This window comes from Mustela nigripes, chromosome 6 (assembly GCF_022355385.1).
Source record: "Mustela nigripes isolate SB6536 chromosome 6, MUSNIG.SB6536, whole genome shotgun sequence".
NCBI classification, from domain to species: domain Eukaryota; kingdom Metazoa; phylum Chordata; class Mammalia; order Carnivora; family Mustelidae; genus Mustela; species Mustela nigripes.
In genome coordinates this window covers 24506637-24567584 of record NC_081562.1, presented here as the reverse complement: position 1 = coordinate 24567584, position 60948 = coordinate 24506637, and the positions used below count along the sequence as shown (strand labels likewise).

Genomic DNA, 60948 nt, shown 5'->3' with positions numbered 1-60948 from the left:
GCCCATTAAGGAGATGAATCAGGTAAGACAGGAGAGTATCAGAGGGTCTGATGGGAAGTCCTGGGGTTTGGGGTCACCATCTGACCCTGATGGACAGGAGGGCAGGACAAGTCCAGTGGGGACACAGGTGGATCTGGGGGAGGAGCACAATGTTCCCCAGAGAGTTTATACATTTTAAAGGATTTTATTTATTTGAGACAGAGTGAATAGAGAGAGAGCATGAGCAGGGGGGAGAGGGAGAGGGAGAAACAGACTCCCTGCTAAGCCAGGAGCCTGACGTGGGGCTCCATCCCAGGATGCTGGGATCATGACCTGAGCCCAAGGCAGACTCTTAACCATCTGAGCCACCTAGTCGCCCCTTTCTAAAAAGTGCACATTTTAGAAAGTGTACTTAGGCCATGCCCACTGAGTACCTGGGTGAGCAACTCCAACTGAGTGCTCATCTTGTTTAAAAAGCAAACCTCTCAGGGCGCCTGGGTGGCTCAGTGGGTTAAAGCCTCTGCCTTCGGCTCAGGTCATGATCCCAGCTCCCAGGATGGAGCCACGCATGGGGCTTTCTGCTCAGTGCGGAGCCTGCTTCCTCCTCTCTCTCTCTCTCTCTGCCTGCCTCTCCGCCTACTTGTGATCTGTCAAATAAATAAATAAATTCTTTAAAAAAATAAAAATAATACTAGAAGATGAGTTTCAGGGTCAGTGTATGTAAATTCTAAATAATTTGAATATTGAAACTCTAAAAAAAAAGCAAAACTCTCGTCATGTTGAATTTTTGGCATGGGGAAGAACTTAAAATACTTAAAATTAAAGAACTTAAATAATTAAAAGAACTTAAAATTAAAGAACTTAAGGAACTTAAAATACCAGGTAAATACTATGCTGACACTCTTATGATCATGCTGGGAAAAATAAATATGTAAGTAATGAAAAATTCTACATTTATAAATTAAAAGGTTAAACTTTGCTAAAATGCACTTTACAAAGAACACGGCCCCGGTGAGGGGGGTGGGAGGGAAGGTAGCTCAGCTTTATTTATGAAAAATCACTGACAAAACAATAAAAAGCCAGAACAAAAACAACATTTTTAGTTACAATATGAGCTGAACTTGTATATTTCTTCGTGAATTCGGTTTAAAAAAAGAGGACTATCTGAAATCAGCTGTTGGTAGGTCCTTAATCCACTTTTAAGTCTTTCCCCACCAGCATGGCGGTCACGGGGTGCATACTGGCTTTGTGCTCTTGGTAGGTACGCACGGCCTGATGATGGCTTTTGTCAAAGGCAGCAAGGTCCCTGGCGGGGAAAGAAAGATGGATAATGACTGATTTTGGCAAGTAGTGTTTTAATGGGCAAGTATAACTTTATTATACTTGTGCGGTAAATGAAAAGATTAATCATGACTATATATATCATGGTTCTGTATTTCTCAGAATTCCTGCTAAATCCATAGTCAAAATAACCTCACCAAGATATTCTTAAATTCTGTCTTGCAGCCAAGATACGTGTTTCCCATCTACCAAAGCATTGCTTCCTTATACATCAAGCAACTTACTCTTCCAAGTTATTGCAGCATTTGAATCAAAAAGGTTTGGCCCTACCAAAGGCTCATTTCTTATAACATTTAAATAACTTCAGACTCTTTTGTGTCTGTGCCTACCCACCAATTATCTCCTACTTCTAAAGATCTTTTAAAGATCTTTCTGGGGACCTAAGATTGTTTTCTATTTCTTTCTTTTTCACCAGTGTCTAAACCAATTTGGCCCATAATAGGCAATCCATAGGTGATGTTTCTGAAAAAGCTAATGAAACTACTCCAAATTTTAAATATTTAGAACTGTTCATTCCTATTCCAAAATTATACCTGTAATCTTTAACAAATCTAAAAATATTATTTTTAGATGGTGTTTCACAAAGCATTTTAGCAACAGGCAAAGAATATAAGATTATTCTTCCCCATTCCTTTTCTCGTAGGGCGGGGAGGGGCAGAGGGAGAAGGAGAGAATCCTAAGCAGACTCCGAGCTGAGTGCAGAGCCCGCTGTGGGGCTGAGATCATGACCTGAGCTGAAATCAAGAGACAGAAGCTTAGCCCACTGAGCCACCCCATGCGGTCATACCCCCAGTTCCTGATCTAAATTCAAAGCACAGTCTGAGCTGGTTCTTACTTGAATAGAGGCCGCGTAAACTTCATTCGCCCTTGCTCAGTCGCCATTCTGAGAGCCAAAGGAATTGCTTCCTCCCATTTCGATTGAATGCAGAGCCGTAACCATCTGGAGAGAGGATTTTTGGGGGGCGTGGGGTAGGAAACGAGGAGGAAGGGGCAGGATATACAGGCATATCTGAAGATTACTTTTGTAATGATGATAATCCCATTCTAGTTATGCTTACACCACTTTACATTATGTCTTTATTCTGAGAATCTCAAGTCCTCGTATATATAATTCAGTAACCGGAGAAGTGAAAAAAAGTTTGTTCTTGCAAGAGACCATATGTTTTTAAAAAGGTTTAGATTATGTCGGTGCTCATGTACCTTATTTATATATACAGTTTCTGAAGGAATTAAACTTAGGTTTAAGACTCACACTACAAATCAGAATTAAGAAAGATTAACCGCATACACAAAATTAGAGATTTCCAACTATTCCCATATCAGAGTTTACTTGGCTAGTTGTGGAAGAATGCCTATTACCTATTTAATTTAAGAATTAGGGATTCCTAATTTTTTTTTTTTGATAAGGCAAGAGAAGCTTACAACAAATTCTAATAAAAGAATTAATACTATCATCTTACAGATAGCACAACTATTCCTCAAAGACCGCTATCATTATTTATACAAGTGCAGTAAATTTCACAAGGATTTCTTCAAACTCATGTATGTCTCAGACTGCTTTCCCTTTCTCCACCTTTTAAACTAGTTTCTGCTTTCTTCCACAGAGACAAGTTAAAATGATGTACCTGAATCGTATTTCAGAATTGTTAATGGCATTCAAGTTGTACACCTCTTGCATTCGCTTTATGTGCCCCAATGGAAGAGGCGCCTAAGAGCAAAATAAAGAAGTACGATGTATCATTTCAACAGGATTCCTTGGAAGAAAGGAGCTGGAGAGAAATTCTTAGCCAGATTAAAACCCTAAATATTTTATAATATAAAAATAAATCAGATAAAAAGAAAAGAAACAAATGCGCACTACAATAAATTTTGTGCAGACTTATTCTGGATAAGGACGTTCTGCTGGGAGCAAAGGGATAACTTAATTGGTGAGATACACAGAGAATTAGATGAGAATTACTCTCCTCAGACTTTTTGGCGTATATGAATACTAACTTTCTAACCCTTTCCAGTCTTTCAGGTTCTTCCTTATACTTCATAGACCTTAAATTTATTCCACTCTCCATGTTAAACCACAATCCCTTAACTATTTCCTCACTGATTGCCCTTAGCTTTTTTTTTTAAGACTTTGTTTATTTATTTGACAGACAGAGATCACAAGTAGCCAGAGAGAGAGAGAGGAGGAAGCAGGCTTCCCGCTGAGCAGAGAGCCTGATGTGGGGCTCGATCCCAGGACCCTGAGATCATGACCTGAGCAGAAGGCAGAGGCTTAACCCACTGAACCACCCAGGCGCCCCACTGACCTCAGCTTTATCTTTGCGTATTTCCTCTGAAGACCCTTTTGCATGATCTCTATCCCTACAAAACAGCTTTTTAAACTTTTCTATTACAGACCCCTTTGAAAACCTGATGAGTAGTATGGACCCTTTCTTTCCTCAGGAAAGAGAGAGATTTACTGTACAAATGTCTGTATACAACTGTACAAATGTCTGTATACAATGGCAGGGGGTTCACACCCCACCCCTCTCCCCGCCGCCCCGTGCCCATCTGAACCGATGCTAACAGGTGGAGCAAGTCTGGCAAGGAAAGAGGGGCAGCTCAGTCCGGATAAGCAGGGAGGCTGAGGGGCTGCTGGGCAGGTGGCGACTCTCCTCTCGCAGCACAACCCATCCCACGAAACTCACCCCACACTCGGGGAAGCATCTTTGCTGGAAGAGCTAGACCCTTCCCAAATCCTTTGCCCTCATCTAAACTCCAAGTCCACCCCGGTAGGTCCACGGGTAGAGGTCACCTCCTAGACCCCCAACTTTCACTAATTTTTGCCACACCTCTTCTGGAGACATCCCGTCAGGTGCTACAGACGTTTATGAAACCTCGGTGACTTGATGCCCTAAAAGTGGATTCTTGCAAAGCCCCTGTTGCCTTAAATCCTATTCTTTCTTTTGTGTTGCTTTCATAGGAAAGTCTGTCCAGTCTTCTCTACCCGTCTCGAGGTCCTCAGGCCCAAGAGCGCATTTCAGTGTAACGGTAAAGACCCCGTCATTTCCTCCCTCGCAAAATGTAGCCTCTCCTTCCCATTTCACATATTCTTTTAATTACCTGGGTTTGAAACCTTAAAATCTGCTTGGACTCCTTCCTGTTAACCACCAAATCCAGTCAGTCACAAATCACATGCTTTCCCCCTTCAACCCTGCTCATCTGGCCTATTCCCTCCTTTTCTGCCCCCTTCCCCCTCACAATGTGTTCTCCAAGTCTCCCAAAGAATTTCTCCACCCACGTTCCTCATGTTGATCTACCCGCGGACTCTTTGATAACCCACCCTCTCATCAAATGACTTGCCTGTTAAAAATGTTAGCTATTTTCCGACTCTACCACCTACTAAAACAAAACCCAAGATTCTTAGCATTCAAGATTCATCACACCATCTGATCTCACTAGCCCTTCTAGAATTATCTTCATTAACTTCCACAACACTGAGGCTTGTGACTCCCTGAGACCTCTGCCAAAATTGGGTAAAGCAAGCCCCACTCCCACAAAATGTTTCCTTGACAATGCCACTCGGAAGTGAATTCTCCTTCACTGACTCAGCTTTTCTCAACTGGTACCTAAAATATGCCTCCTTTTATTGCCACATTTTGTACGTGTGACCATTCCTAGTAGATTATAAGCTTTTTGAGGACATGGTGTATTTCTTTCTTACATATTTTCATATTCCCAACAACACTAAACATAATAAGCATTCAACAAGTGTCTTTAAATGAATGCGTTTTAGAAGTTATTTTTTTCCATTAGTTTTCACAATCACATTTTTTTTCCCCAAACTGGGCTTGACATAAATGCCATGCTTTTGTTATGCCCATTGTAATTTCTCATGTTTTGAACTCGTACTTACTCTCTGGAGCATCTGTGCTAAAAATTCGTTCAACTGATGAGAAGAGAGATCCTTCAGGTCTGCTGGGGTGAATGAATTTAAATCCTCTTCTTTGGCCTACAATAAATGTTACCTGGTTATTTCCATTCATGTGCGATTTAATAATATTTATTGGCTTGTTGGACATAAAAGTAAAGATTAAGAAAAAGACAAATACAAGGATGCCTAAGGTGGTGAAAAATATATTTCAGCCTTAGCTACTTTAATAGTTTCGAGATGATGTTACTATTAACTTAAAGAGCTGACATGATTCCTAAAATCTGTATTACTTAAGAGAAATTAGACTATTACTAGTAAAAGTGGAAGAAACTTTTGACATCCTTTGTACCATTCCAGATATATGGATTTTCAAAGTAAAGAAAACATTACAAAAGCATATCAACTAATTAATAGGCCAATTAAAAAACCTGGGTAAAGGATCAAATTGCACATTCTCTTAAATATCGCACTAATGAACTGGTAGGACCACAAACGGAGGTTTCCCTCCTTCCCCACACATTCTGCTTTTCCTAGGTAATCTTGGAAATCATCTAAGAAAAAGAAAAATCGGTCAGTACTTTTCTATTTAGGACTCACTGCCAAAAATCTTGGAGGATTTGATTAAGAAATATTAAATAAAGCTTATCAAAGTAAGTATTTTTAATTCTTTAAAACCAGCTTTAAATTCTTTTAAAGTAGGGTTTCCTTTTATTATTTTAAATTTTAATTCTAGTATAGTTAATATATACTGTCATATTAGTTTTAGGTGTACAATATAGTGATTCAACGCTTCCATTTATCACCCGGTGCTCCATGGGACAAGTGCACTCCTTAATCCCCATCACCTGTTTCACCCATCCCCCTGGCCACCCCCCAGCCATCAGTTTGCTCTCTCTAGTTGAGAGTCTGTTTCTTCAGTTGTCTCTCTCACTCCTTTTCCCTTTGCTCATTGGCTTCTTGTACTCCACATAGGAGTGAGATCGTACGGTATTTGTCTTTCTCTGACTTATTTCACTTAGCATTATACTTTCTAGCTCCATTCATGGCCTTGCAAATGAGAAGATTTCATTCTTTTTTACGGCTGATAATAGTCCATTATAGATGTATACCATCGTAGATATTCCTTATCCATCCATCTGCCGATGGACACTTGAGTAGCTTCCATAATTTGGCTATTATAAATAATGCTGCTATAAACATAGGGGTGCATGTATCCCTTTGAATTAGTGTCTTTGTTACTTTTGGGTAAATACTAAATAGTGTGATTACTGAATCATAGGGTTGTTCTATTTTTAACTTTTTTTTTTTTTTTAAAGATTTTATTTATTTATTTGTCAGAGATAGAGCGCGAGCGAAAGCGAGCACAGGTAGACAGAGTGGAAGGCAGGGTCAGAGGGAGAAGCAGGCTCCCCGTGGAGCAAGGAGCCCGATGTGGGACTCGATCCCAGGACGCTGGGATCATGACCTGAGCCGAAGGCAGCTGCTTAACCAACTGAGCCACCCAGGCGTCCCCTATTTTTAACTTTTTGAGGAACTCCCCCAACTGTCTTCTATAAAACTAGGTTTTTGTTTTTTTTTAAAGTTAAAAAGAAATATATGTAGTGTTTAAAAAATCCAAGAGGGCCGAATGAAAAATTCCTTTGTTTTTGCTCCGTCTTTCCTCAGTAACCAGTATTAATAGTTCCTCGTTTATCCTTCCAGAAAACTTAATGTATAAATACATATCCTTGTAAGGAAATATTATTTTACACCTTCCTCCCCTTTCTATCCCACTGGGAAACCATACCTTAGTGTCAAAACTTACAGATCTCATACTCTGCTCAAAAACGTGCAAATTTAAAACTATCTATTAAAGACCTATTATAAGTGATAAAAACATGAAAAGCAGTAAGATAAGCGCAAGTTCAAGGTAATGGTTACCCTCTTGGGAAGGCAAGGTGAGCAGAGAGCGGATGAGGCCGGGAGGGGGCGCTCCAACAGTCCTGGTGAGGTTTTCTTTCTCAGGTTGGCGGTGGGTACACAGGCTTTTGTTTTACAGTTGATTTTTACACCTTCCAACAGGTGATGGACATTTTTTCTGTTTGCTTTTACTTAGTATGAGAAAACCAACTGGGCAGTCACACAAGGCAACGAGTCACTAGTGACTCTGGAGATGACAGCGAGTCCTCAGTCTGTCCCCGACACTGCCCACTCCTACTGACACTGCCCTGTTTACAGTCCTTCACCTTGACCGCTGAGCCTACAGGAGTTTCTAAGCAGAGATCAGGAGCAGTTCTACCAGGGGGGCTGGAATACATTTTTCAAATGAAAACTGAGGTCCTAACACAACACGTTGTTGTTAAAAGACCCAGTGTCCCTTGGATCTCTCACTTTTTTCCAACAACACATCTGTGAACTACACCGAACACGAGATTCGAGACATAGGAAGAATAGCGAACCATGATTGGTGGAAAGAGGTGCTACCAGATTTCTCTCCCTGCATAGGGATCAAGCCTTCCTAAATGATTTGTCGTACATAATTAAATCCCTCCTCTAATCATCACTTAACACATCTGGTCCTGTGGTTATGACACTGAACGCAGGAAGCCGACCTCTCCCGGCCAGGTACTGACAGTGCACATGCAGAGGTGCGTGACTAGCCTGCCTGGGGTTGGGGGTGGAGACAGCGGCCTAGATATTCTCTATCCCACTCGAAAAGATCCTGACCTAGATCTAAAAAGTTAGTAATATCCTGACTTTGTTATGATGTTGTAAGAATCTCCAGAAAGAAGTTGGTCTTTTATTTTAAAGGACAGCATCTCTTCCCTGGGGTTTCTGGTTCCATTTTCCTGATTGGCCTTACTCCTGATTTTTCTTCCTTCTTCTGGCTGTCAGAGAGTTCCCCTCAAAACCCAGAGCTTTCTATGCCTCTTTCTTTATCTCACCTCTCCACCTAGGCTCCATGTTTTGTTGCTGCTTAAAAAATAAATAAACCTGTTCGAACTGTGTCCCTCCCACCCAGAATGTTCTCCTCTACCTCCTCCATGCCCAAACCATGCTCAGTCCTAGCTGAACTACCCTCTTCTAGACAAAGCTCTCCTCCATGCTGCAGCCAACCTCAGTGCACTTCACGCCAAACCCCCCCCAAACCAGGCGCAAGTATTGGCTCTTTCTGGTGACCTCTTGTTACTTCATCTGTCTTTTTCATGCTACGCATCACCTCCTGTTTAGGATCATTATTTATTTCTAAACTTTAGGAAGAAGTGTCAAAAGGCGACATCTAAATTTGTTGCAGTAACAGCATGAAGACTAGCAGAATATGCCAGCCCCAAATACACCGATTCTTTTAACTGCAGGCTCTTGAAAACCAGGAATGGCAAGGAGAGGTTTTCTCCCAACTGCACACAGCTACCTAAAGACAGATTTTCCAAAAGGAACCCAATCGTCCTAGATCCCCTCCCCTGGGAGTTTCATCAATCAGGCAAGATGGACTCTTATCACGGGAAAGGAACAACAACAAAAAAGCTGACACCACACCCAGACAAACTTTGTCCCAATACTTACCGATCCTTCTAAGGGCCCATTTATCTTTCCTAAAAATCCTTTATTTTTACCTAAAAGGCTTCTCTTTTCTTACTGAAATGGTATTTAATCCTGAATTCTGAGCCACCTCTGAGTTACTCATTTTTCCGTGGGCCCCTCCCATGTAGACATGAGGTAGACACGGATACCTTTGTTTTTCTCCTGTTAATCTGCCTTTTCTTACAGAGGTCTCCACTAAGAACTCAGAGGGTACATGGAAAATTCCTTTTCTTCCCCTACAAGGATTATTCCTACTCTTTCCACTATTTTTCCCAAAAGCATTACGCAGGGCACATCTGCACTCTGGTTTCTAAGGGTTCTATTTCAGGAAATGCACAAAGCAGCTCTTTCTAGGAGGTTCCACAGCGGTCAACACTAACACCGGCAGATAGAACTGAAGTGTCCCTGGTCTTCCCTCACAGGTGACACCAGCGCTCACCTAAGATCATTTTAGATTCACTTGTATGGGTAAGGGCTATTTGAAGCAGTATCTTACAAATGACTGATGAGAAAAAGAAGCAAGAGAACAGGCAAATATTTCTCCATACCTTTTTTAAGACTTGAAAAGAAGCAAGAAAATGAGAACTAATACCATCAATATCTATTTGCTCCCCTGGGCAAACTTAACTTTACACACTGAGGGTTGGGATACTACCTCTTCTGACAAACTTGACTTATGAGTGACCTTTCCAAATACTTGAGTTTGTGAATCTAGTACCCACCCACTCCCGGCCCTGCCACTGCCTTCCTGAGTAGAGACATATTTGTACAATTCAAAAAGGGGTCAAAATCACATGTTAGTACTCACAGTTATCCACCGTTGACTTAAGGCAAGGCAGGCATTTGTGAGAGTCATATCATAACTGCAAATGAAAAAATACCAGAGATTCAACTTCATAAAAATGTACATGCTTTTCCATAAATATAATGTTAAAGTTACAGAACATACTTAACTTTCAAAGTTTTTTTTTTTTTTTTTTTTTAAAGACTTTATTCATTTGAGAGAAAGAGCGAGAGTCCAAGAGAGACTGCATGGCGTTGGGGGCAGTAGTAGACTCCCCGCTGTGCAGGGAGCTCAAAGCTGGGCTAGATCCTAGGACCCTGAGATTATGACCTGAGCTGAAGGTAGAGGCTTAACTGACTAAGACACCCAGGTGCCCCTCAAAGTTCTGAAATAAAGCTCAAGGAGGCGCCTGGTTGGCTTAGTCCGTTAAGTGTCTGCCTTCAGCTCAGGTCATGATCCCAGGGTCCTGGGATCCTGCATTGGGCTCCCTGCTCTTCGGGGGAGTCTGCTTCTCCCTTTTCCTCTGCCCCTCCTCCTGCTCATGTGCTCACTCTCTCTCGCTCACTCTCTCTCTCAAATAAATAAAAATAAATAGAGAAAAGAAAGGAGTCAGAAGGAAAGAGAGAGTGAGAGAGAAAGGAAAGGAAAGGAAAAAGAAAAGAGAAGGAAAGGTCAATCAGAAACTCGCGACTGTTGGAAACAGAACGTCTTCTACCTGACTTCAATATACTGATGTCATCGGAGAACTTGGAAATCCAAGTGGTTACTGGATTAATGAAACACCTGATTATCCTCCAGAGAGAAAGCCTCACCACCTCAGCGAAGACGGTCAGATGCTTCAGTAGCACCCGCTGAAGGTGCTGGGACCCAGGTGGGCACATTTAGGGTTTGCTGCGTGGCAGGCGCAGTTGTAGGCGCTCATGACAACACAAAGTCCTTGCTTTCATAGATTTTACATTCTGTTGTTCCAACTATCTTCCGACTTCGTAACCATCCAACAAATCTCTGAGCACCTATGTGGCAGGCACTGTTGTAGACACCAGGGAAATGATGGTGTCATGGGAGACCCTTGGGAGACTCCGAGTCATCATGTGATGATTTTATTCCTCTCTTTTCAGAAGAAAGTGGAAATAACAAACTCTGACCATTAAGCAAAACAAATGGCACTAAAATCTGTGCGTTCTCAACTTAGAAAATAAATTCCCTGTGTTGCAACTGTATAAGGTACAAAAATTCTAGCAAAACATCCCTCTTTGTCCATAAATGATGCTTGCTTGCTGTGTAATGAGAACAGTGGGGGTACCTGCCCCTGTGGGCCTAAAGAAATGAATTTTGATTAGAAGTTGCCTCTGCACCTCTGAAAGAGTTTGAGCCCTAGGGGAGATTATTAGCCAGTTAAAGCAGTGCCCTCCTTTGAAGTAGCTGCCAGTTAATCTTCACGAAGTAGTCGGGCTGTGGACTACAGAGAAAGCCTTTTGTTTGTCTCCAAGACCAAATGGGATCAGAGGCAGTAAATTGCTCAGGCAGTAAATCACCTTCAACTAGAACATTCCTTAGCACTGATTTCATAAGGAACAACAGAACCATACAAAACCTCTGCTGATCTCTTTCTGGGTGTCCTGAAATTTCCTTCTCGTTGTCATAAGAACTAGGTAAGGATTGGCCCGGGGAAGGGAAGCAGCCCTTACTTATGGTAAGATCCTAAGAAAAGCAGGGAGCAAAACCAGGTAGGAGCCCAGCTCTCACGGTGCTTCAGTGTTGTGAAGGAGAAAGACTTTATCACACAAATTAAAATTACCATGTGGTAATAATGGCAATGAAGAGGCCATACACAGCACCAGGAAACCCTAAATGGGAACCAGACTTGGTCAGAGAGGTCAAGGAATACTTCCATGAGGAAGTGGTTCTTGAGCTGAGATTGGAATGATCTGGCAAACTGCTGGAGGGGGTGGTGGAGACAGCATGGTCTCGGCTGGAACATGTGGCAGTTTGCATCTCACATGATGTGTGAGGACCAGAGTTTAGGTCTCTGATTCAAGGGGGGTATTTAGTATAAAAGGCAGTATAGCGGAGGGGTAAAGACTGCCAGGGTTTGAATCTCAACCCTAACTACTTACTGTGCAAACTTCGGCAGAAGACCTTTACCTCACTAAGCCTAATGCGCCTCTTCTGGAAATGAGGCTGACATCTCAGAACACTGCCGTAATGATGGACATTACGCTTATACAGGTTGTATTTCTTACTTCAGAGGTGTTGAAAGAAAGGAAAATATCTTCTCTGATCACCATCCTTCAGCTGAAAAGAGGCATTCCATCATGATTTGGAATGAAGTGAATTTATAATTCATGGAAATGTTTCTTTTGACCTCAGGGTTAAGGGTCAAACACCTACAACATCTGCTCTGTAACTGGTTACAGTGTAAGGAAGTCACCAAACCCTGTCGAGTATCTTGAGGAGCCCAAGAATTCTGGAGAGTGGGAAGGAAAGCATTAATGGGAAGGACTGACTTGGGTTTTACAGGAGGCATTCCAGGAGAGTAGAGCCATGCATTCCAGTCAACTTGATTGAGAAGATCGACCTGTGAACACAAACAACACCAAGGTTGCTACGAAATAACTTTTTCCATTGGGGGTGGGGTGAGGGAGGTGTGACTATATCTTTTTTTTTTTTTTTTTTAAAGATTTTATTTATTTATTTGACAGAGAGAGATCACAAGTAGGCAGAGAGGCAGACAGAGAGAGAAAGGAGGAAGCAGGCTCCCTGCAGAGCAGAGAGCCCGATGCGGGACTCGATCCCAGGACCCTGAGACCATGACCCGAGCTGAAGGCAGCGGCTTAATCCACTGAGCCACCCAGGCGCCCCAGGGAGGTGTGACTATCTTAAACAGACTTTTAGGTCCTCAAATCTGTAATTTTACCTGCACTAACATGTTAAGATAACTTCTAAGTCTCTTTCCTAAAATAAATTTATATTAATCAGCATTGTTCTGTTAAATAAAGCAGGAAAATTAATTATATACAAGCACTAAATTTCTGAAACCAACTATTGCAGATCTCTCCAAAATATTCACGTTAGTTCATATTGTTGAGATCACATTTTACATAGGAAAAAGTACCATGAAAGGCTGAATCTTAAATTCTAAACCAGTACTACTATGAAGGAATTCAAATCAGCCCAACAAATAGCCATTAAACACAGGTATACTGGGCATAAAAAATAAGAAAGCTTGTCAAAACCAACCTTATCTTTAAAGTGGGAATACAGGAAATCCTTCCAGTCATCTGTGGTTATGCTCTTGTAGGAAAATTTTTCAACATAAGCCTTTAGGAATCCTAGGAAAACCTCTAAGAGTTTAAAAAAAAAAAAAAGTCGATTAATGGAAAGGTAACTATTGAACATTTTGGGGGTGCTTGGTATGCTACTCTTGACCAGGGAGAACAGAGAGCTTTCAGAGAATAGGGAAACCAATAAGGGTTTTAGGGGTGAAAGAATGTTCAAATCAGGTTGTAGGACTTAAGCCGGGCCTTAAAAAATATATGTAATTTGGTGGAAGGGAGAAGAGAAATCCAAATGACAACAGGCCAATGCAATGAAGAAACAGAGAAGGAACCCACAACATAAATTCTAAAAGTAATGGCCTTAGTGTGACCCGAGAGGAGGAGAGCGAGATGGGACAGGCAGAGTGTGTGTGGGTGAGGGAGGGCCTTCGAAGTCCACAGGCAAAGGATAAGAGCCCATCGCCCATCAGTAGGGGAAAGTTACATGTATTCAGCACATCTACATCATGGACAGCTACAGTGACATTAAAGGGTATAAGGTAGATTTCTGTGTCTGACATGGAAGGATGTCTGTGGAACACTGCTGAATTAAAAAAAAAACAAAGGTAGAACAAATGTGTGTGTCTATGTGTATAAAGTGACCCATTTTCTTATTTTTTAAAAAATTTTACTTATTTGAGAGAGAGACAGTAAGTGCTAGCGGGGAGAAGGAGAAGCAGGCTCCCCACCTGGCAGGGAGCCCGATGGGGGGCTCGATCCTAGAATGCTGGGATCATGACCTGAGCCAAAGGCAGACACTTAACTCACTAAGCCACACACACGCTCCAATGATCCACTTTCTGTAATTAAAATATATTTATTTGTCTGTTTGTTCCTTTATTCTTAGAAAAAGACCGGGAACCACGCACACCAAACTGCTAACAGTGGTCATCTGGGGACTGGAAAGGGGCTGAGGGACTCTTCACTTGTCATGCTTAGCAACTTCAGTACTACAGAATTTTTTTCAAGGAGTATATACTATTTTCCTAATTTTTAAAATACTGATGAGTTTTCTGGGGCGCCTGGGAGGATCAGTTGGTTGGGTGGCTGCCTTTGGCTCGGGTCATGATTCCAGGGTCCTGGGATCCAGCTCCGCATGGGGCTCTCTGCTCAGCGGGGAGCCTGCTTCTCTCTCTTTCCCTCTGCCTGCAGCTCTGTTTACTTTTGCTCTCTCTCTGTCAAATAAATAAATAAAATCCTAAAAAAAAAAAAAACAAAACTGATGAGTTTTCTTTAAAGTCATGCAACACAGTTTTGCATTCAGCTTATTCAAGGTTTAAAGTAGAGAGGTCACATTAGAAAATGATACCGGCTTTCTTTAGCAGCTACACACAAAATGAAACAAAAGAATAAAATGGGACAAAAACAACAGTTAAAAATTCTCCTTATTCTTCACATTGCCCTCAAAAACAAACAAACAGACAAAAATCAGAAAATGCCAACTACTTGCCTGGGCCCCCAAGAAGTTGTTCAAGGTAAAAGAGTAAAGCAAAGCCCTTCTCGTAGGGCACTGAAGAATATGCTACATCGGGGTCCACATTTGTCAGATCAACCACAAGTTTGGTGTAAGGATGTGTATCTCCAAAAGTCTTTATCTGCAAGACACAAAATTAGATGAATGTTCAAATATGGATACTGGTTATTAGCACGTAAGGAAGATAATAAGGAAGTATGACTTCGCTCAAAGGCATAACTTTAGGGGAACTTATACTGAAGGACTAGAAGTTGTAGGGTATATTAGCACAAATTTCTCTAAGTCTGTTAATGGAATGCCTACTTGTGTCATGTTCCGTGGTATTTCCTGTTCAGTAGTAGGCTCTATTCTTATAGAAAACTAGGAAAATGTTTCAATGCCTGGTCAGCAAATTCAGCCTTTGGGAGGGAACAATGAAAAACTCAAACTAAGTAACTGTACTAATGGCAAAGACCCAATGAGGTCCGACTGGTCATGAACATGACATTACACAAGATAAGGACTAGCATGTACCAATACCATATTATACCAGGGCGCCTGGGTGGCTCAGTGGATTAAGCGTCCAATTCTTTTGCTTTGGCTCAAGTCATGACCTCAGGGTCCTCTGACTGCGCCCCATGTAGGACTCTGTGCTCAGCACCGAGTCTGCTTGGGGTTTCTCTCTCTCCCTCTGCCCCCCCCCCCTGATGCAGTGCACCCCCCGCCCCCCCGCCATGCTCTCTCTCAAACAAATAAATAAAAGCTTAAAAAATAGAATATTATACCAGTATCTGCTTGATTTCCACACCTGGCTTTCTTGTTGCTACTTAGGGAAGCTAGTTTACAAACTAAACTTTTGAATGCCCGTACAACTTTGGAGAAACGCTTTGACTCACTTACCGAATTCTGTAGTTCTCCCCATCCTCCCAGTGCGTGAAAATGTCTGAACTTTTCTCCAAACAGTCGTCCACAAATGTGGCGTTCTAAATACACAGTATGTCCTTCGTTTAACCTAAAAAGTTTTTTTTTTTTTTTTTGTAAACAAAATAAAAACAGTGACACAGCTGAAAGGAACAAGAAATTTAATCATCAAGGTACTTTCTTTTTGGCTTTGCTACAGAGTAAAACACTGTAAAGCATGGACACTACTGTCTAAGCGGATTCTGCTCAGAGCCATGGGAAATGCAGCCACCCGTTTTCTGTTCCCACGTATTAAAATGTGATGCTACCAGCACTAAGTAAGAAGCACAAGCCAAATACTCTTACTCCTCCTAACACTGACAAGCATTATGGAATTTTTTTAACTGTCTACCTAAGAGATGACGACAAAGGAAAACTAGATATTTCTGCAAAACCAATTCAGAGCGGTGGGAGGCAGAAAAGGAAATTAATAAAAAGAACCAATAAAGAAACAGTAATAATAATTTAAAAATCTCACCAAAAGTGGTCCCAAGTTTTGTTGGTCACTAGATTTCCTGTCCAGCTATGAGATATTTCATGTGCGATAACCTAAGGGGAAACGTATGGTAAACAGTGGAAGGGATTAGTAGGATGCCTTGCCTTCTTCTAAAATAACTCGACACGTAAGCATTCTAGTTCTTTCACTTCCACATTGTTCAATTTCTTTTTAACATCAACTGATATATTTAGGGAGTTAGATGAGCAAACAAATCATCACTTAGCCAAAGACAAAAATATTTTAAAAATTAGAAACAAAAAGTTATTTAGAAAATATTAAATGGACACATCACTCCTTTAAAATGCATTTCATAAACATATGAAGAGATCAGACCATAAAATGTTATGACTACTATTAAATCTGTTAATGTAACAACAACCCCCGAGTTATCTTTTATAACCGTATCTTCAACATAACAATACAATGGGTATTTTAAAAATCAGCTGAATTCTTAGTTCTTTGAGGGTAAGACTGTGATAATAAATTTTAACTTACGTTGGAGAGTGACTTGTCTCCTGCCTAAAAAAGAAGAAAAGTACCTTAGTATTCAAATTACAGACTATATTTAAAAGACTGCCTACATCAGTATGTATTCCGACATTAATAGTGCACTGTATTTCTACTATCATACTCAAAGGGGTTCAAGACCAGAGTATGTTTTGGGAACGTAAAACCAAACATGCAGGACTAAAAAAAAAAAAAAGCATGACTCTTTCTCTCCCTCATCTGGGGAATTTTTCCAGGACCAGGAAGCCTAACATACATATCTCTAACTTACAGGAAATATTTCTCCTTCCATTTTTTAAATATCTGTTCTTATTTCCTTTATGTACCTTATTCTCGCCTAATTACCCACAGCATACTTAAGAAAAGTCTGCAGTGATTTAAAGTAACATACAAAGGCATATAAATTATATACTGTCGGTCTAATCCTTCCCTATACATGCTAAAGTGAGTTTTTGTTAGTTTTGTTCGACCCGTCCCCACATGCCGAGTGTAAATGGCCTAGTTTCTCTGTCTGGATACAGAATTTGTCCCTACATTGGTAGGGACAAATACACCTTTGGTTCTCGTCTCCCTAATGGCTAACTTATTTCCTTTTGATAAAATGAGATGACGAAAATAACCATAATAAGCAATAATATCAGGAAGAGGAGTTATACAAATAAGAGAAAATATTGTTTAAAAAAAAAAAAAAGATGATCAGGAGCCTAAGGCTCTTCACATCCAGCTGTACGTGCGAGGAGAACTCAGCCGTGCACGCACAGGCTCACACTCACCAGCAGAGTGGGGGTTACGAACGTGAGGCAAGGATTCTCCATGCCGCCGTAAGGGAAGGACGGCGGGAGGACTAACAGGTCATACTGCCCCCATACATATGGTCCTCCCAGATCTTCTGCAATTTTAAGCATAGATTCAGTCTGGAAAATGAACACACATATATTTACATATCTTAGTCATTACAGTGATGAATTTCTTTAAAGTCCATATTGCTTTCTATGAAGGTTATGAATTAAGGATGTTCCTTTCAAATAATACTGATGCAAAAAAAACCAAAAAGTAGCAACTACAAAACCACATAGAATAAGAGATATTTGATTCTCTGACCACATCACTAAACACCATTGCATTTCATACTTTAAGTCTTTTTTTTTTTTTTAAGATTTTATTTTTATTTATCTGACAGACAGAGATCACAAGTAGGCAAAGAGAGGCAGGCAGAGAGAGAGGGAAACAGGCTCTCGATGCGGGGCTCGATCCCAGGACCCTGGGATCATGACCTGAGCCGAAGGCAGAGGCTTTAACCCACTGAGCCACCCAGGCGCTGCCATACTTAAAAGTCTTAAATCTATTGTCTACCAGGATTATTAAAAAGGGTAACTCTATGACCAACCTCAGAAAATTCGTAAGCAGACTTTTCCACCTGCTCTTTCTCAGACCAAACCAACGTTCTTGGGCCAATTTGCCTGCAAAATTAAAAAGCTTAATGAAAATGAAGTTCAAGACACATTATTCATTTGGTTCTAGGAAAGAGCTAAAGTAATATATAAAAACCCGACAGTAGTTAAGATTTACCATGTGCTCTGGGAGGAGGGGAGGTTTAACAGCTTCTCTGAGATACAGTCCGCTGCTGTGTGCACACCAGAAAATACACAGCTCTCTGAGGAGGCACCGTCCCGGCCACATGAAAACAGAGATGTAAAGTGCCCCCGAAGATTAGCTAACTGGCTCTGGTAAGAACTTTGGGGATCCCCCAGTCAGGCTCAGTAAGAGGTTATTTACTATGTACTTAAAGGTTGAACACTCACAGAAGAAGAAACAAATAGAAAAAGAAGGAAATCCTGTCACGTGTTAGAACATGGCTGAAGCTTGAGGACATTATGCTGATTAACAACCCAAGCCAGTCACAAAAGAACAAAAACTCTGATTCCACTTAGGAGGTCTCTAAAGTGTTCAAACTCCTAGAAACAGAGAGTAGAATGCTGGTTACCAGGGGCTGGAAGGAGGTGGAAATGGGAGTTGTTGTTTAAAGGGTACAGAGTTTCAGTTTTGCAAAATGAGAGTTCTGAAAATCTGTTTCCCGACAATGTGGATTTACTGGGCGATACTGACTACTGGGCCGTACCCGTAAAAATTGTTAAGAGAGTAAATTTTGTGGGATTTTTAGCCACAGTGTAAAACCAGAAGAAACAAATAAAAGTGTGTATCACTTACAAAGGACTAGAACACAAAAATATTTTTTTCATCTAAATTGCATCCTAAACATTTTCTGCGGAGCCAAACCCCAAACAAGATTTCACTGAGGTGTCGTGCCCCCAGAGAGGCAGTGGACTCTAGAGGAGCTGCTTCTCCAACTTTAATGTGCATTCTGATGATCTGGGGAGCTTGAACATATGCAAATGTTGATTTAGTAGCTCTGGGATAGGACCCCAGAATTTGCACTTCTACCCAACTCGCAGGTGATGCCAAAGCTACCAGTCTCTGGAACCAGACTGGGCAGTGATGGTAACCAACCTGCTGTTAGCCAACAAATTTAATGAGAACCCCAAGTATGAGCTGCGTATGTCATTTTAAATTGCCCAGCGGCCACATGTGAAATAAGCAAAATGGAAGCAGATGAAATCAATTTCAACAATACACTTTGTTTAACCCAATACATCCAAAGTAGTATCATTTCCAGATGTAATCAACATAAAAATTACCAATGATAGAGTTGATGTCCTTTTTTTCCTACCAAGTGTTTAGCAATCTAGTGTGTATTTCATACACATCGCAGGCCCCATGTGGTCAGCGGCTATCTAGCCCGATAGGGCACATGTTTGCGGCACAGGCTGCAAAGTCAGCCAGCCTAGATCCCGGTCCTGACCCTTCCTATCTGTGTGACCATGAGGTGGTTATTAATACTCACCGAGCATCAGTTCCTTTATCGGTCAGATGGGAAAAGCAATCCCATCTACTCCACGGAACTGGGGGGATTCCGTGCCCTGACGCTCGGGGGTCGGCACAGAATAAGCCTTTGTAATGGTCGGCACTCCGACAATTCCTAGAATCATCATCTAGTGAGTTTCCCGTAGGCTGGGAGCTTTACCTACATTGGGTCGGTTAATTCTCACAAAAATCCTTTGAGCTACATAGTATTCTTTCCAGCCTTTAGGAGAAGAAAAGGAAACTCAGAGGTGAGCTGCCCAAAGATGCTCATAGTAACTGCTTGGCTGGAGCTGGGTTCGCCTGACTTCTTGATCTTGTCCACATTTCTGGCAATTTAAAGAATGTAAGGCCTACCCACAGTCTTAATTTTCAGCTGTTTAGCAGTAAGACTTAGCAAAAAATTAAGAAGGAAGGGCACCGTAGCTATTGGTAAAATTTTAATAAAATATCTTTTATTTCTGTAATATTTATAGGCTTCCGTGTGCTTTTTTAAAAAATATTTATTTATTTGACAGAGATCACAAGCAGGCAGAGAGAAAGAGGGGGAAGCAGGCTCCCTGCTGAGGAGAGAGCCCGATGCAGGGCTCCATCTGAGGACCCTGAGATCATGACCTGAGCCAAAGGCAGAGGCTCAACCCACTGAGCCACCCAGGTGCCCCCTTCCAATTGCTTTAACGTTTCTTACCTCACTCGTTCAGGGAAAGAGAGATACTGCAATTTCAAGGTTGAGGAAATGGAAGTTAAGAGAAGTGACCAGTTCAAACTTCTATTAGAATCCAGATCTCTAACTAAAGGCAGAGCATGCTCACTCTGGAATACCCAGAAAAGCCGAACAGGGACTGGTAAAAGACTTTTTTCATTTAAAATTCATTGTTATTTACATTTTATAATTAGATTTGAATTTTTCCAGCTTGATATCTTGTGATGTGCATAAATGAGCTACTAGTTAATCCTGCCAGAGATTCAAGATACTTCAAGCTTAATCTTTTCATAAACCTCAAAATTTGTTCAAAAGCTCACCTGCTTTCTAAAGCTCCAACAACTAAAGCAATCAAGTAGCAGGGCATGGGCACCTAAAAGGAGCAAAAAACACACACACACACACACACACACACGAATTAGTGCTTAGAAATGTTAGAGTAAGACAATCCATATTTAAATGTGAATTCCTTTTCAGATCTCACAGTTCTCATTTTTAGGGAGTTAAATAGTTCAAAATTGTGATGTAAAACATTCCTGCATGTAATATTACCAGGTCCGTATCAAGCATTTCTCAAAAATTGGCCTATAAGAAGGAACTGTGCTTTTTTTCTAAAGTTTTTCAGGCTTTTCCTTGACGTGAAACAATTTTTTTACTTCCTTTTTTAAAAAAACCACTCCTGGTATATTTGAGAGACATATAAAATAATCCAGCAGTAAGAGGAAGCTGAAGGTTTGGGAGCTTGGAATCCCAGATGCTGGTTGGGAGCAAAACTGTACTGTGGTTCAATTACATGTTCTGTTAAGAAGGTCAATTAAAAAAAAAAAAGCATGTGTAAACACACGCGATTCATTAAAGGTCAAAGATACAAGTCAAATTACCAGGTACATAGGAATCTTAAACTTAAGGACTGTAACAGAGTTGTTTTTTGTTTTGTTTTGTTTGTTTTGGTCTAATGTAGCTCCTCTGTTTGTAAACACTAACCACAGGCCTGCCCTGCGGTAGGAGGGTGGGCAAAGTTCAAACAACAGAAAACCTGCTGCTGTGTTGAGAGAGAATGGAATCAGGCTCTGTGCCCCACTTTGCTTATTCAACGACCCCTTTCTTTATTCCAACGCTGTGAATAGAGCCCAACATTTCACAAGCCCAAAAGAAATGAAGAACACACAAGACCACAGAAGCTGCTTTCTAAGTTCTGAAATATTTTAAAAGCAATTTTGCTCTCTGGATAGGTAAAAGCTATTTGTAGTTCACCAGCAATGAAAACAAAAATGTAGGTCCTCAGATCTTACTTTTTGGCTGAATTTATAGATCTTCCTGCTTGGGTCTTCTGGGTCAGGTTCTTCTCCATCACGAATGGCGCTCATAAGTGCCACCAATTCTTTAGGGACAGATACCTAATCAAGAAGAGAAGTCATCTCCAGTTCCAAAGGAAACATTCTACGTATCCTTAATTATATGTGTAAAATAACAGATTTCCCCCTTCTTAACTATGCGATAGGCAGTGAGCCCAGTAAGTCTGGACTTAACAGGTTTATAAATAAACTAGCAATAAATAAAACTGGCTTCTTTAAAAATGAATGTGAATTATCTATCCATTCATCCATCCATCTTAAGAGGATTTGGTAGAAACTAGATTAAAATTCCAGCTCTGCTACTTACTAACTGCATGGCCTTGGAAAATGACCTGCCTGAGCCTCAGTTTCTCCATCAAACAAGGGTAATAACCTCATCGGACTGCAGCAAAGAGTAAATTACGGAAGAACAATCCAGCAACCTTCTTGGCAGGGCTGGCCACCTGTGTCCTCCTCCACACCCTCAAAACAGATTCACAAGGTTGTATACTCACTTTAGGACAGCGAATACAGTTTTGAACAGTTTTATATTTAAACCATAAATTTGGAGTTACAAATCAAAGAGCTTTTTAAGGGTCATGACTGTGAGAAACTAAAAGTTATTGTCCAGAGCCGTGAAATAACTTTCTCTGGGAATTTGTTTGGAAAAGATGCTGACGGCGCAGAACTTCGGGTCATTTAAATATATACCCAAGCTCCACGATTCTGAAAGTTTTATTTCTAAAGAATGCTAGAATCAAGGACTAGCCCTTCAATATTAATGATCTAGCAAACATACATCCCGTGGAGTTCTAGACTTTCGTATTCTTCTTGCTTGGCCCAGTAAAGTTATTTTGGAGGCAGACACAGATCAGAACTTCCAAAGCCAGTACTACAATAACCATAAATCTAAAGCTAAAAAGCACTCGAGAAATAATTTAGTTCTGCTTCCTCCCTTCGTTCAGGCAGTGGTGTGTTATACAGATGAGACAACTCCAGGTTTTGAGGTCATAAGACTTGCCCCGGGTCATGCAGTCAGTAAGTGGTAAAGAGTCCAAAACTGGAGATTCTTTGTCTCCGAGGATACAGTTTTCTACAGCACTATACATACTAGGTGTGGTTCGGTTGTGCGACGATCTTGGAATCAAGAAGCCCCCATAAAGACAGGTTGGTCCCCAATTCTATTTGCTTGGTCCGAGTAGGTCTGGCCTGGGACCTAGTATGTACATATGTAGGTAGGTATGTATTTAGTATCATTTATTTAGTTAGGACTTACTTATTATTATAGTCCTTTTTGTAAAACGATTAGCAGTACCTACAAGAATCAGGTGGAAACGTTCAGGTAAGTCTGCAATCTAAGCCTGTTAGGGGACCTAGACAGAGGTTCACATGGCTATAGAGTGCATTTCTAGAACCTATAATCCTACAAATGTTAATTTTTAAAGTTAAAAGACATTGTCCCCAAATTTTTGTCTTGAGATCTGCTACTCTGAATTCCCTTTCAAATCAGAATAGTACCCATTTCCTCTTACTTTTTGGCTGAATTTATATATTTTAGAAATGTTCAAAACTGCCTTTAGAAAGAGAGATGCAGGGGCACCTGGCAGGCTCAGTCACTGGAGCGTGTGACTCTTGATCTCAGGGCTGTAAGTTCATGCCCCAAGTTGGGTGTAGAGATTACTTAAAAATAAAGTTTTTAAAATAGAGATGCAAAATGAGGTCCAGAGCTTCTTTGTTATATTTCATGTAGAATTTAATTAAATAAAATATTACTAACTATAAAAATCCAACTCTTAACTCTGCTTATCATTTATACCACATTTACTTATATGAGTCATTTAATTCGGTTAATAATTTGTGATACTTACCTCTGCACTGTAGGTTAATTTCACAGAAGGAGTGTCCTGGCAAGGAAGAATTGCTCTACAGTGGATGGCCTGGGAAGGGGGAGGGAAAGAAAAAGCTATTCCCCTTTCTTATAGATCAAGTTGTTAAGAAATCATTAAAATTGTAGCACTGCCCTTAGACACGTTCTTTTTAAAAAATATGTCTCATATTTTTTCAGATCTTTTGAAGGAACAAAAATAGACTTGTGGATAGAAAAGTCTGATTTCCCATTTTATTTTTTTTAAATATTTTATTTATTTATTACTATTTATTTTTATTTATTTATTATTATTATTAGAGAGAGAGAGTGAGTACAAGCAGGCAGAGGCAGAGAGAGAAGCAGGCTCCCCACTGAGCAAGAAGCCTGATGCGGGACTCGATCCCATGACCCAGGGATCATGACCTGAGCCAAAGGCAACGGTATAACCAACTGAGCCACCCAGGCGCCCCTGATTTCCCATTTTAATGTACGGTCAGTCCTCACGATTCAGTTGAAGCATGAAGCAATGTCAAGCATTGTTTCTTGTTCTCTGCCCTGAGTAACAGCAGTGCTCAGTGAGATGCTGTTAGGGACCCCGAGGGAAAAAAGGGCTCTTTAGTGAAATAAAACTGAGAACCAAGCATACTACATTCCTGTCTTAACAGAATCGTTTGGAGCATTAGCCTCCTGGAGACTGAAAAGACCCACAATAAAGAAACCTGTTTGAATTCTTACACTTGTTTTAACAGGAAACCATCTTGTTCTGGTTAGTTATTAACATCTAATGGGACGCCCCTGTTCTGAGAACTGCGTAGGGAGTGCTGCTGGAGGCCTGACATTCCAGTCTTGCAGCAAACTTTGAAAGTAAAAGTTAAGAAGAAAAGGAAGGAAAAGAACAGCCTTTCTCAATACCATCTAGACTCCTATTGACATTTGAGTCTAAGGTTGTGTCTATCACTTAGGAATACTGAGAGGATTAACTGTGCAAAGTACCTAATAAAAACTACAGTCAGTGTTTAATGAAATGAGTTCCTTTAATTGTAAATTATTTAATTACTAACAGAATTAGGTTTTTCCCCTTTTAGAAAGTAGTTTAATATGTATTACCCTTGTGACAGATTGTCTCTAATGATAGGATTCTTTATTCTTAGTTTTTAAAAAGAAATAGTTTAAATCGTACATTTAATGTTTACATAACATACACATTTGTTAAAGTATAAGGAAAATCTGGAAATGGCTGCATACCTATCTCAGTGATGGTTACTTCTGGGCAATAGTGTCTGCAGAAGATTGAAAAATCTGACCTTTCACTTTCCATTTCTTTACTGTTAACATTTTTCATAACCAGTACCTATTACTTTCATCTTATTAATTTTTTCCTTTCTATTTTATAATGATTTCTTGAGTGCCCACTCAGGAAATAGGACCTAGACAGTCCACTTTAAGTGGACATGATTTCAAAGTGAAGGGCGTTTCATTTTAAAAGTGATATATGAATGTGTTAATAATGAGGTATCAGTGAAAATGCATATCATTTTTAGAACATAAATTAAAACGCTGTCTTAGGGAAGACCCGAGTATCCATAAGACCACTGTCCACTTTGCTTCAGTAAACTGTGCTGGGAGTTTTTTTGTACAACAAATCATTCCAGATCTTTTTTACCTGGCACTGACTAAAGAGATAGGGGTGTTCCTTCCCAGAAGTTTGTTCAGGAGTGAGCCACTGAAGAGCCGAAGACTTTGGAGAGGTCTCAAAAGAGATTTCTATAACGACTTCTTGATTTCTGTAGGCAACAAACAAATACATTAGTAGAGTATAATTCAATCTAACTGAAGTTTGAATTCATAACACAAAGACTAAATGATATAGATAATAATTTATAAGATCTTGTTACTGATGGCGAGTCAGCTGTAGGAATGTCGGGTCCTCAGCATCCTACCTGATGCCTGCCTCTGGCTGCCTTCTACGCTATTGCTCTAAGTGCTTCGGAAGACCTAACAGGGACCGATATTCGTCAATGACACCACTGTGTGTCACACACTTTGCACCCGTGGTATCACGCAATCTTTCATGACAGCGGGAAAGTGGAAGAAAGGAGCATGACACAGAGTAGTACTGGTCTGCAAACGGGTATGGGACTGGTCAAGAAATGGAGAGTAAGCATTTAGAAGCTTTTAGAGTCACTTTTATGTCTGTAGAATCTAGGGATCAAAAAATGGGCGCTTGCTTTTAATCTCTTCTTTCTAGTAACTCACTTTTATTGCATTGTGTAAAAGAATGGGTCTGTGACAGATTGGAAATAACAAGAACTGGTCCTTGGCCCCAGAGTTTGAGCAGCACCAATAATGAGGAAATAGCAAAGAGCACGGGAGAGGAGCGACGTGCCTGTGTGTGAATCCTGACTCTGCCACCTACTGGTGGTGCTGGGAACTGGACAAATGACTTGGCCACTCTGTGCCGAGGTTCTTGATCTGTAGAATGGGGTCAGTAAGTGTGGGTGTTTCCCTTTTTTTTCTTTTTCTTTTTTTAAGATTTTATTTATTTTATCTGAGAGAGAAAGAGAGCACAAGAGAGAATGAGAATGAGCAGGGTGCCCCATGTGGGGCTGGATGCCAGGATCCTGGGATCATGACCTGAGCTGAAGGCAGACACTTAATGCTTAACTAACTGACTGAGCCACCCAGGCAGCCTGCCCATCACTTTCTTAAACAGAAAGAGAAGGCATGAAAACATTGGCCTTTGAAAGGTGGGGTCGATCACCTTTGTTTTAGGCCAATGGTTTTCTACCCTTTTTTCCCTTCCTAATTTATCGAGGAGTGGGATATACTCCCAATATGACAATTGTGGCTGCCTCTTTCTTGAGTAAGTTACTTTATTTCTCTGAAGTTCCCATTCCTCATCTGTAAAATGGAAATCAAACCGCAAAGGGCTACCATAAGAATTAGAAAAAGGAATATGTCTAAGGCATTAGCTTAAGATTGGTACACAGAAGCCATTCTATGTATGTCATTATCATTATCCCACTAATAACAGTGGCCGGCCTTTGGGGAAAAAGTGAAAACTGCAGCTTGGAAGGGCTTCCCAGATCCTGAAATGCCTCCTCAAGATGGCATGATCCCATCATCACTCTAGATCACTCCCATGATCAGTAAAGAAGTAACAGTTATCAAAAGTCCTATTCTTGAGTATTTCATACAATGAATTTCTTTAGAGTCTTAAGAACATATAATTTTCACTATAAGCTTTAATCTGAACAGATCAGTAAGAGCACCAATTACTACATACACACAAACTAGAAATAGGAAAAGAAAACTGTCTAAATTAAAAACATTTTTCTCCATCATTTAGTTATATAAAAGAAAAGGATAACATTCATACTTGCTCAGAGCAATAGGAAGAGAGATTTCCATTGGTGATCCTTTGTAACTTTGTCTTTCTCCAAGAGTATATTTGACTTCTTGTCCATTGATGACTGCTTTTTCTATCGTGAGGTCCTTTGTATCCAAGGTCTAGAATTAAGTTAGTATTTTTAAATGATAAGAAAATTGCTTAGTATATACTAGAGAAAAGTAATATTAGATAGAGGTTAACTATAATGATTACAGAATAGAACTAGTTGCTCATAGAAAGTAAAATAGAGTGAAATTACAAAAATTAAAGGAGCCAAATATTAGTGTAGGTCCCATCTCTTGGGACTCTATGCTTCCTGAAAGATTTTTCATTCTAAAGTTTGTATAAATGATAATTAGGTAATTCTGGGATAATCACATAAATTTAAGGTTTTAAATATAAGTCTAATCTAACTTAGAATGTATTTGCTCCCGTCTCCTAAAACAACTTCTCTGCCAAAAAAAAAATCTATAACTTAAGTTTCTTTCATCAAGAATCCTTGATGTATCTTATCATATATTTCTTCCTAGAATTCATAGAGTCCAGCTCCTATGTACTTTCATATATCCGAAATTTAAAACAAGCCTTGGCACTCATTAGGCAGATAAGTGGGCTGTACATCATCGTTATGTATATAGAAAAAGCCTGACCTGGTGTGCCAAGTCCAACTGAAAGACCTATGGAAAACTGAGAGCCTATCTACTTGCTGTGGCCCATTAAGGACAGTTAAGGACTGTCCTGCTTTACGCAGCAGAGGAGTGGCAGCGAGCATCTGAGTGTTTTCCATCCCCCAAATCCTCTGAGCCCTAGAGACCATACCTTTCACTTTCTCTCAACTCATCTCTTGTTTTAGAATTTTCAATCTTCCTGTGCTGCAAGACTGCTTCCAAACAACCTAAACACGGCTTCCACTTTACGTTTAAAACTTCTCTTGATCCTTCTGCCCTGATAACTATTCATCCCTTTCTTAAACTCCATGGGCAACCTGTGGCTGCTGTTTCCACGTCTTCATCAATCTCTCCTCCTTCCCTCTCTTCAGGCTGGCTTGCAGCAACCCTGCTTCTGAAAGGGCAGGGCATGCCCCCTGATCAAGAGGTCTTCTCTGCTCGGTCATCTGGATCTCCATCCCTTCATAGCCCTTATGGGCCACATCATCTGTTTGAAGTCCTTTCCATGGCTTCTTTGACTTTACACATAAATGGTTTTCTTACTCGTCTAATGCTATCCCCCACCCCCGACTCCTTTCTAGCTAAAAATGGGTTTGTCCCAATGTTCTAGCCTCAATCCCTTGATTTTTTAAAAAAAGATTTAATTTATTTATTTGAGAGAGAACGTGAGCAGGGGGAGGGACAGAGGGAGAAGCAGGCTCCCTGCTGAGCAGGGAGGCCCCTGTGTGGGGCTCTCATCCCCGGACCCTGGGACCCTCTCTTTCAAGTTAGGTAATTGCACGATAAGCTCAGGAAAAGTCACAGCGGCAATCATTAATTTGATTCCCACCTCTCTACAGTCAGCAGTATTTGGGCGAAAAGAAATCTCCATTCTGTTTGTTTTTGTTTTAAAAGCACCTAAATTTGTTCGGGGTCCCACCTGTTTCCCTCTGATAGGTAATTATTCCTTTTGGGTTAACTTTCTCTCAGGGGTACCTCAACGATTGCTATTCTAAATTAGTAGAACTGACTTAGCTTCTTGCACTTGCATATTCAGAATATTTGGTTTTATTAGGTTTACATCTTATTAAGAATAGGGTTCCTCCTTTTGCCCTTCATATTCCAGGATCTATTTCTGGCTATCGGACTTATTTTAGAAACTTGATTACAATATCTATGTCTGTAACTTCTCATGTTTAACTACTCTTAGAACCACAGGATGAATCAACTGACTCATTTCCCAGAGGAGCATATGTGATTATCTGTATTGCCGAAACTGTTGTAATCTAATCAGAAATCAGAAGGGCCAGATTAGGGTGCCTGGGTGGCTCTGTGGGTTAAGCCTCTGCCTACAGCTCAGGTCGTGATCTCAGGGTCCTTGGATCAAGGCCCGAATCAGGCTCTCTCCTCAGTAGGGAGCCTGCTTCTCCCTCTCTCTCTGCTTGCCTCTCTGCCTACTTATGATCTCTCTTGCTGTCAAATAAATAAATAAAATCTTAAAAAGAAAAGAGGAATTGAAAGCAGGGACTCGAACATATATTTAAAAAAAAAAAAAAAGGAAGAGCCAGATTATTGTCTTGTCTATTTTTTTAAAATCTTTTCAAATCCTCCATACTTATTAGTCAGTCCAAATCTCTCCTATAGCATTTACTGTACCACATTAGAATGGTATGTGTTTTCTATTAGATGGAGGGTTCTTAAGAGGACACAGAATGTTACTTAGGCTTGCATTTCCAGAGTTTAGCACAGTGCCTGAAAAAATCGTAGGTATCAATTCATGCATTAAGCAAATCCTGAGCCAAGGGAAAAGAGAAAAATGCACTGTTAAAGCTGTGTATTGCCAAGTCTTAACCTTAACTATCACTCTCAAATAACTTAAGAAATTCCTCTTCAAATTTCACTAATAAATGTTATTAAACAATTGATCAAAAACAGTGATAGAAAAAAAAGAAGACTGGGTAGCTGAAAAGTTGGAACTAGTACTTTTCAACAAAGTTTCACTGAATACCAACTATATATGTAAGGCCGAGATACCATATGTAGTTACAGGAAACAGACTTGCCAACAGTAGGAAGTTACTAGGGATATAATTTACTGTACCTCACAGTATCCTCTTTGAATAACACCCCAAAAAACACTTCTACTTCTAAGCAGCTGGCTAATTGCCATGGAATATATAACTAATTCCCTTTTTGCACAGGCTGCTGGGAAGCTCCAAGAAAGCCTCCCAACCCACTTCTTTTTCCCTTGGGCCATGTGTTTCGTTTTCCTGATCCTTATTCTCTCTTCCTCTGAATTCTTAAGTTATTTTTAATTATACTGTATATGTTGTTTTAAACAGACTGAAATTCTTTCTGTGACAAAGCATGGCTTAAATAAAAAAGTTTTAGTCCTCAGTATTATGTCTCTATTTACATTTTCCGTTATTTGCAGGGTGCTGCAATTTTTAAAAAAATGGCGTTTTAAAAAAATTGCAGCATCCTGCAAAGTTTGGTTTTGATTTTGGTTTTAAAACCAAAATCAAAACCAAACTTGAATTTCGTTTCCAGCTCAGCCATTTACGTAGTGAACACTAGAGGGTTTGCAGTCAGAAAGATCTGTGTTCACTGTTCACTTCATGGCTTCTGCTACTTACTAGTATATGATCTTGGCCAAGACATTAAAACCTCTTTGAGCCACCAGCTGACAAAACTAAAAATGTTGCAAACTTCAATAAAAGAAACAAATGCTTGGAAGTTATCACCAAAGAATACTGAACTTGAGCACAAATAACCCAAACTTCAAAAGGATTTTTAGAAAAGCTGGGATTAAGTCCTAGTAGAGCTCCTTCAACGTTTCGCCGACTTCAAGGACTTCAAGAATGGAGACAGCAAGGCACTGAATGTCCTCACCAAGCACTGCTACTAGGTCCTCTCTATTGGTAGTGGTGAGGTATGGTGTTTTCTCACTTTCAAGACACTGTTAGCACTATTATTAGTGTGGCTCATATTAGTGTGGCCCACTGCACTCTAACTCAATTCATCCACTAGATCATCAAACTTTTTGAGTGTCCTCCACATGGCAGGTGCCACACTAAGAACCTGATAGAGCCATGAAACATAGTCCTACCTTCAAGAGACTGTATTCTAGTGAAGGAAAGAAGCTGAATTTGAAGAAATAAAACCAAACGCTTGGCCTCAAGTTGTCATTACAAATAAGCAAACAATTAAAAACAGATGTCACTCTACCAAACTAGCCTTCCTTGTATAAAATCTAACATTATTATCATTCTAGGCTCTAATTTACCAAACAAACATGCCACCCAGACATCATGATTTGAAAGTCTTCTCTCAAGATTTGGGGAATGCAAAAACAATGGGCAGCTTTGAGATTAGGACATTGAAGGCACATTCTTTTCAAAATTTAGGCATCTTGTTCCTTGCTTCCTCAAGGATCAGAGTTAAACCTTTATTTTTACAAAACCGGTGAGCGTGCAAGGTCATACTAAATAGTAATAAACTATCAAAATCTACTTTCTTATAATAAAAAGGGAAATCTCATTGAGATGGGACTTTGTCCAATCCTGCCTGGCAAAGCTGCCTGCAATGAAAGATAGCATGGTACTTCAAGTTGACCAAAGTACAACCTATAGGGAAATGGTTATCTTCTTGCTTGTAATACCTTATTTTCTTCCTTGTAGTGCTTTTGGTGATTAAATATCGACACATAGGTGAGTCGACCAACTTTTCAAATTGGCATTAGTCTAGCAAGATGTTAAAGGACAAAGAGTAGTTTACCTGGTCTATTAGTTCATATTAATGAACTCAGAATACTCACCTATGACCCAAGGAGTCAAGAGAACCACCGCTTCTTATCTAAACTTCTAATTATGCCCAATTAATTGACTCCACTGGTTTCCCACCACCAAGCCTCCGACATTCAGTGATTAGGTTGCTTATGGCCTGCTTAAGTAGATATCACAATGCTCTATGCACCATACACTGTGGCTGGTCTTTCGCTGTCCCTCTTATTTCCAAAATTCTCACCTATGAAATCCTTCAGGTGAAAGGTACAATTAAATACTACCACTTTGAGTAAGAACACTGAAAACAGGTTATGTTGTACAGAGAAAATAATTTAATAACATTCCATAAATCTAAACAAGTTTTTCATCACTGAAGTGGCTTAGCGATGTTGCAGAAGTGTATTTCTAAGAAGAGCAATAATTACTCGCTCCTTGAAACCAGCTATGTAATACACTGTATTGAGATATGCTTAGAAAGCCTGAAGGGCCCACCCTCATTACATTAACAGAAGAGAAGGGTGATAAAGGTACAAGGGCCACCACACTGGGGAAAAAAAGAGCCGCACCCAGAGTTAGCAGAGACTGAAAGCATCAAAGCAGGGGAGAGGGGTTTGAGAATGGGTGGGAGAGAGGCTGAGGGCAGACTCCGATGGGTCGAGGGGTACTATCCTGCATTAGTGCGGGTTGAAATAAGGTGCCTGGGAGGAAAGGGTCGGATCAACATCGACAGGGCATTCGGTCTGAGACTTAGAGGAGACGATGGCCTGAGGAAGAGGAAGGTGGGCTGGGGACTGGAAGAAATTCGGGGCCTGAGACGAGAGTTCTGGGCTGCAGGCCCAGGCAATGGGGAGGCCACCGGGGGCTCAGCGCTGGGAACGAGGAGAGCGGGGGAGGGAGGTTTCGGGCTAAAATGAAGCCTGAAGCTGGAAGGGGGCAGGACGTGGATTGCGGGGCTAGGATGTGCCTCAGGGCTGAGGAGGGGAGACTGGCGAGTGGGGTGCAGGAGGGGTCACTGAGCTGTAGGCAGCGGATGACGAAGGGATGCAGAGACAGAAGCGGGGTTGGGATATAGGGTGAGTGGGGGCCGAGGAAGGGGAGGCTGAGAAATGAGTGAGGGTGAAAGGGAGGTGCGGAATAATGAGCTGCGGGCTGCGGAGGGGCACCGAGGGATGCGCGCCGCAGACCCGAACGTGGGGCTGGGAAGGGGCAGCAGCGGGGTGAGGGACGAGAAGCGGGCGGCCGGGGAGAGGCGGGCACTGGGCGCGCGTCCCACCGTACCAGGCTTCGCAGATTGTCCTCCTGAGACTGCACCGTGAGCGCGGCGGTGCCGGTGAGCACCCGGCGGGTAAAGTCGACGCTGCAGCGCAGGTGCAGGTGCTTGGTTCGGCAGACCGAAGCCGGAGAGGCCAAGGAGCACGTATCCACTACCTCGGGCATGGCTCTGGGGAGTCTCTCCGCACGCGGATGCGCACCCTAAAACCAGACTGCCAGACTGCTCGACTGGGAGGTGGAGGAGAGAAGGAGGGAGGTGAAGAAGAGCAAGACCGACTCGTGGCGCCCGCCGGGAAGGGAAGTTTCGTAAAGTGAGAGAAGAGCGAGGTGTAGCGTGGATGGAACTACAAGTTCCGTGGTGCAGCGCGAGAAGGAGTGCGCTTTGCTTCCTGGGAGGGGGTGTGTGTGTGGAGGGGAGCCGAGAGGAATGGGTGCATTCCTGAAAGGGGAGGAGGAGGAAGAGGAGGGGAGTGGGGGCCCCCGGAGGATGGGTGGGCCGACGGAAGTGAGCAGAAGTGCAACGGGGAGATCAACTGGATGCTTCCATTTTAGTTTCGTTCGACTTCGGTGGACGTTGCAGTAACAATGCAAGAATGTCAGAAGCTTTGATGGCAGCCAATAGTGAGGGCGGGGGAGGGTGATAAGCAATAAAACCCTTGTCGGAGGTGCGGCTGCTGTGTGGTTCCTCGTTAGTATAGTGGTGAGTATCCCCGCCTGTCACGCGGGAGACCGGGGTTCGATTCCCCGACGGGGAGACACAAAGGAAGTTTTGTTTTAATGACAATGCAACAAACCGTGATGTAAGTATTTCTCCCAGCGTTTTAAAAGTTAATATGAAAGAAAGAAAGTCAAATGAGTTATCAACGTTACATTTATTTAAGAGTTGTTTCATTACTGGTTTGCCATGTTGGCAACCCAACATACGCTAAATTGTGTCAGTTCAACAAATTTTTCTTTATTGCTACTTATTTATGTACATTTCCAGGCCCTGGAGAGCAAAAACGGAATAAGCCAATATTCCCATTTTAGAAACCTAGGAAGGTCATTTCAATATACTGTAATGAGAGAATTCTGTTATAGGAGTATGTGTTGGTGGCAACACTGGAGTGCCGAGCTGGGACATCTAGCTCAGCTCTGGGGCCCTTTCAGAAGGTGAGGAAGGGTTGAAGAATGATTTGTTTGGGGGATGGGACCTCAGAGTTGAAGCTGTAGAGACTGGAAGAGGGCAGGCCTCAGAAGACTTGAAACAGTTGGATCTTTAATCCTGAATTCATGAATGGGGGGCCTCCTGAAGAATTTTAAAGACATGAGGAACATGGTCAGAGTCATGTCATCCAGAGAACACTGGTAGTTTATTCAGAGAATGGATAGGAGTTATCAAAACCAGAAGCACGTGAGTTAGGAAACTGTTAATAGTCCAGAAAGATGTGGTGGCCTCACATAGGGAATAAGTAAAGATAGAGAAAAGGAGGGGAATGGAAGGAATATTTAAGAGATAAGTGGATACACAGATTAAGAAGCCTAAGATGATTCTCAGATTTTTGACTCCGGTGTGTGGGCAATCATTAACCAGAGACAGAGACCATCTGAAGAGGACAGATAAAGGTGGGGATGATGTAAATTTAATTTTGGACATTCCAAGTTTGAGAGCGTATGGGACTCAAGTGGAGATGTCTGTGAATCACTTAATGTTTAAGTCCATGCTCTGGAGAAGTTTCTGGTAGATCTGAGAAGGTCACGTAATGTGGTAGGTAAAGCTATGGCCATGGATGAGCTCAGCCCAAGTAGCATGTGTAAAGAGAAGAGCAGTGAAAACAGGTTGAACTCCGGCAGAGCACGAGCTTTTAACAAAAAAAAGGCTAAAGGATGGAGGCAGTCCTCTCACAACATATGCATATATCCAAATCACCACAATGTACTCTTTAAAGATCTTACAGTTTTGTCAATTATAGCTCAATAAAGCTGAAATTTTTCAGAAGGGGGGAGTAGAGTAAGAAGAACTCATGAAATAAATTTGGAAGAGCCAACCAGCAATGTTAAATCCAGGGAGGACCATTAAAATAAGGAGTAAAAAGTCTCCTTTGGATTTAGCAGTGGGGTTGGATGTAGGAGGTTGGTGGTTTTGTTGAGTTCTGTGGAAGTTTTGTGGAAGCTGGATGCCAGAGAGCAATAGGTTAAGCAATAAAAAAGAAGAGGGAAATAGAACACAAGCTGCTCTGTCAAGACGTTTGACCAATTTGAGAAAGGAAGACAAAAGAGGAATAGAGAGGCATATGGCATAAAGAAAGTGTTCTTTATTTTTTTTAGGGAAAGAGAACCTTTAACATGTTTAGATATAGGGATGAAAGGGTTTCTAGAGAAAATTAAAGATTTAAGAAGTGTGGGAGACAGTAGATTACTTGAGCCTTGGCCAGTGCTCCATAACTCCATTCTGTATCAAAATGATCTAACAATTAAATCTGGCTCCAGTAACAGAAAAAGATGTTATGTAAGGGGGTGTCCTGGTGTTGGCCCCAGCAAGGCAAAGGAAAACAAAATAAAATTAAAACATGCCAAACCATGAAATTCAATGTCTTATAAATGCAAAAGTCTGAATTTTATATGGCCTAAGAATCCATGATGTGGTTGATATTTGCACACATTTTTTGAGGCCTAAAAATATTCTAGATGTTCCTAAATCAAGGGTGACAAACATGGTGCAGTAGACTTGATTTAGTCAAAGAATACACAATCAAATGATCTTCCTTATGGAGAAAGGATAATTTGCTTTTCCTAATAAAAGAATGTCAATACCATTGACTTCTATTATCGACTACCAGGAGCCCTCAGAGTTTATGCCAGTGTGTTCAAGAAGATAGTCACAGACAGCTGCAAATGAATGCCTCAAATTTATTAATAGATTAATCAAAAGATAGATATACTGTAGCAATTATTTTCTAAGATCCCGCTGACACCCAAATATAGAGTGTACAAAATTAGCAATTCACAAACAATAGACATGTCCTTCATGTCCCGTGGTGGATAGGGAAAGTTTTAAAAATGAAGTTTTCCATTGCTTCTATAAAATAAGGATAATATCAGAGCTTATATACAAAAGGAGACTTTATTAGGATAAAAATGATTGATAAAAGTTTTATAAAAAGAAGTATACATATATTTACACAGCCATTTGAAGAGGAAGTATTCCAGCTTAACTGCTCACCTGGAAAATTTACTAAACCACCGCAAAGCCTCAATCCTTTTGGGGGAAAAACCGGGGCTGTTGAAAGGATGAGATGAGATAACGTACGTGAAGTGCTTCGGGTTGTGCTTGGCATTGTGATCATCTATTACGTGTTTGCCGGTATTATTTCTATGGGTCTTTATTTTGTATATTTTGTTAATTTTAATACATATTATTCCTTGTTTTGTTAGCAAGAGTTTTTAGGTAGACCTGGGAAATGAGAAGCAACTAAGACATGGGAAATAAACAGATTGTGCCAAAACAGACTTCTAAAAGAGTTTGCAACGATCATCTTCTTGAAATATATTTATATTTAGGAAATTCTGGAAATTGTAATAGGTGCATTAACACATGACTTCCTGTTTCCATCAGGTCTAGCTCTGCAGGGGTGACATTCACATGCCCGGTTTCAGTCTAGCTGAAAGCAGCTTGTGAGAGATCTCAGCTCTCTCCTGCTCTTCCTTAAGCTTGACTCCCCATCCAGCCCCCATCTTTCCTGGAAAGAGTTCTCCTTTTCCCTCCCAGGACTCTGTCACCCCACCCTCCTGTCTGGGCAGGAGTGTAGTAGAGTCTCAAGTCCTAACAGAACAGAGGTGTATGTGATGCCCTTCCAATGGGTGAGAAAGTGGAAGAAATTATTTTAGCTCCTTTTTTTTTTTTTTTTTTTTTCATGTTTAGCTCACAAAATGATTGAGGCAGCCTGGACCCGTTTCTCCATTTTTCGGTTAAATCTGTTTTTGTTTGTGCAAGAATTGTATACTTATTATGCATAGCTCTAGTGTGTTCGTGCCAAGAAAAGGTCTGGGCAGCTGGGGAGGGCAGAGATGAAAGGAACACAAGACAAAGTTCTTCCAATTTAGTAAAATATTATAAGGGATCCTCTCCACTTGTCCCCACGCCTTCCCCCCATTCTGACCTCTATCCTGACTGAGAGCAGGCTGGATCTGGAGAGACTTCCATAACGATTTGCTGTTTGTTCCTCTACGGGTGCCCACTAGCCTGATCTGGATGGATTATCAGGCCATGATGGATAGGATGGCTGGTCACGTGACCGTCTCTCTTTTGCACACCAAGTATGGTTTCAAGACCCACAGTGTAGTGTCTCCTAAAAGCCCCATCAGAAACACAGATCTCAGGCTCTGGTCTGCTGGATCAGAATCTGCATCTTAGTAAGATACTCCCAGTGATCAGTGCGCATAGTAAGTGAAACCACTGCCTTAGAGGCTGAAACAATACTTTTGGGATTGGAGGAAATTCAGTTCAAGAGTTTCTAAGACATGTCAGGACTCCTCTTGGAGTTCTGGCCCTGGATCCTCAAATCAGTACTCCTGTTATCCTCTGTCAACTCCAACACAGCACCTACCAGGCCACGTAAATGTCGGCGTATTTGTCCTTCCACCTGATGAGATGGTCTGTCCTGAATTTCCAGATGAAATATTTTCCCTCTCTGAGCATGTTCTTTGGATGGATGAACAAAGGTATAAATGAATAAATGAGATTTCCCATGAGGCCCCAGGGATCCTTTTACTCAGCGCTTTATTCTTTGTTGACTCTGGGGCACAGAGAAAGGTGCCTTGTGAACTCTGCCTTCGGCTCAGGTCATGATCCCAGCAGGGTCCTGGAATCGAGCCCCCTACTTCGGGCTCCCTGCACAGGAAGCCTGGTTCTCCCTCTCCCATCCACCCCCGCTGCTTGTGCTCCCTCTCTCTGTCAAATTAATAAATAAAATCTTTTAAAAAGAAAGAAAGAAAATACCCGTTACGGTCCTCTTGCTAATGGGAAACTCTTACTTTACAGACTCTTTATGGACGCATAGTATCCACTCATAAAAGTGCACTCCTCGTAAGTGTATAGCTCACCGAGCTTCGTAAACTGAGCACGCACCAGTGCAGTCAGTACCCAGATAAGATACAGAGCATTACCGGCACCCCACTATGGCCCCCTCAAATTCCCTTCTATTCTCTGCAAACCTTGCTCCCAGTGGCAATCACTGTCTGGCTTCCAACCACATAGAACTCCTACCTGTTTTGTTAGGTAGATTCCCCTTATTTAAACAGAAATATACAGTCAGTGCTCTCATGCCTGGATTCTTCAGCTCATTATAATTGCGAGATTCCTTTAGATTGTTGCATCTCGTTCTAGGTCATGCATTCTCATTGCTGTGGAGTGTTACATGTGTGGGTAGACCAGATATCTGGACCCATTCCACTGTGGATGGACACCAGGGTGATTCTGGGTTCTGAGTTGTCATGAATGGTGCTACTGTGCACCTTCCAGAACACATCTTTTGGTGAACATATAGCAGCCAGGTTTTGATGTGCTGCTTTGAAGTTTGGACAGCATAACCCATGCCAGTGACATTGCTTTGTGACCGCTGCACCAAGCCAAAAATCATTCCTTGCAGCAACCCTGGCTCTGTAATCATGGACACAGACCCAAGAGCTCCCAGCTGGAGCAGGGGACAGTGGATCAAGCAGGAAGGGAAGCTGTTTTCAAGTTATAAGGAAAAAAGAGATCTTCACAAATGGTGATCTAGTTCATCTTTCTCCCCCTCTCACACGCAGTCACTACTCTTTCTTTTCTAGTTGCTCCTGATTGTAAGGTTCGGCTCTAGCGGGCTTTTTTCTGATTCAGAGATTCTCGCTCAACTCACATTCTTCCTGCTGAGCCCCCGACGGTGTTTCCTCAGAGCAGGTCCTTACACCATTTATTCTGATGGCTTAAAGCCTGAGTGGGGTTTCACAAGTGCCATTACTGTTTTCAAAAGCCGTATTTCTGTCTCGGGGTGGCTGGCTTGGAGCCTCGTTTCGCTCATTTGCCAACAGAGCAGGTTGTTGGTATTTGCTTATAAAATAGGTTTGCAGCAAAGACCAACCTCAAAGGCTTTCCTTCGGAACATTCCTCTCACCTACTGATTTGTGTTTAAGGAACTACCTAGAATTTTGTCATCTCTTATAACAGGCCTCTTGTGCTTGGTATTTGCCGTTGAGCAAACTCAGGTAAGAGACTCGCATAGCTGACTTACTCTTCACCTTCTTCCACGGATGTGTGTCTCAGTGTTTCTGGAGAGGAGCCATGCACTTCCCCTTACCTCGTGCCCTGGCTTCCGCCTCCCTTCCTGGCCTCCAGCGCAGCCTCTTCTCCAGCCAGACTCTACATCCTTTCCCACAGCGGCACCTTACCCTGCCCCCCCGGGGTCACAGGGTTAGAAGAGGCTCCCTGCCCACTCCTCTCACCTCTGTTCCCTATCTCCCACCCCACCCCCCAACTTCTCTAGAAGTATTTTCCCCAATGTATTGTCCTTCCCCTGCTGGTCCTTAATTTTTCTGAACAGGAACTTTACACACACACACACACACACACACACACACACACACACACACGAGTCAGCCCTCATTCTTTGCAGATTTCGTAGCCGTGAATCTGTCTGCTCACTAAAATGCATATGTTACCCCTGAACCAGCACTGGCAGCCCTTTCGTGGTCACCTGCGGGCACACACAGAGCAGGGAAGCATTTGAGCTGCCCGAGGCTCCCATTCTCAGCTGGGGTTGAACAAGGCAAAGCTGAGCCTTCTTGTTTCTGCCTTTTTTCTGTAAACGAGTGTCCTTTTGGTGGTCTGTTTAATGTCATGGTTTGCACATTTTCATGCTTTCTGTCAGTCATTTCACTGTTTAAAATGTCCTCTAAGCAAATGCTCAAGTGCTGTCCATGTTCCTCAGCACGGGAAGGCAGGGCTGTGGCCCACGGAGAGCAGACACGTGTCAGCTAAGCTTTCTTCCGGTGTGACTCAGAGTACCGTGGGCCACGAGTGTGACGGTCATGAATCCACTGTGTATTCCGTGAGGTGCTTTGGATAGAAACACACATAAAACAAGGTCATGTATTGACTGGGAAGTGCAACCAAAAGTTCACAGAACCCTACTGTGTTTCCCCTGGGAGCAGCGGTTCCTACTTGGCCAACTCACTCCGTGTTCACAACTTACTAGACTTACTAGATGTCTAATGACGTACCAGAGCGTCATTGCTGCAAATGAGGAGGATCAACCGCGTCTACTCCTTGCCCTTCCAGATGGTTCCCGTTTGTTTCCTTCAGCCTCTCTCTCTGTTCCCCAAAGGAGTTGAAGTGACAAGCTTTTCTTGGGCATACATTGCTTTTCCTTCAACTCTCTCAGGGCACCCAGCTCAGGACGAAGACTGGTGGGGCCTCAGGAGATGGGAAGGGGATTGGAAGAAGGGAGGGGAGGGAGACAGGAAAAGGGAGGAGGGATGGCGGGAAGGAAGGGTGCCCTGTGGAGCCTGAGGTTACTGCTCTGTTGAAGAGAGCTTGGGTTTCCAGATTTTCACAGTTTCTTGGTCCTCAAATGCTTCCTCTTTATGTCCAAGAAGAATCATAGAATCATAGAATAATAGAATAGAATAACAGATTAACTAGAATAATAGAAAATTAGAAAGTACGTGATCTCTTGTGATAGCTTTGGCTTTTTTCTGCCCTTGAAGGAATCAAACAGAGCAAATCATCCAGATTCTTCGGAGCTTTAAAAAAATTTTTCCTTCTCCTCCCTTCCCCCCTCCCCCCGCCCACTCTCCACCCCTTGTCCTTCTTGGGCTAGGATAATTTTATAATTCCCCAACTCTAGGCCAAAAGAAAGTGGAACTCCTAGTGGACGATAATACACCTCTGGGGTATGATCAGACCCCTTTCGTGGGTAGCAAGTAGCGTGGATGTTGGCTTGTCCTTGGGAAGTTCAGAACCTTCCTGGGCAAATGAAAACCATAAAATGAAACTGGGAGAGATCCAGGTGGGAGACTGAATCACTGAAGTGTATCGAGGCAGGCCTGTCCACAAGAGCTGTAGGAGTTCAATGGAGAGGTCTGTGGGCATCTTTCTGGAAGCAGTGGAGCTTGCATGGAAACATAAAGCAGGAGTCTCGGTTTTTTAATTGCCAACCAATATCAATAAAAACTGAGGGGTGGGGGTACCTAGGTGGCTCAGTGGGTTAAAGCCTCTGCCTTTGGCTCAGGTCATGATCCCAGAGTCCTGGGATCAAGCCCTACATCAAGCCCTGCATCGCATCATCGGGCTCTCTGCTCAGCAGGGAGCCTGCTTCTCTTCCTCTCTCTCTCTGCCTGCCTCTCTACCTACTTGTGATCTCTGTCTGTCAAATAAATAAATAAAATCTTAAACAAACAAACAAACAAACTGAGGGGTACACCCTCAATAAATGTGGAGTTGGGTTTTTTTTTTTTTTGCTTGTTTATAAATCCTCTCCTATGTGCTAATGTAATTAATATCTCATGGCACAAGATACATTGAGAGGAGGGGTCGTAGTCAATGATAGTGAATATAAATCCTGAACTTTAAATAACCATTTTCATAATTTTGCTTTGCATGGCAGGGAGCTACCTTCCTGTCAGATTTGATTTGATCATCATTGTTCCGTTTTGTTTGTTAAATCAATGTGGCCACCTTATCTTGGAACAGAAGCATTCATTCTGCCATTTTCCTTTGCTTGCGCGTACTTACACTGTACCTTAGGCATTGAGGCTGCAATTCGTGAAATATGACCACAGAACTTTGAATTACCTGGGTGCCCAGAAAAGTCATGAGCCTGCAGAGGGCTTTGGCCCTGAGCAAAGGAAATGCCAGCTCACTGATAAAAGTTAAAAGGAAAGTAGAAGAATGAAGTATAGCTGTTTACGATTACATCTCACAAGTCATCTCTTGCAAAGCCAACCTCTTACATAAACAAAACTAGAGATTTAATATTTTCTGCCTGTACCCAAATGACCTCCTGCCTCTTTCCCCCTTTGGAAGTTTGCATGCTAATTGAAAGGAACAGTAATTCCAAAGACGTTAATGGTGAAGATCTAGTCAGATACCAAAGGCAAATGCAGAAAAAAAGCTCACACTTCTTGAAATCCTAGATGTATTTCTAGAGAATGAATCCATCACATTTTACCTGAGAGGCTTATGTGCCCTGGGGGTGTCCATGCCACCCCGGCCGGGTGATCAGAGTGGGGATTCATCAGGGCTTTCTGCCCCTAGGAGGGGAAGAAATAGCTCCCCCCACCCTGACCCAGAAAGTTATCTTTGCAGCTTTAACTGAGCCTTGAAAGGGACATATGATCACTTCTCATAATTGACTGGTCCCCCGGAATGACCCTGATACAAGTAGGAGGGAATACACAAAAACACAAATATCAGGAGGTGGGGGACATTGGAAGCTTTGTTGGGGCCTGGCTACTACCATGAGGTAGGCATTATTTTTACCCCAATTTGCAAAGGAAGAAACCAAGGTTCTGATAAATAAGTAATTCCCTCAAGTCACTAGCTTGGGACAAACAGAGCTGGGGCTCAAACCGAGGGAGTGTGACCCCAGAAGCACATCCTTTTTGAGCATGGCCTTGGCCTCTGATCTCACCACAAGCCTTAGTTTCTGACTTCCTTTCTTCACCCCCCTGCACGAAACATTGCAAATAAGATGTATTTCCTTTTGCTTAGAGCATTTCAAAAGTCATTGTTTCTTAAGGGTGGAGGTTGGAGGGTTTCCAAAGAAGGAAATCCAATGAGGCTATCTGGCCAAAGTCCCTAACATGTACACAGTAATGAAATAATTAATTAAGAAAATGTCACACGGAATCTAGGAATAACAAGACCAATGACCCCGTTTCGGAGCCAGACATTTAAGAAACGATCATAAAGTAGAGTGGGTCGTGTGTATGTCCTGTTCGATGTCTCTCTTCCTGGTTGTTTGGGTCGGGTTTTCTCAGGAGTCTGGGTGGGCTAAATTGAGCAACGTTATGCTAAAATAAATCTGCAATATTAGATGTTAGGCAACAAAAGCCGGAAAGAGAAACTACATTTCCTATAAAATGTGGAACTGTGGGATAACATCTTGCCAACAGTCTGACTGGCTAGCGGGGAATTTCTGTATGAGAAGGAATGGGAGAGTATATGATGTATAATGTTATCAGTATAAATGATCATGAGAAAGGTAAAGTTTTGTTGTTCTTTTGTTGGGATTTTTTTATGAACCAAATCTGTAGTTGCACTAAATTGTAGGTCATTATTTTGAACTCGGGCACAAATCAACGAACGCATTTTGTTTTATTTAATCATTTAGTTAAGCATTTCCTATGGGTCAGGCCCTATTCTAAGTGCTTGAGACATATTAACGCATGTTTAAACTTCTAAACAAAAATGTGAGGTGTGCAACCAAGATTTGTTATTTGTATATATTGCAAAATGAGCACCACGATTAGTCTCCTTAACATCTGTCACTGTACATAGTTACAGATTTGTTTCTTGTGACGAAAACTTTTAAGATCTACTCTTTTAGGAAAAATTAAAATATTCAATACAGTATTATTAACTATAGCCCCCATGTTGTGCATTTTGTTCCCATGACTTATTTGTTTTGTGATTAGAAGTTTTTACTTTTTGACCCTCCTCATGTATTTGGTCTGCCTCTCCCCTGCTATCCCCACCTCTGGCAACCACTATTCTCTATTCTCTGTAAGTATAAGCCTGGGTTCTTTTTTTTAATTCCATAGATAAGCGAGATCATAGGCTATATATTTATTGTTCTCTGCCAGACTGCACTTATTGTAATGCCCTCAAATTCCATCCCTATTGTTGCAAATAGCAAGATTTTATTTTTTTTATGGCTGAATTACACACACACACACACACACACACACGCACACACATGCACACACACGCACACACCCTGCACATTTTCTTTATCCGTTCTTCCACAGATGGACTTTCAGGTTGTTTCCACATCCCAGCTATTGTACCTAATGCTGTAATGCACTCAGGGCTGCCTCTATCTTTTCGAGTTAAGTGTTTTCATTTTCTTTGGATAAATACCCAGAAGTGGTATTGGGATTGCTGGATCATAGGGTAGTTCTGGGCTTGTTTGTTTGTTTGTTTGTTTTAACAAGTTCTTAGTTTATTAATCCTCTCGTGACAAATCTGCACGATCACCACAGATAAAGTCACTGCAGAATCTTTACTCCTTCTGTGGTCCACTCTCCAGCTCGCTTGTTGCCAGCACCAACACTAGCTTTGGCAGTCCCCCTGACCGCCTTCATTCTGTTCTTGCGTTCCTTTCCCTGTTTTCTTGAGGTCCTTTCCTGCTCACACAGGCCATGTCCTGCAGGGCTATGGCTGGGTTCATTTTTCTTTGCCAGTTGTCTCGCCACCACCCAATTGGGTTCTGAAACCAAATACAAAATGACATCTGGTATGTTCTTGTCCATTTTGGCGAGTTTTCCCTGAATTTCTGTCTCAGGTACAGTTGCCTTTCTGGGGTGAAGAACATCCATGAGCATTTGTTTCCTCTGAAGTTGTTGGTTGGTCACGAACTGCCTGGTCTGGGTCAGTTCCTGCGTCATTCATGATGGCAGCCGAGGCTCAAGCAGTTAGGGAGGAAAAGAGAATGACCATATGATAGTTCTCATTTCTTGAGGAACCTCCATACTGTGTTCAGCAGTGGTGACATCCTATTTGCATTCCTCCCAGCAGTTCAAGGGTTCAAGAACAAGGCTTCCCTTTTCTCCACTTCCTCACCAAGACTTGTTGTTTCTTGTCGTTTTGATAATAGCCATTTGAACCGGTGGGAGGTGATATCTCATTGTGGTTTTGATTTGCATTTGAATTTGATTTTGATTTGCATTTCCCTGATGGTGAGTGACCTTGAACATCTTTTCGTGTGTCTGTTGCTCATCTATATGTGTTCTTTGGGAAAAAGTGTATTCAGATCCTTTGCCCATTTTTAAAATTCGGATTGTTTTCTTGCTATTGAGTTATAGTCATTCTTTATATATTTTAGGTATTAACCTCTTCTCAGATACATGATTTAAAAATATATTCTCCTATCTGGTAGGTTGCCTTTTCATTTTGGTGACGGCTTCCTTTGCTGTGCAGAAGTTTTATAGTTTGATGTAGTCCCACTTTTCTTCATTTTTAAGCTTTTGTTGCCTTTGTTTTGGGTGTCAAATTAAAAAAAAAAAATCACCAAGACTGATGTCAAGGAGCTAACTGCCTATGTTTTCTTCTAGAAATTTATGGCTTCAGGTCTTACATTTGAGTCTTTAATCCACTTTGAGTTAATTTTTGGTATAATATATGGTATAAGTTGATGGTCCAGTTTCATTCTTTGGCATGTTCGGTCTCCCCAATACCATTGATTGAAGAGACTGTCCTTTCCCCCATTGTGTATTCTTAGCTCCTTTGTCATAAATTAATTGACCATATATACTTGGGTTTATTTCTGGGGTCTTTATTCTGTTCCGTTGATCAGTATGTCCGTTTTCATGCCAGTCCCCTACTACTTTGATTGCTACGTCTTCATAATATAGTTTGTAATCAGGGAATGGGGCTCCTCCAGCTTTGTTCCTCTTTCTAAAGATTGTTTTTGGCATTTCGGGCCTTTTGTGGTTCCATACAAATTTTAGAACGGTTTGTTCTATTTCTGTGAAAAATACCATTGGAATTTGTTGGGGATTGCATTGAATCTGTAGCTTGACTTGGGTGGTGCGGAGATTTTAACAATATTAATTCTGATACCATGTCGAATAAAAGTGGTGAGAGTGGGCAATCTTGTCTTATTCCTGATCTTAAAGGAAAAACTTTCTGCTTTTCCCCATTGAGTATGATGTTGGCTGTGGGCTTGTCATAGATGACCTTTATGATTTTATACACTTCTATTAACCCTGTGAGGTAGGTACTATTACTTTTCCCATTTTACAGATGGGGAAATTGAGGCACAAGTATTGTCCTGCTTAAGTTCCAGGTTACCTAATTTACAAAGCAACCTGAGGTGGGGCACCTGGCCAGTTAGTTGAGCACCTGCCTTCAGATCAGGTCATGATCCCTGGATCCTGGGACTGAGGAGCACATTGGGCTCCCTGCCCAGTGGGGAGTCTGCTGCTCCTTCTCCCTCTCCCTTTGCACCTCTCCCCGCTTGTGCTTTCTCTCTTTCTCAAATAAATAAAATCTTTAAAGAACAACAACAACGAAGTAACCTAAGGTTAAGTAACAGCCAAGATTACATAGCTAGTAAGTTTCAGAATTGGGATCCATACGAGACACTAGAGATGCAGAGCCTGGTTCTGAATCAGGCTCTTTGCCTGGTACAAAAATATGAAGACATAGGTCATTCTCTTTTGGGACCACACAGGCCATTCTTACAACTGGGATCCTGTCCCTCCCATGCTCACCCTTGCTCCCGCCTGACCAGCAAATTCCTGCCCGTTTTGTTCAAGAGTTAGCTCAGGTTGAACCTCTGCTGGAGGCTTCCATGACCTACATCCAGAGTTAGGCGCCTGCTTCTTCATGTTCTTTCTATGTTTTATTCATTCTTTTGAGACATTTGGTGCTTTTTAAATTGACTCAGCTTCTAGTCGACCTTCTCTGTCACCAGTTCTGTGATGCACCTCTCCCTGATTTTGGGGGTGGTCCGTGTGATCTGAGACCAGCCAGATCAGAGCTTGCCTTTACAGCACAGTTCAGAGATGACCGTGTGAGCCAGGTTGATCTAAGCAGAGTGAATCCTGGGACATGACAGGAGCTTGTGGAGAGAAACACATGATTGCATTGTAAGTCTGGAGCTGCCGGCAGCCTTCTCTCTTCACAGTGTATTGGAAGATGAGGCCACACTGAAGAAAGGGAGAAAGGAATGACAGTGAGAGTTGGCTGGTTTGAGCCTCTGGGTCCCACCCCACCAAAATTCAAGATATGCTTTTGGACTTGATGAGCTAATGAATTCCCTATGGTAGCCTATGCCAGTTGTTTTCTGTCACTGTCAGCCAAAGGAATAGGAACGAGTAGATATATTCTACGATGTATCTATAGCTCTTCCACTCTACCAGTGTGAACCAGACCATAATTCTTTGGAGGTAGTAGATGCTCAGTAAATATCTGTTGGGTAAATTTAGCTGAAAAGTAGTTTGGAGGGACCTGAGCCTAGAGCAGGGATACCTTTATGGAGGCTAATGACTTAGTTGGTACAAAAGGTGGTCAAGGGTCTCAGGTTGAAGTGCGGGATTGAAGGAAAGGGACAGACAGCAGACAAAGAACGATCTAGGCAATGATACAGAGGGAGGTGGAACCACAGTCAGATTAAAGCTTGAGTGCCACCCCATTCTGTGCGTTTATGTGTCTGTGTGTTTTAGCAAACTTCTTAGCAGCCAAGTGAACGAGATATAATATTCCTGGGTGGTTATTGCCTGCCCAAGTCACCCATCTCTGCCAGGTGATCACAGTTAGAAAATTAATGTGAGACAATCAGAGGCTCCCATATGAGCCAATAAGCATGATTAGCACACACAAAAAGCTTTTACGAAACAACACATTTAGGTCTTCCTAGGGGTAGGACCAGGAGTTCAGAGGCCCAGGTGAGTCAGCGTCTGGTGACAGGCAGCCTCTGGACAACATGATGGAGCATTGGCTCAGAGTGAAGGCCCCGAGTAAAATCAAGACTGGGAGGTGAAGTTAGCCTTGACTTTTGTAACCACCAGCCAAGACAACACCCACTGGGTGGTTATGTGCAACACGCCTGACAACGGGCTCCAGGACCTGTGGAACAAGACCCCTCTTTGCTTCCCATTTCCTCATCTAAGAAAGGAGCCAAGTCCTGCTGAGCCTCAACCTCTCAGGCTGCCCCAGGACCCGAGGGAAAGAGGCGCCATCTGTTCTGCTCTGAGGCGATTACCCGTTTGCTCTTCTGCTTGGTCACTGATCTGCAGACAGCTAGTGGCAAGGTGGGCTCGGTGACCTGTGCCTGAACCAGCTATGGGGGAGGCTCCATACTCTAGGATAAAGAATCTGCAGCAGTCCAGATGGAACATTCTCTGATGATGGAACATTCTCTGATGATGATGGACTGGGTGTGGTCCATTATGGTAGCGTAGCTATAGTGGCTACTGAGCACTCGAGATGAATTGATGGCAAGTGAAATGGAGGAATTGAAATTTTTGAAAGATTTATTAATTTATTTGAGGGGGGAGAGGCAGAGGGACAGGGAAAGAATCTCAAGTAGACTCCCCACTGAGCGTGGAGCCTGATACAGGGCTCGATCTCATGACCCTGAGATCATGACCTGAGCCAAAATCAAGAGCTGGCCACTCAGCCGACTCAGCCACCCAAGCGCTCCGGGGAATTAAATATTTAATATAATTTAATTCATTAAAATGAAAAGTGAACAAAGACTAGTGGCTGTTGTATTGGATAAGCACAGTTCTATAGTTTCTTTCTCTCTTGTCTCTTCTGCTTTTCCTCTTCTACTTATTTCTCCACCCGGCTCTCTCCCTCTTGCTAAAATAGCTCCCGTGGAATGTGGGCTATTTTTTAAAACCCTTCCCGTCTGGGCCTTTGCCCTGACCTCGTGGGTGCACACTAAGTCAGTTGAATATGGTCTCTTTTAGCTAAAGAGGAGAATTCTTGATCACGAGTCAAACACAGAATCCATAAAAAATAAAGCAGTATGCTGCCATTTCAAATTATTAGTATTTTACACAACTTCCCAAACTGGTTTTCTTTTTTTTTCTTTTTCTTTTTTTTTTTTTTAAACCTTTTCTTAGGAAGAAACTGTAAGGGCAGGAGAGCGGGTCTGTAAAGAGTTCTGGAGCTAGACCTCCTGATTCAAGATCTCACTTTCAAACATATTAGCTGTAGGGTCTTGGGAATTTAACTTAACAGAATTTCTTAGTATATCAGTTTCCCCCTCTGTAAAATAGCAATGACCCTATAGCTATATTATTGTGGTGGGTTATGATGAAGGTGAAATCTTTTTTGTGTGTGTAAAGCACATAGGACAGAGTTCAGCACATAGTAGGTGTTAATCAATGTTTTACTAATATTCCCTCTGCCTAGCACCCTTCCTTGCACAAAGCAGGTGTTCAGTAGATGCTTGTCCAATAATGAATGAATGGCTGGATGAAGTGTGTTGCCACCAGGTGGCAGTAGTGCCTCACTTATAAGGACTAACCAAAGCACCAGACTTTTTATCAGTGACATTCTCTCCTGAACTCCCAGATGGAGTATGAAGAACTGAACCCCTTCCCTCTCCTGACTCCCCTTTTCCTCTAATCTGCCCTCTCTTGTGATGAATCTTTCTTCTTTTCCTCACTGTATTAGTCTGCAAAGGCTACCATACAACAGACTGGGTGGCTTAAACAATAGACATTTTCTTAGAGTTTCAGAGGCTAGAAGTTCAAGATCAAGGTGTCCGCAGGGTTCATTTCTGGTGAGGCTCCTCTCTTGGCTTGTAGATGGCTACCTTCTCACTGTGTCCTCACATGGTTCTGTGTGCACACAGAGAGAAAGAGCTTCGATATTCCTTCCTCTTCTGATAAGGTTACCCCTCATATTAGATTAGGGCCCTATCTTTAACCTTAATTACTTCTCTACAGGCCTTTTCTCAAAATACAGTCACTTTAGGTATTAGGACTTGAACATATGAATTTGGGGGAGACACAATTCAGACCATTATACCACTTTTATTTCTAATCTCTGTTCACATACTTCGTATTTCCTGTCATTCTCCCGTCTCTCAACCATTATATGTCTTTCCTAGGACTGGTTTTACAAGTTGTAACTGAACAACTCTTGGGGGCATCAGTCATATATTAGCACAGCTATGTATATCGTGACAATATCAAGACAGATGGCAGTACCATGTCTTGAAGAAGGGGAGTCTTTTCCACATTCACAGGAATGTGCTAGTGCCCCTCCTTTCCCCTCCATTGGATTCATGTCCCTCTCATCATTTTTTTCTTCAGTTTCTCTCCTTCCTTACTCTCCTCTCCAGGCTGAACCGGCTCCATGATCATAAAGAGGTGAATTCATCACAGCACACACTGTTCATTTAGTACCTTAGGGCCAGGCTCTCTGTGGGACGCCAAATGGTGCTTCCTACACTTGCACCTTGAACTAGCCAGTCCGTCCACACCCAGCAGGACAACACCCAGTGGGATGAGCCTCCAACACTCTTGGATCCTTCACGGTCTGCCTTCACCATGGAGCAGACATTAGGACCTAAACCTGGGAGGGAAGGGGGGATGTGTACAGTATTGTAATGTAAACTAGCATTTTTAAAAAAAGATTTTATTTATTTGACACAGAGAGAGAGAGAGAGAGAGAGAGACAGAGACAGTGAGCACAAGCAGAAGGAGTGGCAGGCAAAAGGAAAGGGAGAAGCAGGCTGCCCGCTGAGCAGGGAGCCTTGATAGAGGGCTGGATCCCAGGACCTTGGGACCAGGACCAGAGTGGAAGGCAGATGCCCAATGAACTGAGCCACCCAGGTGCCCCTGTAAACTAGCGTTCATCGAACACTTACCACATGCTGCGCACAGTTCAAATCCCTTTCCATATATTACATTTAATCATCAAAACTATGCTCTCGTTTTGTAGATGAGCTGCAGACAATGTAGCAGAGCCTCCTAATTGTTGCCTCATTTCTATCTTCTCTTTTTTTTTTTCATTAAGTAATTGAAGCCGATGAATTCTGGCTGCCCCACGGGTACCCAAGAATGGCCACATTGCTCAGGCTCCCTTGCAATTTGATGTAGCCACGCAACTCAATCCTGGCCAGTTGGGTGTGAGTAGGAATGAGGTCTGCCGTTTCAGTGTTCTGTCCTTGAAAGGAGGCTGCTTGCTCTCTCTGTCCTCTTTTCCTGGCTTGGACAGCGCTGAGACAGCTGTGAGCCAGCTTTGACTATAAAAGCAAGGACGACAGGATGAGGAAGAACAGAGAAACATAGAGGGAACCTGGTTCCTAAATGAGCGTATGGGACAAAACCATGTACATGCCTACCCTACATCCATCTTTAGATTATTATGCGAATATGAAATAAACTTCTGTCACTATATGGTGTCTTTGTTACAGCATCTTAGCCTGCTCTTTAGCTAATATAGAGAGGTTAAGTAACACACCCAAGATCGCAAAAGTAATAAATGACAGCAAAAGGATTTTAACTCAGGTTGGATTGGAATTCAGAGCCCAAGCTAACGGTACAATAACAATCCAGCACCAAAGCTTAACCTTAACCACTAACTGTATAATAAGATCTTGTTCCTCTAAAATTTCCTCGTCTCCAGACAAGACCACCATTATATTGGGCTTTGAAGGACAGTCCAATGGGCTCTAAAATACCAATAGTATAATCTTTTCACTGAAGACCAGTAAGCCCCATAATTGTTCCCTTTTTTGGGGCAGTAGAGATCTGAGTAAGTGTAAACGTAGTATAGGAGGAGCGACACAAAAATCCATTACCACCAAGGAACTCTAGGTGTCCTTTAATTCCTCATGCTATCTGATCTGTCGGGGTTGAGACAGAGTGGGAAATGGGACAGATAAAATTTGATGGAGTTCTGTGAAGGAGTGTGGGGCAGCGGAATGTCTAGAAAGGAAGCAGATGAGTCCTTTGCCTTGAAGGAAGGTGTGGTGACAGAGTAACGCTCAACCTCCACAACCCCCTTCAAAGGTGTCCGTGTGTGTGTCCAGATCCCTGGAACTGTGAGTAAATTAGGTGGCAAAGTGATTCCATAAATGAAGGATCTCAAGATGGAGAGAGTATTCTGGATGATTTGGGTGGACCCAATCTATGCTTAGGGGGCCTCATAAGGCAAAGAGGGAGGCAGGAGAGAGAGTCAAAGACACCAAGGTGGTGACAGAAGCAAAGGTGAGAGGAAGAGAGATTTGAAGATGCTACACTGCTGGCTTTGAAGAAGGAGCAAGGAGCCACAAACTAAGGAATGTGGCTGTAGCTAGATGCTGGAAAATTCTCCTCAAGAGCCTCCAGAAGAGTGAAACCCTGCTGACACCTTAGTTTGGTCCAAGTCAAACCCATTTTGGACTTCTGACTTCCAGAACTGTGAGGTAGTTTTTTTAAAGCCACCACCTTTGTGGTCCTTTTTTTTTTTAGCAATAGGAAATACTACAAGGAGTGTGGTTGTCAGGGTCCCTGCAGGAAACACATGGGGCACATACAGACATTAATGGTTTAATGGAGGTATGAGCACAGTCAAGGGTATAGAAAAGGGACAGAGAAATACTAGGAGATTAACAACAGCAAGAAGCCAGTACCATTCTGAGGTCTGAAGGCCTGGGGACAAGAGTGGCATCACAGCAGACCAGTGGAGAGCTGGGGTCATGAAGAAGCCACCCAAGAAGAGGATATGGCCACAAAGGCTGGGCTGTGGGTTGGACGGATGTCCCGGGGTGTCTGTTAGGTACCGTAAGTTCCGGCGGCGAAGAATTCTTTATAAGACCTTTGTCCCCTAAGATTCACAATGAATTCCTCACTCAGTCTCTGAAATCAAACCAGACACTATTAACAGCTGACTTAATGAGGAAGGATCTCCATGAAACATATTTTTGTGTCTTCACCTCTTGTTCTAGCTTTTTCTTTGTCTTGACTGTATAAATGCTTTTTAATGCTTCTTATTTCAATACATCCTTTAATGAAAAAAAAAACCCATATATAAATGGATTATAGGGTATAAAAAGAAATGCAGTCACCCTTACATGCAAAAGCCTATCTCATCGGCCAAAGCTGTAGGCTGAGTACCACGAGGCACCTTGGGGCAGTGACCCATATTTTAAGCAAAGTAGCAAGGAGGAAATGTAAAGTGGCCCGAGTTTTAATATAGTGCAGAGGGCAGTGGTTACCCCAGTCTTGCAAGTCATACCCAGAATCAGCTGGGGGAATGTACAAGGGAGAATAGGTACTTTGATCTTTTCATAGTTTCCTTCTTGGTAAATAAATTTATATTTTCAAGCTGAATCTCATCTGGCAATTTCCGGCCAACTTTAGTTCTCTGTAAAACTTACTTGGTACTTTTTCCACCTCTGCCCCCAGCCAGTCAACAAACCCTTTACCTTTCGAATTGTCTAGATTGAAATAAAATATTTTAGAGAAATGAAGCCTGCGGTAACTGTCCCTACAGCCCTTCCCCCCAGCATGACATTAATTTCGGCCTCTGTGTTCACTCAAACCTTGCAAGTGCCCCCTGATTTATATTAAATATCGCCACATTTGAAGCCTTAGCGGTAATCTAAGTGGAAACAGCTTGCTTCTCTCAAGAAAAAATAATAAAAATCAGAGTAAAATAATTACAAGCGAATTGGAAGAACAGACTCAATTTTGTCACCAATAATTTTTAGAATTTGTAGAGTACCATTTGTTATTACTCTCTGTTTCCACATCTCCAGCCAAAACAAGTTCTAAGCACATTTGAATGTATTTTTATGGATGAAGTCAATGAATTTAACATGATAACTTTTAAACCACTTTAAATCCGGGTAAATTATATAGTGAAATCCCATTCATTTGAATTTTGCCCATGTTTGCCATGATTTGGGTACAAATTGGTTTAAAGTTTAACTTTTCCAGTTACTGGGGGAAAGAGTTTACTAGGGAAATAATATAAACAAGATTTCAGTCTATTGAAGAAGCCAAGTGACTTCCAAGCACTTGAAAAAGTTTTGATAGTTTCAGTTTGCATAGAAATCATTTATTTTGATAATGACAAATGATTATCAAGTTTCCTAACCTCACTGATATTTACATAGGACTTTCTAAGCTTACAAAACATTTCTGTGAGTCAGGATTTTTGTTCTCACTATGTAGAGACATTCATTCGTTTTTCATTTAACAATTTAACAATTTAACAATTCCTGTGTGCCAGGCATCGACCTGGGTGCTAGAAAGAAAACTGCCAGATTAAACCAAGACCTATACCCAGGTTCCATTCTACCTCCCACACGCCAGTGTCACCCCACTATGTATTGAACCTGAAAGGCCATTTAAGGACAGAGTGTATATCTTAGCTACTTGACTGAGCGCCCAGTTTCTAGAACTGAGTTTAGCACACAGTAGATGCTCAACAAATGTTTGTTGAATGAAAAACTTCTGACCCCCAGTCCAGTGCTCTTTTGCTAAAACACAGCTAATACTTGTTTAGAGATACTTCTGGGTTACGTGCTGGGCTAAGAAGTACATCCTCGAAATAATGCTGAGAGATGGGTAATATTATTCCCTTCACTTAATACATAAGAACAATGAAAAATAGATGAGAGGGGAAAAAAAAGGTAAAAGTAACTTGCCCAGGGTCACATACCTAACTAATAAGGGGCAGAACCAGAATATGGGGGCAGAAACGTTGAATTCTGATGCCTGTGCTTCTTTCTGTACTATGCTATACTGCCTCTCGGTGGACTTGAACAGTCAGGTAGATACGTGCTAAAATTCAAGATCTGTTAAGGCAGGGATTTTGTCCTTTGTTTCGTTACTATGGCATTTCCAGAGCCAAGAATGTCATGTGGAACGCTTTGGCCCCAGGCATGATCTCGAGACATATATATATATATATGGACTAAATAGTTTAATTAAAGATGATCTGACAGGACCTTCATTTGGTAGCACTTGTTTGTTCACTCGTTGTATTGTTGCTTCATTGGTAGCGTTGTTTGACATTTGTTGTGCTATCGACAATAGCAGACACTGTCAGTTGCTATTTCCTCCATCGCTCCAGTGGGAGTAGCTCTGATTCTGTGTCCATCGTGTTCAAATATGACTCAAGGAAGAAGCATCCTATTACTGCTCCCTGGTAAAATCCTAGTGGATGTGAACCAATGCTTTTCAAGTCCATGTGATTTGGCAATGTCTGGAGGCACCGTCGGTTGTTGGAAGACGGGGATGGGGGGGGGGGGGTGAGGGGGTTGTGCTGCTGACACCTAGTGGGTAAAGCCCAGAGATGCTGCTCCACATTCCTCAGAGCTCAGGAGAGCACCCCCCAAATAAAGAATTATCCAGTCCAAAAATGTCAGTAGTGCTGAGGTGTAGAAACCCTGGTGGAGCCAGTTGTGGTGGTTCCATTCCTCGTGCAGTGAGAGCTTTAGATCTGATCACGTGAGGTGATTCTGGTCAATGAGGCATGAGCAGAAATTCACAAGGGGAGGGTGGCAGGGGATGTTGATTACCTTCCCTTGGTCATTGTTCCTTCAGTCCTGTAGTGTCCGCTAGGCATATGCCTGACCACTGTACTTCTCAGGCTCCCTTACTGCAAGTTATGGCCAGGGGACTGTTTTGGCCAATGAGCTCTGAGAAAAAGTGTTGAGTCTAATTTCCAGATCATATTTTTTAAGAAGCAGATTGCTGTGTTCATTTTTCCATTTTCTTCAGACTGGGAGGTGATACTTGTGACCCAACTTGAAACAAGAGCACAACTCCAGGGAATGGCAGAGTAACAAGATAAAAAGACGAAGTTACATGAGAATTGGTACATGAGAGATAAATAGGCTTTCTTGTTTAAACCATTGTATTTTTGAGACTTTCTGTTTTAGCGGCTTAACTTGTATTCTGGTATGGAGTACTTCTGACTAAGCTTTTCCTCTCTGATAAAATACACACATGTACCTACACACACAGACACACACACACACACACACACATAACTACCCAGAAACACACACTCACACACAGGAAATGTCTTTGTCCAAAGGATGTTGTCAGGTTTGTGTGGAATGTCTGGAACCATGGCTGCCATCTTGTGACCATGAGGTAAGGTAGTCAGAGGGTCAAAGCTGACCTTCTAAGTGAGAATGGCATAGGATACTTGTCAAAAACCCAAATCTTTCTAGACATTGTTGAAGCATTGAATTAACTAGCTTTGCTTCTGTCCTGCCATAGGACTTCTTGTTAAGTAAGAGAGTAAATTTACAGTATCATTTAAGCTACATAGATGTGTTCCTTTTTAAAAAAAAAATATAGCCCTACCCTTATTTTCTCTATGTACTCAAGCATAAAGATATTACATATCATTATTATTATATTATTTTTTTTTACCAACTTATATTGCCTTCCTCCTTATTTTCTGACCCCCCTGCCCACCATGAATTGAATCTGTGAGGTTTCTATGTGGAAAAATGTACACTACCAATCCCTTGAGGAAACGAGGATGCAGGGCAGCAGTTACTGCCACTGAATAATGCTTCTTGCTTAGAATGAAGTAGAATGGGAGGCTCAGCTTCCAAAAAGTCAAGAGTAGGACTGCCAGAGAGAATTGTGTGGGCTGTGAGCTGCCGCTGTGGTGGTGGTGGGGTGTTTGTGTAGGTGGGGGGAATCCGATGGTGGTGGGGGGGTTGGTCTTAGGGTATGCCATTTCCATGTCAGTGGTGCCCCCTAGAGTTCTATAGTACACGACCTGCACAACCGCCCTAGGACATCCCAGATTAGAGGGTGCCTCATGTCCAGTATTTTAAACCAATTATTTCCATCTGCTTGACTCCCACTAAAGCCTCACTCACCCTTTCCCTAGTTACGCTGCCTGGACACTCCCTGAAGCCACTAAGCTCATGTTAACAGGCTTGCAATGTAGGCAAACTCCTTAGGTGATCTTGGAATGACAGCAAAGGCTGTTCCCTGGGGTCAATGACAAATCCTCTTTGCTTTCCGCTTGGCAGGGGATGTCGAGAAGGGCCTTTGCTCTCTCTTTAAGGGCTCTGCTTTTCCCATCTGTGCACCACCATGGAAGGGGCGGTGTGAAGGTGAATTTCCATTCACTTCCTAACAGCAGCTGGCTCCTTCTTTTGGACTCATCTTGAATCATTTGCCAGACCAGCCAATTAGTCTTTTCACCTTTCCTGAAGCTTCCCAGGGAAGGAATATCTCAAGCAGCAACTTCCTCATTATGCCACTTCTTCTAAGTGCTGTGATTCTGAGTCCCGCCATGGGAGAGAAGCTAATTTGAACGGACTCTTTAATCCTTCCTTGAAAGACTTGAATCTCAATTTCTCTCTCTCTCTTTCTCTTTCACACACACACAGAGCATCTACACCCTGATCCAAGGTAGGAAACAAGGTGAGAGCATGGGGCATTCAAGAGTACATTTGAAAGTGAAACATAATTTCAGATAGACTGTAGTTTAGAGAGATCACAGTTCTACTTAAATACAGTGTTGGAGGAAAAACACAAGGACTGTATTTTCTGATCCCCTCTATAGGGCACAATAAAGACATTTTCCAAATTTATGGATTTATTCATATGAAAGAAATTGTATAAGGGTATAAAATCAACTTGTATTGTTATACATTTAATAAATTCTCTTTATTAGGAAAAAATATAATTACGTCTCTCATCCCCCAAACCCAGGATGAGTGACTGGTTACCTTCCAGTTGGGCCAAAGAGATTCTCCCAGTTCTGTTACCTAGGGCGTCTATTTGAATACTGTTACTTCTCTGATCCCTGAGCAAAGGGTCATAGGCCGGACAGAGTGGGCAGTGGTTTCACCTCCGTGGGCCATGGGAGCAAGGGAAGGGGGTAGAGATACTTGGGGGGGTGGGCTCTGTGCACAGAGGGGTAAACACATTTGTGTTCCTCCACTTCTCTGCTGTCCTGACTGCAACTCCTTTGTGTCTTGTGATTACTTCCCAGGAGAGGGGGGTTTGAATTCCTCTCGAAGGCTGGGGCTTTGATGGACAGAGGGCGAACCACGCAGAGGACACCCCCCCCCCCACCAAGGCAAGCTCATTTTCATGTCACTAATCACAGGACTGTTGTATTTCAATGAGTGAATAACAGTGCAGCATTCTGGACAGTGCCTGGTCCAAAGAACCCAACACCTAAAGGCCTGCCACTGCCTTGCGTCCCTCTCGTCCGGGACCCTGTGCAAACATGCACTCAGTACGGTTTTGGTGAGTGGATGGCTGTTTGGCTCTGTGCACCCTGGTAGCTCAAGCTGTCTCTGAAGATCTCCCTCTTGGTAGCTTCTTTTTCTCACATGAGCTCAATACCCGAGCTAAATCTTGAACCAAGGGCTCCCCTTCTGGCTCTGTATCACACGAGGAAGCTTCTGATGGTGCAGTTAGCTGGGCAACCCTGTCGGCCGCAAAACAAGAAAGGAAGCTGGAACCAGCTGGAAAATAAAACAACTGCTACTTCTTGCAGTTGTCTCCAAAAATGCAGTTGCACCAGATTTTATACGCGACAAGGAGGGTTGGTCTCTCTGGGGAGGAGAGAGTAGAGGGTTCCTTCGAGAAGGAACTGACTCCTTCTGTAAATCAGGAAACCTCAAAGGACTGACAGTCCAGGGGAGGGCCTGGCCCCTCCCCAAAATGAGTCATCTGCTCCCGCTGAACGCGGAAGATCAGACCCAATTCTGCACCTTTGTTGTGCCCCTGCCCTGACTCCCTTCCCCAGGAATGTGATCTGTGAGCAGATTTCCATCTTTCACAAGACACGTTTTCAAGAGGAAGGCTCCATTCCCGTAGTTTCGCAGCCTCGAAGCTTCTGCAGGGAAGCCCTGCCCTGCGTCACACCCTTTCCAGGTGACCCTCACCTGTCCCCTGCCCGGGCCCTCTAATTGTGAAACCTTCTGTTTTACAAACCAATGAGAGGCATGCGATGAGGCTCTCTGAGCACATTGGTGCTCCTTCCTCCTTTCCTCTCGAGCAGGGAGCGCTCCGTGTGTTGAAGAAACCAAAAGTAAGTTGCTAGAGATTGCTTAATGGGGTTCTCTTCTGGGGTGAGGAAAATGGGAACTAGACAATACTGTGAAGGTACTGAAAGTCATGGAATCGTGCACTCGAACGTGCTGCGTTGGTTGCTATGTGAATTTCACCTCCACGCAAACAATAAATTGCTTTTCCTACCAAGTTGTGGCCCAGAATCTCAGGTAACCAGGTTGGGGGAGATACTGCATGGAGGGATGAGGATATCCAAGGGGAAGATATGGGGCTTGCCCTCCTCCCAGCGGGAGGCCAGGAGAGCAAGGAAAGAAGAGAAGCCCCGGGGGGCAGGGCTTGGGCTGAGGCAGCTCCCTGCTACGGCATCAGCTAGCTGTTGAGATAAAGCTAAAATACCTCAAGGTTTACGTTTTCTAGAAGGACAACATTTCTTTTTTCGTGTGAAGAGTCCCCTGCGGCTGGGTTGCTGACAACTGGCCATTCGGGTTCTCCACCTCAAGTTGTTCATTCCATCAATGCACCTGCTGGATGATGGCCTCTCAACTGGTTGAAAGGCTAATTATCAAATGAAGAAGAAAAAGTTTGTTCCCTAGCTGTAATTCAAATTTACTGGGATGGCCTGTATTTTTTATTTGCTACATCTGGTAACCTAATACGGCCTCTGAAATGTTGAACCGATAGGGTTCCAGGCTATGCTCAGGTCTTGGGTTGAGGGTGGGGATGGTCTCCTCCAGGGCTCTGTCCCATTGGCCTCCCTCAACCCCCACTGCCATCATGAATATTCAGTCTCTCAGACGATTGTATAGCTTCAAATAGCACAAGCCGCAAGTTCGTAACATGCTAGGCCAGGTGCAGTAGTACCCCTGATAATGCAGCCCAGGTGGGACACAGCCTGTAGCACTGAAGCTTCCAAACACATACAGGCTGTGATCAGACAGAACATGAAAGGGGCCAGCTCAAACCAGCCCTGCGGCAACCTGGCTCCTGAAGAAGATTGTGCTGGCAGGACCCGCTCCTGGTAGAAAAGTTCCTAGAGAGCTGCTCGAAGCTGGCCATTCTGGACTTGGACCTTTCTGCTCCTGCTTTTGTCCTCCTGGGTTATTCTCAGGCCCCAGGAGTTTCTGTGAGGAAGGAGTCTCAGCACCGTTGGAAAGTGGTTTGGCGAATAGTTAGGAACTCACCACAGCCTGACTGTGCTCCCCTGGCTACAAGCTGGACTACCATTATGAATGCCTACTTGCCTCAGCTAAGATCTAGACTCCAGCACTGGACAATCGAAAGAAAAGAACTCTCTGGAAGAACTCTGGAAATGATTGACCGGACTGGTAATAAACAGTACTCTGCCCCCAGCCCCCACCACCACTTCATCAAGCCCATCATTTAGCCCCTTTGCTTAATTTGCTTGGAGATGGCAGGCCGGGGGAAAGAAGCCTTGGCCCTCATGATGGAACTTACCCCAGTGTCCACCTGACCCTGCAGAGTTAAAACAAATTTGCTATAGGCTGAGGTGGCAGTCTTGTCGTGTGTGTCTCCCTAAGTGGAGGCAGTTTGCCAGACCCCCCGAAACACACAATGCTTTGGCTCCCACTCAAAAACACCAACATTCATTGCCGACAATGTCCCCACCTACCACCCGTCCCTACCCACCCCTTCCTGGAAAATGTGATGGAGGAGGGGTAGTGGGCCAACTCCAACACCACCTGGCCCTCAGCGGCAGACCTGGATGCTGGCCCGGAAGCAGCCCTGGCCCCGTGCACAGACAACTCCTTGGGGATGTGCATGGGGTGCCACATCCTTATTCTCACAGCTTCAGTTTCCTGTGAGGCTGTGGAGTCACCTCTGTTGGTTGGAGTCTCTCTGACCTTGCATGATATGGGAAACAGAGGCCAGTGGGTGAAATTGGGAGGTGAGCTGTGATATGTCACTATCCGGCTTAGGGTGGGACACTTTGTCCCCAAAGAGGGAGGGTGACTTCCCACCACACCCAGTCACAGTGCACCCTACAACGGCCCGCCCCTTCTCCTTGTCTAACTCTAAAAATATACGCCACGTCCGATGGCCCAGTTGCCTTCAGAGGTAACCCAAACCTGGTCAAGGAGCTAACACTCAATTCTTTGTCTACTGCTTCAGGAAATCTTAACTCCCTTTAGGATAACTGGGTTTTGGAGACTTTTTTTTGGCGGAGGGTAGGGGGTGAGTGGAAAGTATAAAAGCATACTTTCAGAGGTTTGCTCACTAAACAGTGTTGTGCTGAAAACTCACAATGATTCCAGCAGCCGCTGACTGAAATCGTACACTCGCATTGATTTTCACTAATCCAGAAATCTTGTAAATACGATATGTTTCTCTCAAACATTTCAAACTGGAAGTGACTCTATCACATTTGCCTCGTCAGACAAAACACCCGGCAGCTTCAGCCAGATCCCAAAGGGAGAAGACTGTAAATGAAATTTGGCTCACTCAACGTGGTCCTTGAAGAGGCTAAACAAAACAATCACTAAAATAGTAGGAGAACCTGATCATAGGACAGATCTTCCTTCTTTCCTAGACTCCGCAGAGTAACTGGATTTCCCACTCACACACAACCTGTCGGGGCCATTCAGAGTATTGAAGTGAATGAAACAAGAGAGATTCTATTTCCTCTCAAGTTTTCTCTAGGCGCCCTTTGTGGAGGGTCTTCTATGGGTCACTTGTCAAATTTCTCTTCAGCCTGAGGCTCCCTATTTGTCATTCCGTACCAGGGAATACTCCAGGCTTGAAAATTCTTCAGGCCTCAGTTTTTTTTTTTTTTTTTTAAGTTCAGTTCCTCAGAGACATTTTCCCTGACTACCTTAGCTTAGCTTCTGTTGTTAACAATTTCCTCCTGTTCTTGTTACTTAGAGCATTTACCACAAATGGCATTTTCATGTTTAATTATCTGATGATACATTTACTGTATGGCTCCTTCCTAAGTGAGAAGCTCCATAAAAGCGGTGTCGTAGGTTGAATTATGTCCCCTCAAAAAAGACGTCTTGAAGTT

General features: G+C 42.5%; 2 protein-coding genes and 1 non-coding gene across 4 annotated transcripts; 1 reads left to right on the top strand and 2 right to left on the bottom strand.

The window, feature by feature from the left end:
- Nucleotides 1-1000: 1000 nt before the first annotated feature.
- Nucleotides 1001-32522, bottom strand: LTA4H (leukotriene A4 hydrolase). 2 transcript variants are annotated; one of them, XM_059402315.1, is made up of 19 exons: nt 32235-32512; nt 26514-26644; nt 24798-24918; nt 23136-23204; nt 21226-21330; nt 20254-20306; nt 17699-17771; nt 17085-17225; nt 16300-16323; nt 15784-15854; nt 15246-15357; nt 14343-14487; nt 12816-12919; nt 12083-12153; nt 9600-9654; nt 5213-5308; nt 2946-3028; nt 2156-2260; nt 1001-1285 (listed from the first exon to the last, which is right to left on the bottom strand). In XM_059402315.1, exons 1-19 carry the CDS (start codon nt 32391-32393, stop codon nt 1168-1170), a joined length of 1836 nt encoding a protein of 611 aa, XP_059258298.1. In that variant the 5' UTR covers nt 32394-32512; the 3' UTR covers nt 1001-1167. The 2 variants fall into 2 exon arrangements, with proteins under 2 accessions (XP_059258298.1, XP_059258299.1); XM_059402316.1 differs by lacking the exons at nt 1001-1285; nt 2946-3028 and having other exon boundaries at nt 2192-2260; nt 32235-32522.
- Nucleotides 32523-32911: 389 nt separating this feature from the next.
- On the top strand, nt 32912-32983 carry TRNAD-GUC (transfer RNA aspartic acid (anticodon GUC)). Its single transcript has one exon. It is a non-coding gene; the product is annotated as a tRNA-Asp (tRNA).
- Nucleotides 32984-43454: 10471 nt separating this feature from the next.
- On the bottom strand, nt 43455-43853 carry LOC132020248 (small ribosomal subunit protein eS24-like). The gene has a single exon (XM_059404452.1). The coding sequence runs from the start codon at nt 43851-43853 to the stop codon at nt 43455-43457; it is 399 nt and encodes a 132-aa protein (XP_059260435.1).
- Between the last annotated feature and the right edge of the window lie 17095 nt (nt 43854-60948).

What these genes read in the sequence shown, in the direction of transcription:
- LOC132020248 (XM_059404452.1), bottom strand. Translation starts at nt 43,853, where the DNA reads ATGACGCAGGAACTGACCCAGACCAGGCAGTTCGTGACCAACCAACAA.
- LTA4H (XM_059402315.1), bottom strand. Translation starts at nt 32,393, where the DNA reads ATGCCCGAGGTAGTGGATACGTGCTCCTTGGCCTCTCCGGCTTCGGTC. An exon ending in TCGTAACCCCCACTCTGCTG is followed by an intron (nt 16,324 to 17,084) that starts GTGAGTGTGAGC and finishes CTTCTTTTTTAG; the next exon opens with GCAGGAGACAAGTCACTCTC. An exon ending in ATGCCTCCTGTAAAACCCAA is followed by an intron (nt 9,655 to 12,082) that starts GTCAGTCCTTCC and finishes TTTCATTTGCAG; the next exon opens with TTATGATATGACTCTCACAA.